Consider the following 62404-nt stretch of genomic DNA (forward strand, 5'->3'; position numbering starts at 1 on the left):
GTACACTTTTGTACATCAGAGCCGCTTTGAGATATTTCTTCACGTGCTATTCGTTTCATATTTTGCCATTGAGTTTTAACTTTTTTAATTGAACTTTCTGAAAACTTGTTACCAAATTTAGCTGCTAATTCGCTCAATATTTCGTTCCAGGCAGCGTCTTTTTCTTCAGATTGGTTAGGGCCATTGTTAGGTTTAGTAACGATTACCTCTTTACGTTCCTTAATTAACTCTAGAAGGTATTGTTTTTCCTCGAGCGACCAATTGGGTGTTCGCGACCGACGACTTGTAATTTTTCTCATTTTCACCGGCACAACAGGAGGTATGTGATTAATCTTTTGCAACGATTTGTTGCAAACGATGCACTCGACGTCCAAAATTATTGGCTTCCACATTTAAAAACAATTGAAGGGCGAAAAACGAGCGAAAATATTTGACTTGACAAGCCGACGCTAACTGCGTGTATGATTTTTAAAAACCATATGCAACATATGAAGTTTTCATTAAAATTATTTTTCAAAGCGCTTCATAATATTGAAATTAAGAATTTTCAATAAGGCCACGGACTGTACAAGGTAACTATTTAATTAATTATTGTTTTTTAGCCAATATTATTTTATAATTTGTAATAAAATAGGTTCAATTATCCGAAACGTCATGGTATCGTTTTAATAAGAACTTTTTTCTGTTTTTTATCAAAATAATATTTACCGTGAACATTTTATTTTAACAACAATTATATTCCAAAGTCTTAACTAGTTTTTAAATGAGGAACCTTCCTATGTATGAGATGAAGAGCTACTCAGAGACATTCATTTGCAACTTTTTACTTAACAAATATGCCGAAAATTCTAATTTCTAAACGTGACAAAGAATTATTATTGTAAGTAATAATATAGACAAAAACGTGACCCAGTAAAAGAAAGCACGGAAGCTAATTAGTACAAAGCAGTAGAATAGGATTTGTGTATTGAACTTTTGACCTGTTTCTACGTATAATTCTCACAAGGCCATAAAGTTCTTTAAGAAAGTATTTTCTTAGTTTCATACATTTCATTCATATAATCCGAATCATTGTAAAATTCATTGGTTATTCCTGTAACAAATGTTTTATGAAGTGGTTCTTAATAGCAACACAACAATCTATTTACGCCCCTCCTAGTGATTTGTGTGTTATGATTCGTGTGGCCTTGAACGCAGCATCCGTAGCTAGATAAATGTATAAAGCTGTATGACACCGGCTCAAATGGCTGTTATGTATATTAAGATGTAGCAATACATAACAGCTCATCATACGTGTGCACAAGCAACGTTTGTCGTTCATATAACATTTTGTGAAGAGATGAATTAACTTAAACGCAGACATCTTATTTCTCCTAATATTATAAATGCAATAGTTTAGATGGAGTGATGGATGTTAAGAGTAAATATTTATATTTTTTATTTTAAAAAAGGTATGCTTATCAACGTATAGCGCATTTTTTAAATGAAAAACTGATTGGTGTGTTCTGAGTTATCTATGTGGATTTATAGGGATTGTATCTCTAGAGGGGGCTAGCTGTCTCTCCGAACTCCCCACCCCCCTGGCGACGCCTATAATCGCTCGTTATTTCGTCATAATTAACTTTAGTGCTTTCTGCCCTCGGCCCTAAAATAACAGTTGGAATCGAGATCCTCTCTCTCAGAGGTCTTTGCGCAATGCCCTCGCAAGGTTAAAAATATTTAACTGAAAGACCAAACTCGACCGCCTCAATACGTCAAGTCTTCCGATGTGACGGCCCCCAATATGTTAAACAAGGTTTATTAGACCCAATTTCCACTCAGCGGTTAGCCGCGCGACTTTGGATACTAAAGGCTTTTGTACAGCAGTTACATACACACGACTCCATAGGCGGTGCTCGGTCAGAATATCGCGGCTAACCGCTTAGTTAAAATTTAATCTTATTGTACTCGAACCCTAAAGTTAAAAGATTCTATTAACTTATTTATCGGTATGGTCGAGAATTCCTAAATGCTGTGTATCTATGTCGGTTTCTTCAAAGTTACTAGAGCTATAAAAAAGAAAAAAGTTTTATTGGTCATAACTAAGATGGCGTGGTAACAAAAATTATGTAGAAAACCGTCGTCGTTTTTATCGTGAATTAATTCTTGCCATACAATGACGATTAACCGTAGTGATTTGTAATTTAGTGAGAAAATTATTTCCGTCTCATTATTTTATCACTTTAACATCATGTTTTTAGTTTTTAAATAATTTAATTCACTGTTCTTTAAAATGAAACCTCATTTATGTTTTATAATCTGTTAATTCATAGCTGAGGACGCAACTTTCGAAGCAATCGATAAAAAGCTATAAACCCTTTAGTTACACTGTGATATTTATTATACTGTGATAGTATTAATACAAAACTTAAATATCATAAAATTAATAAATGCATCAAATGACGTAATCAGAGTCAGAGTAAGTTTACCGAAAATGGGCTTAATGACTTTAATTTCATAATAAAGGTTATTACCTGATACGTAATTACTGTAAGATCATTGACTTAATTTTATCAATTTCAGTTGAAAATTTCATAAAGATAAGTTCATTTTAGTGGTCACTAATTCAGTCGACGAGAGAGGCTCGTGTGTGTCGCATGTGATGTGAGCGCTATCGGGCTTAAAACGTCTTTTTAGTCGTTTTTTACTAAACTATATGTTACAGTTGAATTTAAAATTAATATTTTTTTTGAAAATATCTGTTATAAAAACATTTTGTGTTAGAACCGGCTAGTGAAACCGGATTGGACGTTTGAAAATTCTGTGACATATTGATGCGTCCGAATTGCAACAACATAAATAGTATTTAGTTTAATCACTAGAAGTGTTTATTATTTTTTTAAAGAGGTAAGTTTTTATTTTTTTTTTCTTTTAATATTGTCTTTACTTATAACATCTTGATAACTTGCAGTCTAAATATACCGACGTTATTTACGATTTGACGAAAAATATTTTTTTTTGGATTTCTATAAAATTTAAAATTATAAAATCTTTAGCATTTAGCGTTGTTCATAATGATAATTAATATGAAAATAACACTTTTACTGCAATATTTTCTAATTAATAAAATTTAATTTTGAAAAAAAAAACCGCTTTACGAAACCTGTTTTCGGTTGCAATTTAATTCGTCCTTGAAACTTTCTGTAGTATTATAACATTCATTTCATCTAGTATGAGAGATCAACGCTATATTCAATGACATTAACATTGAAAAATCTAGAAATAGTATTAACAAATAAACTCATGTTACTAGAAAAAAGTTTTAAGAGGGCTTATCGTGAAACTTATCGTTATATCTTCTTTGTCTTAATTATTGTGAAATAAAAAAAAAAACTATAAATAAGAAATAATTTGAATTTACTATACAAAATCCCATATCTGAAACATTAATAGTTTCTTAGTTAAGTGTATCACAAAAAATATATATTCATTCTGGTATAGTGTAGGATTCAGTTCGCCTTGATTTTTTACGGAATAATTTTACTAACATTACAGTTGTGAAAGTGATAATGACAATGAATATTGGGAATTAACCACAATTAGGTTTAGTTTTCCATATAATCGTTACTTTAGCGACTGTAGACATTAAAATAATGGGTCGTTTTTTTTTAAATTGTAATTATAATAACGAGACTTCTCGGAAGATATTTAATTTAGCAATATTTTTAAAATTAAAATAGATATATTACTTCAAACTCTTTACTAAATTCTTATAACTAAATGTAACTTAATAAATAGTTATGAATAAAAACGTAGACTCATATTAATGCGTTTTATGTTTTATCACATTTTTACTTACGAATATAATGAATTACATAAATTCCAACGTAATGTTTCTTAATTGATTTTTAATTTGAAATTTATGTTGGCTTTTTGTTGCGTAACATATTTTAAAACAATTTGTAGTTAATTTAAACTAACATCAACATATTTAACATATTTTTGTAGTAACGCATAACTTTTATGTAACATAAGGGCCTCGAATAGCAATTCGTAGAACTATGGTCGGATTCTATAAAATATTATAACCACAAAATACTTAATCAAAGTTTCTAAAGTTCAAAGTAGTTTTTGTATTTACCGTTCTTGGTTTTGAGGTTAAGCACGTGTGTAACAGTGACTAGAATAAGGAAAAAGTATAAAAGCAGAGAGACGAAAAAAAGGTAATGGTTTGGGATAGGTCGTACAAGTACAATGGAAATAAAAAAGTAAAGTCATTGACATATTATTTTACGAGATCGTGATACTTTAAATTCAGACTAAAATTATAGGCACCATCTGATTGTCTATGGAAATAAATTTAGTTCAAACTTTAAAATGAATCTCTGAACAGTTTCGAATAATTATTACGGAAACGCATTTCCGAGTTCATAAAAAATTTAGATTTTATGGAACATAAGTGAGAAATCATTAAGAATATAAGTGGACACACAGAATAACGTCGTCAATTTTTTTTATTTTAATTGGATTTATTGGGTTTTCAATACTCAACAAAAGATAATTCAAAGACATAAATGAAACTGATTACTTTTTGCGTTCCTTTGCTAACACAACTATAAAAACAGATTAATATCACAGTTTTAAAACAGAATGAGGAATGAAAATATGTTTGCATGCGTATTTATGAAGTGGAAACAAACCTATTGAGAATTAGAGGCTGAAGTAAATGAATGAAACAATTTCATACCCAAAAGGATACAATTAATCTTGCCATCTACAATCTATGAATTTTTATTCCGTCTGTCTTTTATTGTTGTATGCACTTACAATAATAATTATTCAAAGTCTAAAATAGCCGGCAAATTTATCTACGATAAAAGTGATTTATATCTTACATCAAAAGGATGTGTGGCAACATTAAAAGCTATAAGAGATAAGTTTTTTCTACAACTGCCTTGTCTAAGCCAGTATTTTTTACCCAGAATTAGTGAGTTGAGTAAAATAGTAGACAAGAAATTGAGAAAATGTTATAAAATATTTTTTAATTAGTTATTTATCTGTTCTAAAATCTTATATATAAAATTCTCGTGTCACAATTTTCGTTCCAATACTCCCCCGAAACGGCTTGACTGATTCTCATGAAATTTTGTGAGCATATTGAGTAGGTCTGAGAATCGGCCAACATCTATTTTTAATCCCGCGCGGACGGAGTCGCGGGCGACAGCTAGTATTATAGAAAAAGAAAAGATTTGATTGCTTGTTTGTTTTTTTGCATGGAATATGCTTTGAAAATACTTAACTGTGTTAAAAAAAATTCACCATTGGGAAGCTACATTATACCCAGGTGACATAGGCCATATTTATTATTATTTTTTAAATACATTCGGACGATGTCGCTGACAACTGCTAGTTAAAATAAACTACGAAATAGTTTTACTTATAGCCACATCTCAATTTTATTACGTCTTTGATTGTATTTGGAACGCGTTTAATGCAGTAGGTGTTTGTTAACATTTTTTGTACAGATGATAACTCTTAGATAGAAGAAGCAGAAATTACAATATAAATGAAAAAGTAACAACTTATTTATTTATTTTTTGTGATCAACCTATTTGTCTGGGTTTTTTTGTTTAAATTTAAATTTTATACACGGAGCAAAATCCGTCTTAGTGCTATCAAATTACATATTTAATGAAGAGAAGAATGAATAGACATTTGCGGATTCACAAATAGACTTGTGGTCAATTACTTATACATAGTCTATGAATAGATCTTGAAATGAGTTTTAGAATTCTCCAGACTACATAAAAACTTACACGATTTAATTTTGTTTCTTAATGTATTTATTGATTGCTATGTCCACTGCATACACGTTACAAACTGATCAATCTTCATCAACTTCGATAAAAAGAGAATGCAGTATAAAATTTTATGTACCTATTGGGTAATCAACATTTGATCTTGTCGGTTTTTTTTTCTACCGATTAAGACATTACAATATAATATTTTCGGTACCTATTCATTTGTCCAAACTACGTGATTTTTTTGCCATGGGTGTGTTTAAGGAATGATTAGTACATTTCTTTTCTAATGGAGAACCACGGTTTGATTCTTCGGTCATGTCTGACAGCTATTGTAACGTATTCCAATAATTATAAATTAGACATAATCCCATAAAAAATCAGTGGGCCTAGCACGAATATTTTTGACAATAGCCATAGTATCGTAATCGACAAAATCTGTATTTAAATTTGTGTCACTATCGAGCGTAAAGTACACCAAAAATGTCATACTAATTTTGTCATGATTGACGATATAAAGGCAATTGTCACAAAAATTTGTAGCCCCACTGTTAATCAAGGCTTACGCATTATTGTCAATTGGTTATACAATAAGCGTGCTAATTATAAAAATACATTGTAGAATTTTTCTACAAACGTCTAGACGGCACGATGTTTGTTTTGTGATCAGTTGTAAGTTGACACCGGCCGCGGCTTGTTATTACACAGTCCGGGGAAATGGCCGCCGTACCCGTCTCACCACAAGTCTAATTTGAAATATGCACAGTTAAGGACGTTTATTTACTAACCATTTAATAAACTTATATAAAAATGGCTAAACACACACGTATATCCGTCCGATGGCGGCACCGACTAGTTTCGAGCCCATCGGGGTGTGTGGGACTGGTATTACCTCGCGGACACAGCCCGTCGCTATTTTAATGTCTCACGAAAGTTTGAATAATTTAATGCCTAACCATTTAGGTGAAATGTCAGTGGATACGCACAACGCAAATACCATAGAGTTCCATTGACACTTTTGTTATTACATATCGCACTCCCACTGTCCAAAGAAAATGTAAGGCATCAAATTCGACGGTTAGGTCTTTCGACCTTTTCACTTTTGTATGTAAACATACATAGGTGCTTTAGCTCTTATAGTAATAATGTCGTGTACGAAATTCGATTCTAAATGGGAAGGTAATTTAATTCTTTATCTGTTCAGTAACTTGTTTCAATCGAATATCAATTAAAAAACAGAATCATTGACTGCATGTCTAATGGAACATTTTTTTTCATGTCACTCGACTCCTCAGAGTCTATCGTGTGTGATCAATTTTTTGTTATATTATTCGATATAAGCCCGATTTAAATGACTTATTTTATAATAAGCGGTTTGGTAAATTTCATCTTAATGTACGACGAGAACTTTTATGCTTTGTCATAAAAACAATTATGATGAACGATCCTGTATAATTTTGTACCTATTTCATCTATTATCACTAGGTATTTTTTTAGCTATGAACTATTGTTATTATCAGACGTAATTTGCTAGCTTTTACTAAATATTTTGAATGAAATGTTAATTCAATGTTATTCTGTTTCAAACAACATTCAACTCAACCACAGAAGTAAGTATTTTGATAGCAGCAGACCATTACAAAAAATCTATTCTTTAACATTTAAATGTATTATAAAAACATATGTATATTTATTAGGTACGAATTTAAAAATAAACTTTCGTGCGTATTTTTTAACCTTTTCGACGGAAGTAATAGATTAATTTATATAGCTTTGGTGACATTAACATAGAAATAGATAATTATAGTAGCAACAATATAAAGGTGGGGCTTGTACAGATAAGCATCATTATAATAATGAAATATATATGTTCTGTTTCGAGAAGTACTCTGTACATTCATAGAAGTTGACAAAGTAACGCAAATATTTATACAGTGCCTCATTTATAAAGATGATAACGTCCATAACGTAAAAGTATAAATAAGCCCTTTATTTTAATTTAATTTTCTTTTAATATGAAAAAAAAAGAAAATTCGTCACCAACATCATTTAAAAAATGTAAGAAGTCTTAGACGTCGATAGCATAAGGTCAATTTATGAATACAGATTATAATAAAAAAATTGAGGAAAAAAGATATTACTTCTAGATGATAAGAAAAAAAGCGTGAAACTTGACATGCGCCGCGCACTGTTCACTAAATACTTTTTGTTGGCAGCCCCGGGGCCGGTGTTAAACTAATAGAATTGTTTTATATACAGAAAACCTTCTTTCTTATAAAAATGCCTAACCTAACCTAAACCCTAAGCCTAAAATAGCCTTCTAACACATTGCATATGCAGAGGATCGGTCACTTCATTATTTTATCGGAAAAAAGTGGTCATTACATTGATCCGTTTGAGGATTACAATATAGTTGCCTGTTTACTATGAAACTTAGCGAAAGTATCGGAAACATTAGACTATCAAAGCACGAACATATATTTAATATAGTTAACAAGGATTGAGGGCGGAGCATTGCCACATCTAACTGTATCCGTTATCTTGTTATAACAGACAGTGCATGCGACAAGATTTATACAGTGTAATCAATTATCAGACTGTACATAATTTAGATTAAAGTATAAATTATTTAACGCCTATAGCAAATTACTACTAAAAAGGCAACGAAAAGTATGTAACCATATCCAAAATGTTTGTGTGTTTCGCATAGTTTCCTTAGACGTTGTAGGGTTTGGTACCAAGTTGGTTTGAGTAAACCAAATCCATACCAGGTTCATATCATAATTGGATTTCCGTCGGTTCCTTTACGCTTTAGCTCCAGTGTGATAGAACATAAAAGAGAGTAGACATAAATCGCTTACTTTATTATGCCACATTTAAAAATTTAAAATATTTTAATGATCCTAAACTGTTTTGTTTGACAACACGAGATTATTAATTGTTGCGTTCTATTCTACTGATTTGTTTGTATCTTAGTTATTTAGTAGAAAATGTTAAAATTAGTTTAATCTTGGAGTATCAATAGTTCTATCCTTTTAATTTAAGTATATAAACTATGTTCACTATACTGAAAAAATTAAACGCCACGTTTATTTAACTACAGTTTTTTCAACTGTCGCTTTTTTCATTTTGTCTGCCTCCTAAGCATCGCAGCGTAATAAATAACCCTTTGTCATAATTTAAATTTTGTTAACGTTAATAATAACAGCAAAATAGAATAATTAATAATACCAGAATTATATTTATATAATAAAAGATTGTGTGCTTCTGAGATAATTTATTAATATTTAAATGTATAAATAATTTAAATAAACATTATATACCACAAAAAAAACTGGTCCGGACTAATCAAGTATTATATATTCTCGTTAAATTATTAATTCATCACATAAACGATTTTAAGTAGCCTAAGCTTAAGATTATTATTTAGAGAATGAATTAGCGATTATAAAAGATTTTAGTTTAATCAATAATACAAATGAGTAAATTCTAAATGTCAAAGCCAATCTATATTGTCTCTGTCATTTGTTTCTTTTGTTGAATCTATACCAGATGTCGCCCGCGACTCCGTCCGCGCGGAATTAAAAAAGTGTTCTTCCAGACTATGTTCTACATCTATGCCAAATTTCAGCGAGATCCATGCAGCCCTTTTGGAAATACCTTCAAACATCCATCCATCCATCTAAACATTCGCATTTATAATATTAGTAAGATTATGATACAATTTTTTTTAATTTCGTTTGAAACGTTTGAAATGACAAATCAGATTTAACCTAAAAATATGGTTTAAATCCGTGGTAAAGTATAATTTTCTCTTATCTGTTTGTGAATGTTTCATTAATAAAGCGAATATATTGGAAACCAGTTATTTTAATATGAGATCGCTATCAAACTCATCCGGATCAAAGTGATTCCTGAATCGCATTTAAAGTTGGAGGCCAATACTTGCTTCTCAATATTTTTCTTACTAAGATGATATTTTTTTATCTCCTTATTGCACCTCTTCAATGCTGCGGGTTGGTTGCTAATTTTGAAAGTATATCAACATTAGCGCGAGACGAAACTTTTCTTTTATTTCAAGAAATAAAAACGTACTTAATATTCCTTTTAAGTATTCCTAATATGAAATATTAGCATGTGAGAGAGGTCCTTGCATCAATACTCAAAAAATCTAATGTCAAACGTTGCTATAAATTCGTCATATGTTAGGTAAATTGCACGTGTTATTAGCATGCACAGATACATAATTGTTAATAATATTTGTTTGATCTGTGCAACGATGGTAGCATTTATAACTGTCTGTTAAGTTTCAAATGGAAATTGTTCTCGTTATATTTTTATTACACTCTCTGATAGAATATTAAAAAATCTTTTACAGTACATATACGACAACAAACGACATTTAACTATGAAAATATTGTCATGTTTATTAAATTAAATAACAATATTTTCATAATTAAAAAAAGTTTACCAAGTCTACGCATAAAATTGTCTGCGTCGGTTTTTTTGAACTTGGCATTAATTTTACAATAACAAGCCGGTTCTCAAAATTTCCATATTTTTTAATGCCTAGATATGTTATAGACTTTTATTTTTAAATTCCAATGCCGACCTTGTGATTCACGCGTCGCGCAGTCCACCCGTTCATGCGAAAATAATATATTGCAATTTTATATCTTAATCCTACTCAAACGGCGGGAGGGATGTCTGGTTTACTTAATGCCAGGACAGTATTATGTTAAACATACAACTGACAATGTAAACGCTACTGTCTTACTATACTGGGATATTATTAAGCATGTACGCGGCGGCGATCGTGGGGCGGTTCCAGTTTAGCGATGAGTGAAGCAATGCGCGTTAACCTTTGTTGTTTTGTTTACCCATTAAATGTATTCAATCTTGTTTACAGTGCCAATGACTTAAGACAAAAATGAAGGAACTAAAATTACCGACAAGAAATGTCCTAACCGGTGCCATAGTGAACTGGGAAGACGACGAAATGGCCGGCCTCACTGACAACCCGGAGAACCTTACTCTGTCATGGAAAGATTTATCAGTATACAGAAAGAAGAAAATACAAACAAGCATATGGCGGTCAGCGGTGTACGAAGAGGTCAAAGTTCTACATGGAGGTCAGTGTGCTTTTAAAAAAAATAATTTACATTCATGCTAATTTTGATTTCGAGTTTGATCCAAAACTAATTTTCGACATAGATAGCTGTTTTTTTAATAGTTTATGTATTGAAATAAAGCGCATAAACCTGACTAAACTAGATACTACTTTATTAGAATCTATTTGTCTTTGTAAAAGCATACATACACCCTAAAACTAAATTAAATTCTCTCTCTTGTTTTAGTCAAAATCCACTTTGAATTAAAATGATTGAAAGCCTTGCGAGTAAATACTGCAGGGTGGGGGATGATAGGACTTTAACACTGTTAACATGGCTTCCTGATACCCTCAAAGGCTTCGCTGCAACCCCTAACAATGTCGGATCAACTCGATGTCTGTGTAAATTCGGAATTATCACAAAACTATGTGCTTTATCTATGCTTTTATATAAAAAAAGAAAACCCAATACAATTCTACATATACCGAAAAAGGTTCGCGTCCATTGGCCTGCGCCGGACGCACCGCACCTAAGCCCGCAACGGAATTATTTTGCTTCGTATGATTTTACATAGCGCATCGCATCAAGACAAAGCAAATCCGTTTAATCCGTGCGATGCGTCCGGTGCGGGTCGTAATTAATAAGGAACTTTTAACAGTTAACTATAATCATATTTAATGTATTCGCCGTTAACGAGATATTGAAACAGGTAAATAACGGACGTGGTTATTATCAAGATTAATATAATAGTCGGGTTAACAAATGTCAACTGCGCGGAGTTTATCCATAACCAATGATTACAAAAAACTGTAAACCGTTGTTGGTTGTCATAAATGTTGGTTAAGTTACAAGTTAATTTTAGTAATTTTATTAATCGTTTATACTTAAATAAGAGTTAACGACAACTGCTATTGCCGCTTACTACAATTATATGCTATTTACTGCAAACTTTGTTGCATTTTAATATACGCAATATACCTATATGTTATTTAAAATATCATAAATGTCTAAGTACCAAATAAATAGTGTGAAAATTTTAATTCCTAACCTAACCTAACATTTATGTCTAATGTTCCAACCCATACCAGACTCATCGTAAAACATAATAGGAATAAAAACTAACTACTAGTGTAATAGTATCTAATATTTTAAGTTACATTAAGTACCGTTTTAACCACTTATGTTAATAACTGTCATTTGAAAATTTCCTAAACCTGGCGCCATATAACCTACCACAATAAACATTGTAATAAACGCCATGTAGAAAAACATAACTATCATATTTCCACACCTAAATCATTTATATTTAACATCGAAGAACTGTGGAATTATTTTATAAAGGTCGTCTTAACTCACGTTTTCATAACATGTTGGTAAATAACTAAATGGTTAACGGTTTTAAGGTTGTGAGTTACATACATATAAAATTATAATGAAACCTACTACACCTTACATCTGTCGGATTCAATAGAAATGAGGTACATTTACCCACATTTCATTGGTTAACTGTCTGACAATGTCATTTATTGTCTATGGATTTATTTTCTAATGTTTTACCCTGGGTTTCTAAGACCATAAAAACTGTTAAAACATATTGTTATCTCTATTTTGTCAAAGATAAAACAGGGATGACGATATGTTCTACGGAGATTTTGGTCTTAGAAACCAACCGTAAGTGTTTAAATTGATGAAACAAAACATGTCTGTACCTAAGAAGTCTGTGATTACAGTGTTATTAACCCTTATTGTGGCAAGATTTCTTTTTTGAAGAAAAGAAAAAATAAGTTTAATAGAACTAAGTTAAAATTTATTTTATAGTGATCGTATTTTTTTTAAAAGTTGTATGTATGGTATAATATACAAAATGAACATAAGGGTTAAGGTTCAGATAAGTTTTATTAAGACTTTACAAAGTCCGATATATCTAATATTATATCAGGAAGTACTGAACAAAACAATGAGTAAGGTAGCATTTAAACAAGAAATAATTACTTGAAAAATATTTTCGTGATATTTATCATGTTATTTTGTTCCCAGTGAGCGGTGTTGTTTCGTCCGGCAATCTGGTGGCATTAATGGGCTCAAGGTAAGATATGGAAAATTATGTATTACGTGATTATCTCGAAATGAATAATTATAAAACAAAGTTTAAATAAATTAATGGATAAAACTAATTTTAGTATATCCATGTTTTTTATTAATTAATTTGCATATTATATGATTATAATTTTAAAAAAATATCTTTAATGTTAATACTAACTTTTAAACGCGACACCGTCCGCATGGAATTTAGAAAAAAAAACTTATTTATCAGCCTATCTGTTCTTTTAGATAGTATCTATCTCTGTGCCAAATTACATCTAGATCCGTTTAGCCATTGTAGTTACCCACAAACAAACATCCATACATCTTCTCATCATCCATACATCTTATCATCATCATAATCTTTTGTACTAATATGATTAAATATAACGCCTTGAGTTAAGTAACTCACTACTTATTATAAACTAAGTTCGGATTTGCCACCAAATAGTCTATTTGAAACGGTGGGTATAAGTCAAACTAAATTATGACAGCCCACTAGCGCCCCTTTGCAAACGTCAAAAAATATCACAAGATTATCTTTGCACTGTGACTGTCATGTCACATTTTTCTTTTGTCATTTTCAATGTCTAAATAGGTTTTATACGTATATTCTCATAAAATCAACCGCGATAGCGTTCCTAAAACCGAGAGCGATTAGGACATAGGTGAAATAGAAAACTTAAATAGTTCTCATCCCAGAAGTCGCAGTTCCTTTCTAGAATAAGTTCAATAATGCAATTTGCTTAATAATAAGGAAACAACATGTCTCGCTGACATTTACTCGTATGACCGTGGGAATCGGATCAGACCGGAACGTAATTATCGTTTAGTTTAGGAGAAACATCAATGTTTAAATTAAATAAAGGTCATTTGTAAATATTTCTAATAATTAAGAATTTGTAATGGTCCATTGGAACTCGTTAATTGTATTTTTGTGGCATTAAGTGCCCATAGAAGTGATTCACTTGACATCATTGGTATATTTTTCGTTATTAAAATCATACTATTAATATATAATTAAACACAATTCTGACACATTTTTTGGTTCATAACAATGGTTGTGTGAATACTTAGAACTTTTTATCCACTTCAAGTAGAGTCGATGACTTTTTTGCAACATTTAAGTAGTTAAAACTGATCGTTCAAAAAGGAAAGAAGAGAATTAACATTACACACTAACCGAAAGACAGAAAAAATACTCTCATTATGTCTTTTTAGAGTAGAGAATGACTGAACTCGCATTAAAATTGTAGAGTATCTGTGAGTTTCCCCTACGGAATCACTGGTACAAAAGTATGCTGTTTTCCTCTCACATAATAATATGTTTTAGTACAAATATAACGGCAATGATAATCCAAGTCCTGCTAATATTTATATAAACTAAAATAATCTCACAATAATTACAAGCTGAATATTCTGTGATTTATAAAAATGCCGTGTGAACAACAAATAATAATTAATCTTGTATTATCAAGTTTTTATGTTACAAATTATTTACATATATGTAGACGATGATCATAAATCATCCTATAAACAAAAAAAATAATGTAATGGAAAGTTTATCCGTGATGAGCCAAGTCAAGTTTGACCTGACAGAGGCCATACCCTATTGATTTAACCCATCTCTAGAAGCTGGCAGGTAATACTTAGAGATGTGTGCATTAGTTTGAAATACCGTAGTTCATCTGTCTCTACTTTGTCATAAAAATGAAAGGGATGGCATTAAGTAAAAGTGTTACATAGTTGAAAATGTAATCATTTAAAACTACGCTGTGCCATACGTACTTATTAAACATAATTAAGTTGTCAGTCTTTAAAAATACTGTAATCTTTTTTATATTATTGGGCTATATGAATGATGGTTTGTTCTAAATGAATGGTTTATTTATAGTGGAGCGGGTAAGACAACGTTACTGGCGGCGATCAGTCGGAGAGATAAAAGTGCGATCACCGGCTATCTCATGCTGAACGGCCGTTTAGCCGGCGCTGACCTCATATCCCGTATATCAGGGTTTGTACCCCAAGAAGATCTGTCCATTGGCGACCTCAGTGTCAGCGAACACATGGAATTTATGGTAAGTGTAGGAATTATTCACTTTAATTAAACAATCTGGAACGTATACATGGTTAATACGCTTGGTCTGTGGACGTACCCTAAGATTAAAAATGCGTTATTTTTAGCCTCTACCATTTCCCCATGTAATTTGTATAAAAAGGAAATGATACGGATACATAAATGTGTGTGTTATTTCTGTTATTTTTTCTCTATCAGATGTTTGGCGATTATTTCGAATACAATATATATATATAAATAATATTAAATTTTATTATTTTACTATCTTGTTATTTATCTTTGATATATAATATTGTTGAATTAATCCAGTTTGTCTAAACAGATTAACCTATGCATTAAATATTTAAAACCAGATTTTGGAGATCGTTAGCTAAGCTGATTTGCATCCATGATGCTATGGAATAGATTAAACATAAATAAGTCATAATTTTTTTAATTTATTATTTTGATTTTTGAGATTTATCATCGTTAATCTATAGTTTTTCTATATTTGCGCATTTGTAATGATTCATTATTTTTTTAAAATTCAGTATTAATTTATTTACTTGCTCTTTTTATTACTAAGTAATCTAATCATAAAAATTAGCATATGGATAAAGTTATTTATCTAACTTCACAATATTTTTTTTTTAGTAAAATATTAGCAGATTTTTTTAGTAAATTTACTAATATTTCTTTTACCATTCCAACTAAGCTCTAGGCTTGTGCTAGGATATGGTTTACGACAATAGTCCAATGGAGGGATTCGAACTCCCGACCTCGTGATCGGAAATCCGTACCCTTAACCATTAGGCTATTGACGCTTTTAAAATTGTCAGTTTAATCATTTCTTTTTTTTTTAATCTACATAACTATGGTGATTAATTTATAATTTCATTAAGCTTGTAATTGGTAGATCGCACAGATTTACTTCGGTAAACAGTAGATCTCTGGTGTTATCAAGTTGACGACCCCTGTTCTAAGGTGTAAAATTGTGTTCTTATGTGTAAAATTATGTCTTATGACTAGTCGTGTGGGTGAAAATGAACGATTGAAATATCAGATATGCTTAATTACGTTACTAATTTATCAAAGTGTATCTTGTTCTCCTAATAAATATTCATTAATGTATCTACAATTTCCCATACAAATGATGGCTATTAATAGCACAAAACTCAAATGACGTAAACCTTAAGTAAAGTCAAGTTTTTTTATAAGTTGTCGACACTGTATAAGGTTACAAAATTAAATTTTACTAATATACGTAATAGGATATAAAGAAAAAGTTACTAAAGTTTGAGACAAACGCTTGTGAAATATGAGAGAAACATTGAACAAACCTAACGGAAATCTCCTAGTTAGATATTCAACGCCGGTTAATATTTAACACAAGCTCAATATGCCTCACCTATCCCTATGCTTTGTAAATACAAAAGAACATATTTTAAAGGCACGCATGATGATGGACAAGCGATCTAGTGCAGCAGTCAGGGCGCGTCGAGTTCAACAGCTGCTGGGCGAACTCGGTGTCACGAATTGCACCCGCACCAAACTGAAAGCATTATCCGGAGGCGAAAGGAAGAGAGTCGCTTTAGCAGTTCAGGTGAGTTAAGTTATTTTTAACATTCAATCTACTGACACGTAATAAGACGAATCGAGTGGCAGTGAACGTGTTGACGGAAGAAAGAAGTGCGCAAATGTGTGACTATTACGTGACTACTTTAATAACCAGACTACATTCAGATGTTTTGATAAATGTTAACCTTTATGAAAGAAAGTTAAGAGTATAAATAATTGACATAGAGAATGGAGAACTCTATCCTCGTAGATCGTTTGAAGTATTTGGTTATAGTCCCCCTATACACCTATTAATAGTTTTTTGAGTTATAAAAGTATAATATTAGTAAGATTGAAATATTAAAAACGTTTGATGTGCTTGATATTTTGTCATCGTTAATTCTTATGCATCGCGAACATAACCTGTTATGTAATACATCATCTTACATCAGATATTTAAATAAGATTTATACAGAATGAGAAGTCGTTAAATATTATTATAAATGTCAGCTCCTTAACAAAGCAATTCTATACAGTAGACAAACAACCCGATAAATTAATAACAACGATATTAAAAGTGACTGAGAGGCGTTTTAGAAGATTAGATTTAGAAACTGGTATGATTTACATAATTATATTCCGTAGAAAGATTCCATGTCGATGTGACTTGGCTTTTTTATCTACCGCCTGACTGACAGATATAAGATTGAATTTATTCAAATACACGTGAAAGTTTCATACATCTATTAAATACTGATGATGGTACCTTACATTAATAAGACACTACGAAGTGCGTAAGACGCACGATCTTTTTAAAAAAATTATAGAAAATCTAAGACATTTGAATCTCCTTACTATTAATATGAACATCAAATGTCGAATGTATATTATTAATACAGATCACGTTACTCTGGCGGTAGGTATCTTGTCATCAATTATATAATTAAATATAGACACTTATATTACAAAGTGTCTCCAATTTCTTTTAGTTGTCTCGAATGCAGACTTTATATTTTGTGTATTACTCAAATCTTATTCAGCTTGTTGCATTACGTTTAAAATTATTATTAGTTAGCATGACTCTTACGATCTTTAGATGTTTAAATCATTGGTGGCTTATCTAGAAACTGATTTTTATATCTAGATGTCTAACGTTGAACTATACACAAGTAGAAGCTTATTATGTACTATACTAACTAACAAGACATGCATACGGATATTGGCGAAACGTATTATGAAAATTCGTATCGTGTGAACAGTCAAAGAATTTAATTTCCAAACCCCCGAAGAATGAATACTGTACAAGCGAACCAATCGCATAACATTAATGTTTGTTTTAGTTACTTAACGATCCACCAATTCTGTTCTGCGACGAACCAACAACTGGCCTGGACAGTTCTGCAGCAAGTGCAGTCGTTAGTAGACTAAGAAGGCTGGCTATTGGAGGGAAACTTGTGATATGCTCTGTACACCAACCCGCGTCTGGTGTGTTCGAGTTGTTCCATCAAGTTGTACTCCTGGCTAACGGAAGAATAGCATTCCACGGAAGTATCGAACAAGCGGACCAATTCTTCGCTTCGTAAGTATATTTTAAGAATTTATCACGTTATTGAGCAGCAGTTCTCTATAGAATAAACATATCGAAAGAAACTGACGATTAAGATCTTTATGGTGACAACGTTAATGTCAAACATAAAGGTAGTTAGATTCCCAACACAATTTCTGTACCCAATTTTTTTTTTTATCAACAACTTTTCTTTTATACTGCACTTAGTTTTTGTGACATACAATTTCGTGGGCGGGGGCAATCGCCTACGATCGGGTTAGTGGCCTGCCTTTTGTCTCATAAAAAAGGTTAAAATTATCTCCCATAAGACAGTTACACGTTAAAACATTCCAAATCCCTAATGCGCAGATAAAAAAACTAAAAAAGGGAATCGAAAAGTTCTGTGACCGAAACACTTAGATGCCGTTAAAGAAAAAGAACATAAAACCTCTTATGAAATCACATATATTGATTAAGCAGAATCTTGTTTACAAAAAGATCTTGTTTTAGGTAGTGGGAGCAAAAACGTGTACCTAATTGACCTGTTTAGTGCACTGACAACCCAAATTTTTTTTTGTCCGTTAAATTCTTTAGCGTGTAATCTAAACCACAAAACATCCACCATCATCTCATCATACGTATTTTCTCCTAATTTTTAAATGTAAATATTTTTTTAAAATAATAATTATTCCACATTCCAATTTACCTACTCCCTTTCTTTTATTCTTTACAGCGATATATGTACTATACGTATGATGTTTATTGGGACAGCAAATCTTTTTTGAAAATCTTTGTTTCCTTCTTTATGGACCCTTTGTTTCTTATAATGAACTCGGCAACTTAAAAAATACGGATTCCTCAACGACCATACTCTCTTTTATACTTTTAACTCTAACATAACCCTATTAACCTTTTCGTTTTTTGTTTTACGGCCTTTCATTGTAGCGTGATATAAAAAAAACTCTAATCCCATGTTATATTTTGACAAGATAATCAAACGTCAGTCATGAAACTAGCCGACAAAGATTGAGTAATCATAAGGAGATTATAAGTCAAAACCATGTTGGAAAATTTAATTTCTCGCATTGTAAAACGTAGGTAATTAATGCTTTTCCTTTCTAGCTATCTTTAAACAATGTTTTTTGCTTTTATTTTGTTTTCAGCCATCACTAATATTTTTTTAGAATTTGAATATTAAATTCGTAATTTAAAAAAAATTAAACCTTTCTTACTTGCCAGTATGATGATGCATTATAAATGGAACAGAAACTAATGATTTATCTAGATTTTAGATCAACTTTTTAATATATTTATTTATTTAAGTGCATTGTAAATTTTCCACTCCGCCTGAATGAAAATCAATGTTACATTTAATTAACTAAATATAATGTTACAATGTATTCAAACATTTGAATAATTTGAAATTCGAAACCAAATAAAATATCTATTTTTTTTAGAACTTATTATATGCTGGTATTAAGTGCCAAGTAAACATACAGCTTTCGTTATGAAGATACAATATTAAAAAGCAATGGTGTATGTTTTCCCGAGTCATATAATAAGGTTAATATTAAATGCACAAGTAGAAGCAACCAGGCAAAAAAAAAGACAACACGATTAAGAAACATTCAAATTTCATCTCTCAAATGACTCCGTATTATTTTTTTAAGATTATGAAAAATTAATTAACATAGTTGAGTAGCAAAGATGCGATCCGCGTATCCACTTTCCACGATAATTAACACAAGCTCAGAGTATATTTCCAGTTGCAAAACCTGTTTTATTTATAACGGGTTCACCTGCAGTAATCGTTTTAGTTACTCTTTTTCGAATTACTTATAGCAGTGATAATGAACTTTTTGCCGATACATCTTTTGCCTGACATTTTTTAGGTTGAACTGAGGAGTTTACCGTTAAAATTTGTATTACATTTTTGTGTGTACATTGCACATTTCATCAAATTATCTTATTCTTTAACTTTACAATTCCGCTAAATAAAATTCTTTGTGTTGATGTGTGATGGAGATCACTGTCAAATGTCAAGAAACCCTTATGTGATTCGGGGTTAATTGGATAACGCCGTTGACTCTACTCCAAGTTGCCTTTATAATAGTTTCTGCCATCTGTCCTTGGTTGATCTAATAAGTATTTGCCCTAAAACATCGAAGGACCAACTTTGGCTATTTTACCAAACCTTGTTATGACGTTCAGTGCTTGTAATATTTTAAGGCGTCTTAGGATTAAATCTCTATTATATTATACAGCTTGAACTTCAAATGTCCTGTTGGGTTTAATGCTGCGGAGTACTATGTGACTTTACTTGGCGTGGACGTGGAAAAGGAAATGGAAAGCCGGGAAAGAATACGTCGCATTTGCAATGAATACCAAAGGTCGGACTTCGCGACCGCCATTGAAAATAAAATCGGTGATGTTAAAGACGAGATTGAATACTTCAACGGTACTTTAGATCCGAAGGTGAGCGTTAGAATGTATAATTCATCTTTTTTATTTTTTAAAAGTCATGCTGTGATCGCCTTTTATTTTTATTAGTTTACTATTTTAATGCTTTTTTTATTGAATGATATTATGTTTCGTAAATTTTGATAAGCGCTTCAAATATGTAATAAAGTTTATTGCTTTATCAGTATTCCTTAATGTTAATTATTAACAATTATTCTAACAATGTTCTATAATGAAGAGATAAGGGCTTTTTATTTAAAAATACGATTTCTTATTAAACTAACTGGCCATCTGTAAATAAATACAGCTTTGTTTTTATTCTTCAAATAGTCACATGAGTCAATCGCCTTTGTTTCACGATATCTTTGGATGTCCAATTAAACAATTCTGGACGCCGATAAAATAAAACAAGCAGAAGATTCGAACAAAAAGTTAACTTACGAGTATGCTTGCTCGTAATGTGCTATTTCCTCTTTTTAGGAGTTCGTTAATGAATTTTGTAGTAAGAAGAAATTAAATTTAATTATTGAAAAAGAAATAAATAAATTTCTTTCCTTTTGATATTATTTTACAGCACCATAATAACTGTAAATATTATGATTGATGAAACAACTGTAATTAAGTGAATATTTTTTGCGTTGTGTGTTTATAGCATAAAATTAAATATATTTTATTTATTTTAGAATGTCTACTTCGAGCGATATTTAACACTGTAAGTACATTTTTACAATATTTTTCTATTTTTTCAATAAACTGATAAATGTTTTTTCTTAAATATTAATATCAACCGTATTTTACAGAGTCAAAGTAAACTATTTCGTCCAGTTCTATTGGCTGTTGTGGAGGAATTTTCTCGCTTTAAAACATAATAATTCCGTGTGGCTGGCTGAATTCTTACTTCTAATGGTAAGTTAAGGTTTATAAAAATAAAAAATTTAAAAAATTAAGAATAAATTTCTATCTTATTTTACTTTTAAAAAAAGGCACTTAAGTTAACAAAGATATAAAATTTACGAGCCAAAAATGTAATATTTAATAGCTACAATGTTTATCAAAAAAACAAAAATTAATTATGCATGCTGCATTGGATATCGTAAATTGTAACGACATTGACCGACGATACATTGCATCGGCACATAACAAAATAGTCTATGACCTTTAAGAAGCAACATTTATTCATACATATTCAAAAATTAAAAGAACTACTATAAGAGAAGTTATAGGGTTGAAACGAGTTCACTCAAGGCAGGTCCAGAATAGTGGTAAAGTCGACCGTTGCACGCTGAACCGGACTAAACGGGAAGTACAATGACCTTACAGAATATCCGTATTAAGTATTTCGTAATTCTGCGTTTGATGACTTCTGACAGATATGAACATGCTGTACTGAGAAGTTGAGACATGTTCCAGGAATAATATAAATGTCATTCTCTACTATAATACATAGAAGAAAGATAATTCTTCCGTACCATTCAGAGGCAGATATACGATTCTGATATTATACGTCTATGAGTTGACGAACAAATTAAAGACAATATCTAGATTTGACGAATCTTTGTGACTGATTAGCAATAATCCGTGTAAACTGACGTCCTATTAGTAAATGTACCCAATCAAAGTGAGATGTATGCAGATCTTCAATGCAACGAAGAAGAAAGTCCAAAATGTACTCAACTACGTCAGTATTTGAGGAATTATTCTTTTCCAGAAGCTTTTGAGATTGTAACATATTTCTTTTCTTACAGTTCGTAGGTCTTATAATATCGGTGCCTTATGCTGGTCTATTCAAAGACTTGGACCAGCGAGATATCCAGAACGCGGAAGGTCTTTTGTACCTCACCATCACTGAGACCATCTTCCTCTCCATCTATGCTGTCTTCGTGACATTCCCTAGCGAAGTGCCGGTGTTACTGAGAGAGACAGCCAGTGGACTCTATTCTCCTTTACCTTACTATCTGTCGAAAGTTATATTTTGGGTAAGTAGAACTTAAGTGAAGAATGCGATCAAAGAATGAACAATATCTATATCTATTCTATGATGAATGAAAATATTAAATCATTCCATGCATAAGCTTGATTTAAATTTCGTGTTTGCTTTTTTCGTAACTATAATTAACACGTAATTGCTAAAAACTTATCGAAATCATTAATTGTTATGGTAATAACTTCATTAACGTCAGTTTCTTTGGTTGTTTATGCAATTTATTCACTGATATCAGAGCTTATTTTAATAAAATATGCAATGACCATGAGTGATCGTTGTCTCCAAATCAAGAGACTACAAAACAAATCCCAGACTGTTTTTAATTTGACTTTTTTGGTAGTGAATGCCTACTGTATGGTTGATTCACGCGTTGATGCGTACCTCTGATGAGCATACCAATGTTTTTGTCTGAATACAAGTGTTTAAAATGTGTTTATTCAGTTAATTAAAACTCGCAAGTTGACGTGCACGGTTAACTACAGGGAAATGCGAGGGATTGATTTAAGAACATTAATCTTTATTGTATATTGAAAACAACCCTTTGATAATTAATACCTTAAATATTTCTCTTATTACTTTTTGTTTTTTCCCGTAGAAATGCCGTTCTTCAGATTGTAAAATCTACATTTTATTACCTATCTCCTCTGCTTTACTTACCTTTATCTTTAGACTGAATGGTATAATTATTTGCACTTTACTGCTGATAAAAGATAGTGCCGTAGTAAATAAAATTTCGAAAATTTATTGAATATATTTTATTCAAACAAAAAGAATGTGATAAAATGATATATTTTTCATAAAAAAAAATCAGACATCTGCATCGACACCTTTTGATTGGTAGCTGCAAACTAGTTTATTATATGTTTTATTATTTTATGACCAATCGATTAATTACACACGAATTATCAATTATGCAAATTCGTTTACATTGAGAATAACACGAGCTTTTTTTTTCAGATGCCACGAGCTGTAATCGCGCCAGTGCTTTTTGCTTCATTGGTGTTCACTGTGGCTGGTCTTCAAGGTGGCTTTATGAACTGGCTCGGCTTCTGCTTCGTCTGCATCTTGTGCGCAAACTACGCAAATGCTTACGGTATGTATTAAGAAAAAAAACACCTTCGTACATTTACGTACTTGCAGGGTATACTCATGTTTGTCTTCTGAATGTAGGCTTTCTATATGAATTAATGTAGTTATTGTTTTATTATCGCATTTAACAATTGAAATAAGACGTCTAAAATACTAGCTATGTGTCTTGGTATCTATTTCTTAAGTCTTACTTAATATCTTTGTCAAATTCTGTGTGAAATCATTGCGATGTTATTAATAATTATTTAATTGTTCTTAGGTTCATTCCTCTCCTCCGTCTTCGACAAAATGGAGACTGCAGCTTTAGTGTCCGTTCCCTTCGAACTGGTAGGCACTATGTTTTCTGGGATCTACCTCAACCTGGCCAGCGCGTCTCCTTATGTTTCCTGGCTGCGTTACATCTCAGGTTTCTACTACGGAGTCGAAAGCATTTCCATACTTCAATGGGATTCAATTCAAACGATAGAGTGTAAGTCTCCAGGATCACCGTGTATAAAGACTGGACCCGAAGTTTTGAGGAAATTTGGTTTCTCCGAAGAGAACTTCTGGAGGAATTGTGTCTGTTTGGTAATTATGTACTGCGTAGCTCATGTCACGGCTTTTATTATGGTAGTAAAGAGAAGCAGAGGAACACCTGTTTATTAAACGACATGTTATGGAAAGTTATGGAAATGTAGATCTGAGATATTGTAAAGCGTGACATTCTTATTTTGTTCTAGTGATGTCCGTTTTACTAACAGGGTATTTTAAATGTAAATGCAAAATGACTTGTCCATTATAATTTAAAATAAGATCAACGTTAATGTAAAATTAAGCTTTGTATAATGTTTTTACTTGATTTAAATTTTGCAACTTTTTGACTATACATTTTAACATTGCATGTTTGCTCTTGATCAAAAATGAGAATTTACTCGATAATTTAGATATAATAGGAAATATTGTAAACCCTTAAATTGTTCAGTTCATTTTTAATTTTTTAAATAAAATACAATTTTCGCTAAGTGTTTTATTTATTATTAAATGTTAGTGGAACTAAAAGCTTAGATATAAACTAAATATTTGCTCATCTATTCATTAATTTCGTTATTGATAGTCGTAAAGTAAACTTAGATTAACAAAAACAGTCATTAAATAAATTTTATTTCTGTGTTATATTTCTAAAATATAAAATGTTTATTGTAATAATACACAGATTGAATACAATATACAAAATGAAATACAACATATAAGTATAATTCGTAACCTATATTTGAAGCCTCTAATAAGCGTAACCTTTTCTCTCTTCTCTCTTCAGTCCCCAGTATCCCAGTATACTCCACAAAGTAGCCACAAACAGAAGACCTATTGTATCTTCTAGCACGAAGTTATCTGAATATCCATTCTCCAACAAAACTGCAGCACCGTCCTTCACACAAACTGTAGTTGTGTTTGTTGGACATTCTGAAAATACAATTCATTATAATTGACAAGATTAAAAGAATAAAAGTACATATAGCAATACAAATATAATTCACTTAACACCGTTTTTTAATATTAAATAACTTTTCTTAATGTCAAGTTTTATATAATTTTAGACGACTATATCGGAAACTAGCTGACGTCAGGGACGCTGACCGCGCGGCATTAAAAAAAATTAAAACGAAGACCCATCCATACAAACATTCGCATTTATAATATTAGTAAGATTAATGATCATCTGAATGGGTAACTATTTACCTAATTGTTAGTTTGTAATATTGGTTTAAATTCTCACTTCGTACCTAACAAACCTAAACTACCTAGTTATAACCATAAGGAAAGATATAAATGTCTTAATTAACAGACAGTCTCATCAACCAAAGTTGCGTTTAAAGTTATTTTATAATTTATTTCAATGCAATTACTCGTACGTAATTACACGTTAAGTTATTCACGATGTTATAAAATAAAATAACATTCTACGGTGGTCGGGCTATCAACATGTTTTGTGTTATAGGACCGAACATAAGTGTCAGAAGGTATAAAATTTTACTTGCTAATTTCTAATTAACATAAATATTCTCTACGAAGTTTGATACCATTAGAATATATGTATAAGAAATATAATAAACATTAATTATTCAAATATATGCTATTATAATAAATCTAACGAATTCACTTTAAAATGTAGAGCAGTGGTTTTCAACCTGTGGGTCGCCGTGCAATCACGTAGCCTTTGTAGGGGTAACGAATCTTTGAAGAATATCGGGGACTTTTTATACGCCTGGTTTACATTATGACAATATACTAGGATAGTAGCGCTAAAAATCACTACCTAGCACCAGTGAGCACGTACAATGCACGCCAAGATAGCCCTACTGTTTTACTGTACTGGCATAACGTAAACCGGGCATTATAAGAATCAACAATTGCGATAAGTAATTGGCCCCTGTGACGTTCACATACTATGTGGGTTTATAATAAAAAATGTTGAAAAAAAACACTGATGTTGATAGAAACTCTTTTTTCATAAATTCATAACACTTAAAAAACAAAAAAGTAATAGTAGTGTCTATGAGATTTCTATCACAAACATATTCGAGTACGATTCACACTTTAACAATATTCTTTATTTTTAATTTTTTTGTATTAATTATTTTATTAGCCACTTCCATCTTATATCAACATCATAATTCTTAAAGACTTAACGACGTCAATGATGTTGTTTTTAATAATCCCTAATCTTCCATCTCTAACTGTGTCTTTTATCTTCCCTCTCACTCTTATTCTGCTTGAAAAACTAAGAAAACAATATAAAGCGATGTTTAATGGTTTAGTGGAATTAAATTTCTATCCAAATTTATTCATCCATAAACAAAAAAAAAGCCACTTAGCAACGCAAATTCGATCCGCGATCGTCGTGATTCCGTCAGATAAGCCATTTATTTTGTATGCTAATCTTGAAGTGTGGGAAAACGCCTACAATATTAACTTGTGTTTGTTTTATTTTACTCCAATGTTGTTAGGAAAATACCCAAAATCTCTTCAAATGGGAGATACACATCGCTTTCACATCATTGTAAAGAAAATTAATCTTTTCAACTTCGAATTCAATTCCGTGCAATCATAAGAAAGCTTGTATTTTTTTAAATAGTTTAATCATTATCATCATCAATTTGTCCTTGTCCAGACAGAAGATCTGCTCAGTATGTACTACTCTTCTATACACCTCTATCAGCAGTCATATATGAATTCACTCTCTTCTTTCATACGTTCCAAGAAAGTCAGCTTTCTACTGTCTTCCTGTACCTTTGGCTATACAAATTCAATCTCATTACTTTCTTGCTTATGAAACAGTTATAATTATATTATAAAATAGAATTCTTAAATATATCTAGACTTAATTACATGGTTACTAAGATTGTTATGAATTTACAATTAGAAATCCACACTAAGGGACTGCTTAAGTGTAACCATAAAAGTCATCATAGCAGTACTACTACTCGATTAAAATTATCTTCTATTCCAATTAATGTAGGTATGTATTTTTCACATATTCATAAGAGTACAATCTTGTTATGGCCGGGCCTTCGTGGGTAGTGATAGCGCGGCATATATTTTTTTATTAGTAAATTGAGTGAGCTATTCAACCGGTTACAGTCTGCGTTAAATAATAATTTATAGACTTTATAGACGACAGACGGAAACGCCTCCTTCGTTGACGCACTAGTTATTGATTTCACAATATTTCACATTACTGAATAACTCATGTTAGGAAGAAATTCTGACACTGTGCCGGTGTAAGCACAACACTAGCCTTACTAAAATGTCGATCTTTATGTCACCTCACTAATTATTTTGACATTTGACTTTGTAAGGAAAGCGCGCCATTCGGGCCTTAGGATTCTAACTAAGATGTCTAAAACTCAGTATGAACGTTATTAGAGCAAACTTTTAAGCATTTTTTTAATGTGGCTGATCGAAAATACAAAAATTACTATTAAAGTATTGGATAAATACCGTAAACAATGCGTTAACTATCAATTATGTAACAAAAGAGGTTTGTTATATCTCAGTATTAGATCTTATTTAGTCTTAAATCAAGTAACTGTAGTTTTAAGCCGTTAGATTTATTTCTTGTGCATATATTAATATAATCTTACCAATATCTCCGATTTGTCTCCAATAGATATTACTAATAGCGTCCATAGCGTAGTAGAAATGCGAAATAAATTTGAATGGATATAACCAAAATGGCAATGATGATATTCGTAGAAAGGCACCAGACATCAGGAATAAAGGTAAATCTGCACACGGCATGACGTCAGCCATCATGCCAGTTGATATAAACAATGCTCCCATACCAAGACCTGAAAAAAAAAACTATTTTCTGCATCTTTCTTCAGTCTCATCTAACCTAATATCACAAAACCTTGGATTTCTATGCAGTGTTTTGACAGTTCAGTTTTTTTTACATATGTTTTTACATGTGATTCAGCAGAGGAAATCTTAAAGCTTAGGAAATAAACGTCCTTGAAATTATCGTATCGCTAAAACACGACAAATTCCACATTCAAAACTACATTCTATGATAGCATATTACGAGTTTACACGATTTTTTTTATTTCACATACGCGTGGGCGTACTGGCTGAATATAAAGAGGTATATATAGGTGCACCTATTTGCACCTAAAACTTTTTGCGAGTAAAAACAACTACATATGTTGTAAGCAAATCCTACTTACCATATGCAGTAGACGCAAGTCCAGATATAATAAGAGCGAGATAAAGTTCTAGAATTGTCAGAGAATGGTTTGGTAACTCAACAGCTGATGCTGTTATGGTAAGAAATGGAATTGGCCAAATGATGCAACGAGGCACCTGAAAGGAAATGTGCATTTATGAAATTTGAATTAAGGTTACATATTTTTACGACTGAAAAAAAGAATTAATAATTTTAAGTTCCAAAAAAGAGAGGTACAATATACCTGAAGGTTACAAAAGTTAATTTTAAAAATTAAATTATTAAGTTTCAATTTTCGTATTCATTTATTTATCAGTGAGTTTGAGTTTCAATATTATTATTTTACTAAGATGTTACTAATATTATAAATGCGTAATGTTTGGATGTATGAATGTTTGTGTGTATCTTCAGAACGGCTGCATGGATCTCGCTGAAATTTGGCATACATGTAAAATATAGCTTGAAACAAGACATAGGCTTACTTAGTGTTTCTAATTCCACGCGGATGGAGTCGCAGGCAAAGGCTAGTAATTCAACAAATTTTCGAAATTAAATGATTATTTTATAATAATTTACACTACAGATATACAATTTATTAACAACCTCGCCTATAAATTACGTTCTTGTAAAGGTGTAAATAGCAATATTGTACACCGTTTCAAATAGAAGCAAATGGCAACCTATAACCCTTAACCTTTGTAATAGTAAATCTTTATTTACATTCCACGAAGATGTTGCATTACAACTATAGCGTAGTTAATAATGATAACTATCAAGTAATTTATTAACTATATATAATGCGTTGAATATTGATGGTTATTGATTTTGTATAATATATTAAAATGCAAATTATATTTATGACATTATCTGTAATCCTTATTTATCTACACTAAACAAACGATGCAATATGGTCAGGTTTAAAAATAGTATTTTACGTTGCTGAGACTACAAAATTAATAATTTATTAATGTCGATTTAATTCTAATCCAACGTTCTTACGGTGAGTGAACGTCGCGATACAACCTGGACATATCTGCGAAGAAATTCAAAGATATGTGTGTAGTCAACCCGCACTGAGCCAGTTTTGTTGACTATGACCTAATCCCTAACTTAGGGTAGGCTCCGAGCCCCTCAGTTGGGACGTGTAGTGAGCTGATGAATGCCTCGCAAATGAATAATTCCGAACAATGTTTATTTGTTGCGGTGATGAAATTATTAAAACATATTGAATATTACAGTTACGTTTGACTGCTTAACATAATTTCTAATTAATTGAATACTCAGGTTTATATGTTTGAAAAGTTTTTATTATTAATTACTAACTGTGTAACATTATAATAAGTAATTTGGAAACATTCCTTACACCAGTTTTTTCTAATTATCTAGCTGTCATTTGGAACCAATTAAAATGCTTTGTGAAGCCAAATATGTATACTCGTTCCTATCAATAATTAATATGAATTCATTTTAATCTTACTAATATTATAAATACAAATGTTTAGATGGATGGATGTTTGTTTGAAGGTATCTCCAGAACGGCTGAACGGATCTCGATGGAACGAATTTGGTAAACATATAGAACCTAGTCTTAAAGAACACATAGACTACTTATTATGTTTTTTTAATTCCGCCCGGACAGAGTAGCGGGCGACAACTAGTCTACACATAAATTACTAATGTAACAATATTTATATTATTGTATATAACTAAACATATAATGAATAATAACAAATATTTAAATAAGATTTTATAGATAACACTAACAAAGCAACAAAAATAAAAATTATATTTCTATTTTGATCATAACATTTACATAAACAATCTGTACATATAAATTATGTTTTATCGCAACTTATTATGACTTTTATTTACTTAATTTATATGATTTTTAGTAGAAAAATAACGTAACCACGGCTAGCTTAATAGCTGCGTTCTGCCTTATAATTTCATGTCCTTGGTTTGTTCAAAAGGCGTGATTAAGAACTCTTTTGTTTTACATTATTGTGTGCAGTAAATTATATTCATGATAATATTTTGTTTGGAACATTGAAAAAATATTAAAAAAATTACATGATAGAAAATATCGATGCCGATTTAAAACATGTACCAATAAATTGTCTCGCAATCTATTACACAGATAATAATTTGTGTGACAATCTATTAATATAGATTAAAACAAATTATTACCGTCGCTAAGGCTATATATTTCTGCTAATAGACTTAAACGATTAAGATACTTTAATTATAGCAATTGCCTAACAAGAATTTCTTAGTATCTTCTTTCCCTTCCCACCCTATTTCTTATAAGGAAAGGATGGAAAGTGGAAGTGGACTTTCCGAATGAGAGGATACATGTAAAGGGAATATATTTTCTTTATGTGCATCTTCTCCTCCGTCGATTAAAGGTAGGCAACGCATATGCAATTGCGTATGTCTATGGGCAACGGTCACTTCGCTATATCGGCGATTTCAGGTGGCCGCTCGCTCGTTTGCCACCTTATGATATAAAAAAAAAACTATCACTAAAATATTCTAATCTAAATAATTTAATTCAAATATTTTATCAAGATGTTTTACATTATACTATCGCATAGACATCTCTTGTTTCTCTCCAAATTGGTTACGATCGACCTTCTTGTTATTTGTAGATCAATAAAATAACGTTTCCAATAAAGATATGTAAATAAACTGGTCTACAGTAAAAGTAGTATAGTGTCCTTTTACCATATTACTGATGCCGGTAATTATGTCATTACCACATTTATTTATTTCGTTTAAAGCAATTAAAATATGAAATAAGTACAATTTATGTCGGAGTAAGTCAAGGGCGCAGTTTCAAGCTTAAAAGAGCTTGTTTCCGTTGTTTAAGGAAAAAACGAAAGTTAATGCGTCATGGAAACGTTTTTGAGTTTGTGCTTGTATCAAATTTCTGTACAGACCCACCTCCAATTTTATGACGATGATTAAGAAACAAAAGACTGTATACTTAACATATTCAGCGAAGGAATACGATCAGTTATATCGTTCTGGCTACTAATGGTCACAATAGAAGTAATTTACATACAAAACCACAGACATAAAAAAATCATCAACAGCTTAATACGTCCTCACTGAGAGGCTCGGAGCCTTCCCTAATTTAGGGGTGATTATGCCATAGTATACCGCGCAAGCCACGTCCGGGTTGGTTGATTTAATTACATATTTGAATTTCTTCGCACATATGTGCATCACATTGTTTTCCTTCACCGTAATAACTTCGGAAAAATCTACATACGTAAATCGAATAACGCATAGGTATATGGCGGGATTCGAACCCAAAGCCTGCAGATTACAAGTCAAGTGCTTAACCCCTGATCTACGCTCTTCCGTTATAATTACATAGAAAAAACATCCTTTTGTCACTAAGGTAATCAATAACTTACTTCATTTAGAAATCTTGCGATGAAGTAAGCAGAAACTCGGTACATGCCAACTTCTCTCTTGAACAAGGAAAGATCTGTTTCAAACGCGTAGAGCGCGGCGTAGGACAAACTGAAGGACACTTCGCTGCAGATCAGCCACAGGAGACCTCGTAAATTCTGTACCCCTCTCTGTGTAGTCCCTTTGCTGCCAGCGAAGCATATACCGATCACAACTGCACCTATCACCTAGAACATACCAAAAAAACCTTTTTCATTGCTACTTAAAATTTCGTGAGATATTAAAAAAATTAACAACGGGTAAAGTCACGTGTAGTCGCGGAGTATGTATCTACTAGGTTCGACGTCGGGGATTTTCTAAATAATAAGCCGTTATTTAATTCGTTTTTTTTTATCTTGTAGATCCTAAGAGGAACTAAGATCGGGCTACTTATCTCCTCAATTATAATAAAAGTTAAATGTATATTTGTACAACTTTTGTTGTCTAAATCAATAAAAGGTTTTTATAAAGCATTGAATTATTTTTATGAAATTCAAAATGCATGACGCCAGTATTTAGATATATCCTAAGAGGTTGGTTAACAATATTATTATAAATTAAATTCCTTTTTTATATATTCTGTATTCAATACAAAGAAAAGCTAAAAATAAAATTGTGTAAATTCCTAATTTTAAACTCAACTTACTCGTCAATGCAAAATTTAAAATGAACGTAAGATAAGTAATGCACGGCAACGACCTAATCTTAGATTAAACACATTGTATAAGCATTCAAACAACACAACCTGTTTACACATTAGCAAGGGACATATAAAACCGAAGAGAAACGTAAAGAAATAAATTTATGGATACCTTCGGTCATTATTTTTACACCAGCAAAAAACCCAATGATATGTGTCGATGGTACAACAGTAATATACATTTTGACAATATTATTTTAATTAACACTTTAACTATGGTAGAGTCAGCAGTAGATGGTCTAGTGCAGACGAAAGTAAGTCTCTTTATGTGGTGAACGGACGACGGTATTCTGTGAAAGACATTGGAGAATGCTTTGTCTACTTTGGACTGACACACGCAGACGATGATGATGAGTCTGCTACATTTGTCGCAAAGGGGCTGACTCCACCAATATTACTACCTCATAGAAGATATGCTTAGAAGTATTTCAATGTCAAGGTCAAAGTTTTGAGTGACGTCCATCAAAGTAAAAACAACTCGAGATTCATCTTTTGAATATTTTATTACTGAGTGTGTTTTTAAATCAAAATACACGTATAAAAATATTATATTATCTTACCGTTTTTAGTCAGAATAATGTGATGTTATAGGAATGTGATATTTGTATGCTTTAGCGTGTATTTCGGGTGTGGAAACCCACGGTTATGTTTTACTGCTGCTGTTAAATAATTTAAACGAAATATTTTTTAAGATTTCATAAATAACGTGCACCATCGAATTCTTAATTCAGTTCAAAATCCTTTTGATGCTTCATTTATCAGTCGTCGTAAATTGCATTCATAAACATAAAAGTTATTGCAAAACTGCGATAACTAAGCGAAATTATTGTAAATACGGCTCGAAACTTTTACGCTTTTGATCAAAAAGATTCGTTTAATGCTTAGCTATATCTGCTTATAAGAATTAATAAGCAACACTTAATTTATAATTCTAAAAATAAAAATAAAAAATCCATTTTTATTGTACTAGGCATTAATGCCATCTATAACCCTATGTCGTAAATAGCTTGCGCAAGAGATGGCACGTTTGGCAGATGTGTCTTCTTGTTACCGATGAGCCAAGTCAATTGGTACTGTACGTGTGTTGACTAATATAAGTCAATTGAATATCGTACCGTAGATAATAGTAGTGATACTGCGAGTCCTTTATAACTTCTTTTGATCCGTATTGAAAACCTCCACATAAGTAATTGTACTTGTTTTAACCAACTTCTATTGCATCTGTAATACAATCAAATATGTCATTAGTTCTATTTAAAAAAAACGTAATATGTGATTGGAAAAGAAGTATTTAAATTTAAAATACATATTTCTGATTAACTTACGCCTAATGGTAATTTATAGCAATAAATAATCCGTAGTAATACATAATCCGGTAGTAATTTAACAAATGTAGTTGTTTTACGAATACTTTTTGTACTAGGGTAACATCAAGCTATTTGTAATGGTCAGTTTGCGTATTTCAAAATCTTAGTAACAAAAACTAAGAACATTGTTACGTCTATTTTAGTTCAGTTAATAACGTGAGAGCTTTTATCTTTACTTAAGACCTTGCGTGCCAGACGTGTAATTTGTAGGCTATGTAATTTTGGTTGGAGGCACACGTTTTTTATGCCTTCCGGAGATGTTAGTCATATAATTTTATACCAAAAATATTTGTCAGATATTCTTATGAATATTTTCTAGTGTCATTCACTAAGTTCATTCATGTTAATCTTATATATAAAATTCTCGTGTCACAATTTTCGTTCCCATACTTATCTGAAACGGCTTGACCGATTCTCATGAAATTTTGTGAGCATATTGAGTAGGTCTGAGAATCGGCCAACATCTATTTTTCGTCCCCCTAAATGTTAAGGGTACCCCGAAATTTTTATTTTTTTGACAAACATGCGGACGGAGTCGCGGGCGATAGCTAGTTCAACTATAATATGCTAAAAATGTGTACCTAAAACCAAACATTATCTCAAGGTGTTTTTTTCGAAGAATTATCTTTGACGATTTGTATGACAGTACATCTTGGTACAAGTGTTTCGAGCGAGATTTGCGGTGTACTAAAAAAGACTATAAAATAGAATAAAAAAATATTACACATACAGTAAGAATGTTGAGCTATTGTAAACATGCATAAATTAACGAAGCATAAACTTAACTTTTATTTCACAATGTTGCGCAACTTTAATGGGCCTCAACATGGTGGACGTGACACGTTGATTGTAAACCGTGGGACTACTACGAAACGTCCGAACAAAAATAATTATGCATGTTTTAAACTATTTTCCAAACATGACAATGTAAACCCACGTTTAAAATTAACTTTGAAATATTCGTTGTCAGCGGCTCTATGTTTGATGATAGTAAAATATTTGATACATTTATCAATGTTAAGAATGTCGATAAAGTTTTTGTTAATATGTATCACTTCAGATAACCTTTTATATTTAATTACACAGAAGTTTTTTTTGTTTGTTACCGTTATTTTAATCAATACAACAAATTAATTGTGACAAGAAATGTCTAGGAAGTCAATACAAAGTCAATAGTAAGGTCAAATAAGTTCTACAAAGTCCAGTCTAAATATGCACTCTAAACATTGTGGAATAGACAGACAGTCTGTATTATAAATTCGTTAACATCATCACCTTGACGATATAATTATAAATACATTTATTATAAAGACACTGGAAAGGCCTTCTCAGAGCTAAAATGTATAAATTACCAATTCTATTAAAATACTCATTAGAATAAAATTTTAAATAAAAAAAAACACCTACTAAAAATCCTACAGCAATGTTAATCCACACCAAGTGATACTGACGTCAATCGGTTAAAATTTAAATTTATCAAAGTCCGTTGAAGGCAGTTAAGATTTTCTAACAGATTAAAAACAATAAATAAATGGGTCGAAAGCTATGTGGGCGTTTCATGTAAGTTTTGTCGTATCACTCACACTGGCGGACGCGGCGTCGTGTGTGTCTCGCAACATGTTTCGTCGCACTGGTGGAACCGGTTCCGGTTATTTTCCAAGATCCTATCCACATAGTTAACGTCAGTAGCCGGTGAGGGAGACACGGCCTTGATGTAGAACTCAGCCGGGTTGTAGTTCTTCGGGCAACGTAGGTTAAGGCTGAAAATTAAAAAACCTTAAATTACAATTATTGTCATTTACTTACTTTATTTTATAACAAATTGCAGATAATAACTAAATATAACAAAATCATATGATTAAAATACGAAAATCCAATTACTTCATAAGCAGATTTTAAGTTAAATATTTTAAAAATAAAGTGAGGAAGAGGATTTTAATGTTAAGATAAGAATCATATAAAGTTTTTTCTTGCGTAGACCCGTCACCCGTTGAGATTGTACGATAAAATTTATTTGACCACCCAACATTGTTTTAGAAGGAAGTAATGAAGGTACGAAGTATCGTACATAAGGAATACCGTAATAAATATAAACGATATCATTAAAAATTTGGATACACTAAGAGATGAAGGATGATAAATTTTACATACTTACACTTAAAAAAAGAATGTGAATGGTGGGAAACAAGTTTTATGAATCAGGAGCTAGATAATCTTACTAATATTATAAATGCGAATGTTTGGATGGATGGATGATGTATGGATTTGTTAGTAGTGTTTTCTTCTGAACTGAACGGATTTTGATGAGATTTGGAATACATATAGAATATAGTCTGAAAGAACACATAGGCTAGTAATTCTTATTTTTTAATTCCGCGCGGACCGAGTCGCAGGCGACAGCTAATTATTTATAAATGATAAAAGACTTATTTTATAGTTTACTTATTACTATAATATATTTTAATTTACATAGTTATGTGTACATATACGATACATTATAAGCCAGTGACAAAAAAAAAATCTTTGATATATTCTTCCCCGTACTCAAAGTGTGGTCACACTAAAAGACTATGTAGACTTAGGACTTGCTTAAGTGACCAATTAAACACTCTGAGTTCGGTATTATGTAAACACATACGACCGAACTAAAATCGCCTATGTAAATACGCGGAACATGTGACAGATTAAAACGAGATCCACTCTTAATTAAAAAGTAACTTAACTAGTTTCCAATGCTTTTAACCGCTTCGAATTACAATGTTATATTAAATAGACAAGTTACAGTGGTAATCACCTTTTTAACTAAGCTATTAGACAAGTATGACAAGGGGCGGATAACCGAACTAAATTATCCAGTTTGAGGTTTCACCGAACTCGATTACTTATAGAGTTTCCTTTTCCGTAGTTAAAGATACATAGCTAACGGCGCTGCAGTTAAATAAAATTACGGAGCTAATGCGACTACCAGGTAAGCAGTTTTGAGAAATATTTATTTAAAATACTGGGTACAGAAATCCTTGTAACCTGTAAATGATCGTAGATGCTGTTGAGATCAAGCTTATGTCAACGTTTATTTATAAAATTACTAACTCTCGCCCGCGTCTCCGTCTGCGCGGAATTAAAAAATATATAATTAGTAGCCTATGTATTCTTCCAGACTATGTTCTATGTTTAAGTAAAATTTCATCGTAATCCGTTCAGCCGTTCTGAAGATACATTGAAACATCCATCCTTCTAAACATTCGCATTTATAATATTAGTTAGAAGTAACATAATACTTTAATATTGTAATTTCCCCTTTTAGTAAAAGTTCTCAATTAAATCAGCCAATATTTAATTGTTTGTAGGCACAATAAAATAATTAATTTAAATTATTTATGTAAAATAAGATTATTAAAATAAACAGATTATCTACAGCGTATTTACATATTTCCTTGGCCCAAATTTCCTTATTGGGTTGGATGATATCTATTACTCTAGTAAAATTAAAATAAAATATATAATAAAAATCACACAACACTCTTGCAAATTACTTTTACCTGTGTTTATAGTATTATGAACAATATCCATAAAAGGAGTTGTGTAAAAAAATATTATTTTCAATTCAAAACACATATTACTCTTATTTTATCCAATTACGACCAATTCGACGTAAACATTGTCGTAAGATTGCGCTTTAATGACAATACATGTCCAAAATAAGAGGCTTGAAAGTTCAGTTATAAGGCCGTTCACCTTAACCATGGGTAGGAGTTACAGTATCTTATTTAAATTTTTAGTTCGACTTCATTGCTTAAGAGATAGTACACCTTGCCAGTAAGATTAAAGAAACATATTTTAACACTATAAATGCCACCGACCCTCCCTGCATGGTACGAGATAATTTTATTTGAAATAAATTTTGTTATACTTAAAGGTTAAGGGCAGTGAAAGTGTTAAAATTAAACTTAGACATAACACAGGAACAAACTTGTACAACTTCACATTTTAAATCTATGTTTTTCTTAGTTACAAATTATTGTACTTTTAAACTTGCCTTTCAAATAGATTCCGACAGTCTTCATGTGTGCCGTGAAACAGTAACTTGCCGTCTGACATTAAAGAGATGGAGTTAAACTCTTTGAATAGATCTGACGATGGCTGGTGTACGGAGCATATAACAATCTTGCCAGTGAGCGAGAGACCTTTCAGCAGACCCACCACTAGAGATGCATTGTAACTGTCCAGGCCGGTTGTTGGCTCGTCGCATATTAGGATTTGTGGATTCGATAACAGCTGGAAATATTAATGCAATTTATTATTGCATTTTTTAATTTTTAAACAAAGGTCCAAAGGTACATAATATTAAATATGGCCGTTAAGCTTATACGTGACGTCATTATCCTTCTAGAATAGGTCACAATTTTCGGTAAATGTGCAACTGATACTCTCCGATCGAAATTTGATCTGAGATTGACCGAGTGTAATGTAATGTGGTTTGCCAACCACTCGGCTTTTGAGATAAAAAAAACTAAGTTAAAAATATATTTAATACTAAAAGAAGACTGTCGATCAGTCTTACCACAATAATAATCGTTAAAATCTTTAACTTAAAAACATGAATATTATATTATATATTTTTCATGTTTTTCTTTTTTAATAAAACTATAAAAACAATTTATAACTTCACATCATAATGTAATAAATAACAAAATTAATTTGTCGTAATGGTGATAAACAACATTTTAAAATAATATATAACTTGTTAAACATTATAATTTAAAAGATATTCGTAGATTTATCCACATTCAAGTCAATTGTGAGCCGGTTATTTGAGGTAACAAATCATGGTATTAACCTATGAAGCTATTCAACAGCTTAACGATGGAATAAATAGCCCTGAACCATACAAACGATATAATAATAGTGTCGATCCGTCTCTAATGGCCGTGGGACGGAGTGTTACAATGAACGATACAATTTTATAACAAAGTAAAATTGTGGAAGCTTATTTCCATATTATTAGAGACTAATTTCTTTTGGAGTTTTAAATTATTTCAAACAAAGCGTTAATATTTCAACATTGATGATAATTTGATTACTAAATTTAAATTTATCTTCGGAAACCTATTGGACCTTTGTCTGCTTTTTATGTATTTAATATCAATTTATTTATAGGCAATATGATATACATATGTGTAAGTATAAATAAATTATATATTATTACTAGCTGTCGCCCGCGACTCCGTCCGCGCGGGATTAAAAATAGATGTTGGCCGATTCTCAGACCTACTCAATATGCTCATAAAATTTCATGGGAATAGGTCAGGCCGTTTCGGAGAAGTATGAGAACGAAAATTGTGACACGCGATTTTTTTGTATAAGAAGATTTTATTACAACAATACTCGTACATTTAATGTAAATTTCTATGTTGCTTTATGTAGTTAGGACAATTTGCATAGAAGAAGAACTAAATATTCTATGCCAAGTCTTCTCAGACTGCTCGTGGTCTTCTTATATCAGTGTATGGGAGTAATTTTTTTTAATTAATTATTTTCTAATACTTACAGATGAAGCTAACGACAACAACCTTCGCTCTCCACCCGATAGTGACTTGATCAAAGTATTTTCGTGAGCTTTTAATTTTAACATATCCATAATTGCATTTAAAACTGTGTCATTCCTTGAGTTTTGGGCGCTGCCAATTTTCATTTCTGTCTGAAATATATTAAAGACAAAAATTATGCTAAAGTAAACAAATATTGTCCCTATCATTTAAGGATCTACGGATAACATTTTAAAGTTCTAAAAATAGCCCAAAAACTTAAAAATTCGTTTACCATAAATACCAGATGCTCCTTAACACTAAGGCAATCCATGAAGACATCGAACTGGGGCAGTATCTCCACTTCGCCTGGTGGTAACTCCCTGACATTTCGGCCGTTCACGGTCACCACGCCCTCTGACGGCAGGGTACATTTCCCACACAATGACACTAAGTACGTCGTCTTTCCTGCACCACTAAAAACAGAAAAAGGTACTCACTAACCTATATACATTATAAACCGTAATATTTTGTGCCTATTTGATTTTCACCATTTTGGTGCTGAGGGATACCATTGGTAGCGTCGAAGAGAATTTGAACTAATAAGAACTAAGAAATAGAATTGTCAAGAACTAAAATAGGTTGTTTAAACGTCAGAACGAAGCAAAAGCTGGAATATTCAAGCAATGACCTATCCAATTATAAAGATTAGTGGAATAAGGTATAGATTACACTGTAGAAGAAAGGTGTGTGGGGAAACATTAAAGCCTGAGGTCGCTGCTGTTTTGGGTTACGGGCATGAGTTGTGTTGTTGTTTACTATTATAATATTGATATATTACCTTGGGCCTAGGATTGCTAAAAATTCTCCAGATTTAATGCAGTCGGTGACTGAAATTAAAAAAATGAACATGTAAAAAAATAAGCTATTTGGAATAAACAAAATATGTATGTAAAGTCACACTTACATAATTAAAAGTTAATAATCGTATCCTCATACAAACTATGACATAATTTAACATAAGGAACTGGTCGTAATTTGACCCCTATTGTGTTTTTATTTGAAAATCTTTACCTGGGATGAAATAAAAAAGGATGCCGCAGGTAGAGAATTTACTAATTGAATTGAAAGGAAACAGAACAGGTGGTCGTGATGATAATGACAAAATGTGACCCTTTGGTATTATCGCGCGGGTTCAACGAATCATAAAAAAGGGTTTATTAATTTATATTTTTCGATTATATATTTTAAAACTAAGAGACATTTCTTATTACCGTTATTTAGTATAAGCGTTTTTGGTTTGCTTGATTTCTTCCTCCACAATGACTTCTCTTCTGGAGTCCACACTTTGAGCTCTCTTACCTTCAGAACTACGTCAACTATGCCCAAAGTATCGTCATTTCTCTAAAAAAGACAAGTTCAAATATGAATTATACCGTGTTTTATACTATGTATGTCTGCTCTCTCAATATTTATGTAGCATAACTAAGTACATTGTGACCACTAAATGTTTCACCTATATGGGTAGGAAATAAATGTCCTCAACCTATACGCATAAGGTTCGCAGTCAGCTAATTACAAGTTTTGTGGAAAGTTTTTTTAATCGTGCAGGTCGATCCGTTTATTACATTTTATATTACATTAATAAAACACGAGATGTCGCCCTGTTTACCTTCCGTTTGGATCAAATCAGAAGATGCAACGTAATTTCACTGTTGGTAATTACGTTTACGAGGCGAACGTATTCGAAAGGAATATTTTTGTTTTAATTTTTTTTCTGGTTATAACGTACATCCGGACCCAAGGAGGTTTGATATGAGAACACTTTATAATTGCCAATGAACCCGGTGTTTACGACTATTGACTTCGATGGACATTGCCGAGTTATATTAAACGGTTTTTTTGGTTTGCTGTTACCTAATCTTACTAATATTATAAATACGAATGTTTAAATGGATAGTTGTTGTTAGAAGGTATCTCAAGAACAGCTCAACGGATCTTCCTAAAATTTGGCATAGAAATAGAACATCATGTACAAGAACAGGCTCTTAATTTTTTTTTTTAATTTTGCTAGTAATTGATATTTGTTATGTTGCTTTTCTTAAGATAACTTTTAATTCGAAAGAAATTAACAAGTTCAATTAAAATTGGTTAGTTTCGATTTAAGATTTTGCAACATGTAAGTTACCAAAGTTCATAAGGCGCCTACCCGAAACTTATATACAACAACTAGAGCAAGGCTTCTTAGAAAAAACTTAATTAAATGTACCAATATTATAAAATTATTACGGAGAAGACTGAAATTTCTTTGTCTTAACGTTAGATTTACGAGAAAAGCAAACTTATGCAGTGTACCTTACAATTTTTAAATGACCTTCAGTTGGGAACAAAAACTTAGATGTAATTATCTACATACCGCATTATTCACGAAACCATAGTCAAATATTGCAACATTAAAAATTACAGAGTGTTTCACACTTTAGGAACAGTCAAACGATACTATAAATAAATAAAATTGTTCAAGGTAATTACCTACCTTTGATACCTTTGGTAACTCCATTTATAATTGACAACACCTCACAAACTGCACTACATTTGACAACAGCAAACGGTAAGAAGACGTTACGGGAGCCAATCCGAAAATCCAGCACAGCAATAAACAAGATGAGGTTGAGAAAGAACTGCCGGCGACATATCTCACAATGAGATTGTTGTTCAAACAGATAACAGATTGCTTTATTTATATTAACTTGACGTTAATGTAGTTTGTCCCGTCGCTCGGATACTGAGTAAATATGATTTATTTCATTCGCTTGATTCGCTTTCGCATTTCATTTTATTTAATTTATTTTTATGAACAATAGTTTAACATTTAGTAAACCAGTCAGATTGTAGTGCTTTTGACAATACAAAGGAATTGATGAAGAGATATCCCGTAATAAAAATATGAGGTAACGCGAACATTAAACAAATTACTACTATTAGATAAAGCAACAACAAACACAAACGATTACATCGATAATTATGTCTAGTTTTCTTGTTGCCTTCTTTTAATAAAAAAAAAAATATTTATTCACTAGATGTCGCGCGTGACACCGTCGGCACGGAATTAAAAAATACTAACGAGTAACCTATGTGTTCTTCCAGACTATGTTCTACAACTATGCCAAATTTCAGCGAGATCTAATGAGCCGTTCCGAAGATACCTTTAACAAACATGCATCTAAACATACTCATTTATAATATAAGTAAAATTGGTGATCTTTACAATAAAAGCACATAAATTTTTTAATTCGAACAGTTTCCAAATTGTATTATACAACAGTCCGGTATATCTTTTGCAAAATTAACAAAACTATGTTTCCGCCCGGGATCGAACCGGGGGCCTTCTGCGTGTTAGGCAGATGTGATAACCGCTACACCACGGAAACTTCTTTGTTTACAAGTTAATTAACTGACATTTTTTCAAAATTATGCACGAATAAAAATATTTATATCTTTTGCTTTTATATCGTTAGTAAAGGCACATTTACTAATAAACCGCTACTAAATTTGTAATAGGTTGATTTTTAATCTAATTAAATCTGAATTATTTTTCATCTAAATAATACTTTAGTGCTAAAAATAAATACTGCTCCAAGTTCGCACAATAGATCATCTGCCTCAAACATTGTTATCTCCATTCTAAATTACGTTAAAACATTTTGCAACTACCTCTACTCCTCTTCCTTAAAGCCGGTAAGGCATCTGCGTTTTTGCTCGCGTGAATATCCAGTAGCGTCGGATCAATTAATATTTGGCTATCCGCTGCGCGTGTACCGTGCCTTTTCCTATAAAAACTCCTAAAGTTACTCATTCCTTTCTAACAACGAAGAGTTATCATTCGATGTAACATTCCTGAGGTCCTAGAAAAGTTTAACAGTTATTACGCAACTATTGCTTATCATCCTTTTAAAAGATATACCTTCTTATTTTAAAATTTAAAGTGAAGCATAAGAAACTCGCTAATTACCCAAATTCAGTTTATGTTACGCTGACCTTATAAAATAACAAACAATGCAGAAAACATTTGTAAATGCCAAAATACTTAAACGTGTTATTCAAGTAGGTTAGTAGCAAAAGTGTGGACGTTGTTTTTAGCATTTATATTTTTATTACCCAGTATTTCTAGATCAGTTACAATGGAACATATGTCTCCAGTTTTTTTTTTATAAAAAAGATTTTATTTTAAGTTACCATATTTCCAAGCAATCGAAATTTCTCCATTATTCTCAAATTATTTTGTTAATTTTACTATGTAAGAAAGTATAATTTTGATGAAGTGTCTTCTCAAATAATTAAAAAAAAATGAAAACAAGCCTTTGTGTTCGATTTAGAAATGTATGAAAAGTGAATAAAATTTTATTTGCGAGATTAGATAAAAATAGGGACAGGCACAAATAAAATCTTGTAAAATTAATAAAATAGATATTCCTGTAAAAAATCAAACACACATTTCTGTTAAACGCTTTTATTAATATTACAATAAATTACAATAAATTTCTCTCTCGCTTGTAAAATAAGTAATACTTATAACACAACGTTACAGATGTACTTTTTATACACTCTTACAATAATGTACTTTATAATTGCTTATGACTTTAGCCGCACATGGCACACAATAAATCCATGAATAAATGCACATTAGTGCTTCGACAATTGATGGAAATTACGCGGTCGTTACAAATTTAAAAACAAAAAAAAACGGACAGATTATAAAAATATACACAGCAATTGCTAGATTAAACTTAACGTTTTTATTTATAAGAAAAATGAAAATAACATAAATATAGCCACTTAACATTACAACAGATAACTGTACCGCATAAAATCCATCTTATAGATAACCACACTTATCATTAACAACTATTTACGTATCAATAATAGACAAAAACAATAATTAGGAGTCAAAATTACAATAATTAACATGTCATAAATTCGATCAGAGTAGGCACTTTAAATAATATTTATCTCTCTAAATATCCTCTTAAGAATCAAACCAAAAAACACACGATAACTCATTATTACTTAAGGTCTCTCAGTTTTTAAGGAACAATCTAGATATTATATTTATGAAGACATATATTTTGTAAGGTCGTAGTCGAAATTGTAAAATTAGAATTTTAGAGAAAATCAAATAGAACAATACAGTTGTACTTATTATTTCTTGTTACAAATGTACAAATTTACATCGATTCTACATTTTGATTTGTTCCAAGTTTGACATTTGTCCCTGAAAACATATTTTGATGGCTTTTCCATTGGTCCAGCATCGTTTTGCAGAGTTTTGATTGGTCGGTTGCAGACTGCAGCATGGAGGCGGCTAACGATTGGGTCAGCAGGCACATGACTTGCCGCCGCCGCCGCTTCTGCTGTTCTCGCCGTTAGCGATCTTGTGATCGAGAGCGAATCTTTCGCCGTCCTTGTCATTATTGTGTAGCAGCTTGTCGTTTAGAAGGATCTAATGAAAACAAACATAAATTAAATACTGTTGTTTAATAAATCAACAGCTACAGAAGTTTCATTTAAAAATGACCTTATTTTCGCGCCTAAAATTACACACATTATTTAAATGTAAAAACCATTTGACCGCAATTTGAATCGATTCAAAATAATCATTACGCAAGTTTAAAACAATTCAAAAACCCTAAAGACCCTCTTAACGTTTCTTTTATGTTAATTTCAAAGTTAAATTTTTTTACGATTATGTTAATTTGGAAATAAAAATTCAAAATAAAAATTGAGACATTATCCTTTTCGAAATTTTACTCACACAAATATAAACATAACTTTATCAAAGTTTTGTAAACTACCTAGTAACAAATTTAATTGTATTTTTTAATTAAAATCAATATATCGGACAATTGTGACGGACGGACGGACATTTTGATAACTGATCTCTATTTATTACAATTAATCTTACTAATATTATAAATGTAAATGTTTAGATGGATGGATGTTTGTCTGAAGGTACCTTCTAAACGGCTGAACGGATCTCAATGAAATTTGGCACACATAAAGAACATAGTCCGGAAGAACGCATAGTATAGTAATTTTGTTTGTTTTTTTAATTTTGTGCGAACGGACTCGCGGGCGATAGCTAGTTATTAATAAAATTAAAATAATTATTATATTTGAATGCCAATGGTACAAATAACATATGCATGGGTACAAGCGTCATTCGAGGTCGTTGCAATAAAACATGATATTATGTTGAGATATAATCTATCGGAAATATTAAATATCGCTTGCACAATATTTATCATATTAACATAAGCAAAAAAACATTTATTACAATCAGTAAAGAATTTCCGTTCTCTTTGATTATTTTCCAGTTTAATAGGGTTTAATTTTTATCACTTAATAAAACCAAAAAATCCCACTGACCCCAATGACTCTCAAACACATACAAATCGATTCATCATCAACCTGCCCTTATCCCAACGGAAAGTTGGCAATGTGTACTACTTCTCCATACATGTCTATTAGCATTCATATCTGAATTCAATATACTTTCATTGGTCTTCCTCTACCTTTATAGCCATCTACATTCAATTTCAACACTTTTGCTTTTTGTGATTATCAACTCTCCGCATAAGATGTCCAAGAATACAAATCGAATAACATCTCAAAATTGGTTTGTCGTTTTGTCGTCCTTATGCTACGTTATTGAGGAAATAATTATTACCTTATTGACTAAAGAGCGGGCAGCCTCTTCGATGTTAATGTTCTCTTTAGCGGATGTCTCAAACCAGCCAGCGAAGCCTTTCTCGCGGCAATACTCCTCCATCTTGGCTGAAGAATTCACGATACCTTCTTTTTGTTGATCACACTGCAAACAAAAACATTAATTCAGTATCGGTGACCGTTTTTAAAGTCAGAGGCCTAAGAGGGCTTAAGTATCATGGATTAAACCGTTAAGAGATGGAAGTCCTTTCAACGTTCTTTTTGTCACATTTTGTCCAACAAATCTTTTGGTTACTGTTACGAATCTATAAGAGGGGCGAAAAGACCTCATAAAATTTCCCTTTAAAAAGAAAACATATTTTATAAAAGATAAGATGACCAGTTAGTGCTGTTTGAAAGTTTCTTTATTTTATATATAATAATAGGAAATAAAAGACAACTAAACAACAACTTGCCTACGAAGAAGAAGCGTTTAACATCCCAATAAATAGATACCTTATTAGCCAGTAGTATACAGGGTATGGGCGTTCCATCGGGCAGCTGCACCTTGGTGTCGAGGTCGTTCTTCCATTTGACCACAGCATCGAATGTGGCCACCCGCGACACGTCGAACACGATGAACGCGCCCACAGCCTCCTTGTAGTACACACGCGTCATGTTGCCGAAACGTTCTTGACCTTGAATACAATAAACATTATTTATCATTGTATTAAGATTTTCAAATATCTTGACTTCTAAATCTTTTGTCTCGGAAGAAAGTATTAACTTTTTAAAATAAACTAATATGAGCTTGTGCCCTATTTTTGCAATATAGTAAGTAATATACTTACATAACTTCAAAAAACGTTCATACATAAATTAAATTAATTTGGAACCATGATTAACAACGCAAGAAATAACATAGAATAAATACACATTAACACAAAAAACATCCAAGCAAAATTGAGACTAAGTTCATCCATATTTCATTGACTTCAATTATTAGATTGTCAAAAGTGACTGTCCCAAAAAAAATAAGTATAAAAACTTCTTGCACCGGCACAAAAACAAAAAAAAAACAGGTTCTCTTGAATTACGCATAAAAACTTTTTTCTAACAATCATAATAAACTTCTGAGGAGTTAAGAGTAGGTATAGAGAGAAGATAACTTTATTATAAAATTCAAGAAATGTAGCAATGTTTGACTATTATATCACTTGATCTAAAGAAATGGGAAAGAGAAAGCAGAGACTTAAGTTCCGCATTAGTTATTAAACGATGCTTCAATGTACTTACCTGCGATATCCCATAGCTGCAAGCGAATAATTGTATTCGAGTCCCAATTAAGAACTTTCAGGGCGAAGTCAACGCCGATTGTAGCGCGGTAGTGTTGGCTGAAGAACTGGTGCACATAGCGCTTGATTATGGACGTCTTTCCAGTACCCAATTCGCCTATCACCAGGATCTTGTACAGATGCTCCCGCCGTTCGGCGCTAGGGGTCGCGTGCGACTGTAACAATATTATTATTATAGAATGTTGTTTTTTTTTAAATTGATTTTGCTCGAAGCAAAGACGACTAATTGGATGAAATATATTCGATTTATTTTTCAAACTCAATTAATCGGATTTTTTAAATTAATTGAAGTCTATTGTTATTTTTTCTTACAATTGTATAGAAATGTAATATATTTATCGCTCTTATACAATATGAACCTTCTTAATTTACAGGAATAACTGTACTAAAATGCCGCATTCTAGAACAAAGCCGCAACCGAGACGGTCAAAGTACTAGACGATAAATACATAATCCCTTCACAACACATGGACATATTGTCGGTACGCATGGACGTGGGGACACGCAAACGTTTTGTTTACCGCGGCCTCCGGCTGACAAGACTATCTTCTAATTAGTGTCAATTAAAGACATGGACTTAAGGACGTATTTAATGACATAAATACCTTGATCGCACACAAATATAGCTTTATTAATCTATCGTACTAATTTTACTATGGATCGGATCTGGATTTTGCACAGATAAAAAATAATTTGGAATAGAGTCCGAAAAATTGTTATTTTTTTACATAATTATTTGCTAAATACGAAACTAAATAAACGCTAAGTGTTTTTTATTTTCATTGGTACGAAATCGTAGACAACAGCTATTATCTGAACGAGAATTAAATAAACTAGAATTCGTGTCAAATACATATAAATTTATTTTTAACGAAAAGTCCATTGATCTTTTGATCCGTTATATTGTGCGTATATCTTTACAGATAATTAGAACAAAATCTTTATTTAAAACATAAAAAAGTAACATACAGATAAAATTATAATATATATATATGTTATTTATGTATGAGGAATAACATATTAATAAAATAATAATTTCCCACGATACATCATGAATAATAAAAAAGGCAAAATTAATTTCGTACTAAAATAAAGCAAGAATAATGTTAACATAATTTGTAGAACTATGAAATAATATTAGATATCATTTTACTAAAGTACCTAATAAAAATTATATATTTATCATAATTATTAATTTCGCATAATTATATTAATTTTTATTTGATTTTCTTTGCCGACCATTAAACTCCAGATAATTATTAAAAAAACCCGTAGCATTTTCATGAGAATGACATATTTTATGCCTAATCAAGTCGTTTTACTTTCAAAAGGTATAGATTCAATTCAAATTTAGAACAATAAATGTGTCAGTAGAAACTTTTTTGATTACCAATTAGTTGTTATTAAAAAAATGTATATATAGGTTAGGCGACAAAAATTACTTGTAATGATAAAATCTGAAGTAGAAGAGAAGACTCACAATAATGTACATTAGCAACAACAAAGTAAATAAATTAATAACGAAGTATCAGTTTACATTGTTAGTGATGTTTACAATATTTCACTATCAGAAAATAAATGGTCCATCTCAGATAATACATTACATAAGTATTGAGTTTGTTATCAACGGATTAAAAAATATGAAATAAATTTTAGTCATATCTTAAAAAAATAAACATGATTTTTAATAACAATAACCACAGTTCAAAATTTTTACTTTCGGATAAATTTTAATAAAGAATATTAGTTGAGTGGAATTCTAACTTGCATTAAAACAGGTATTTACAAAAACAAGATTAAAAAAAACTTAGTAAAACGTCTATGGCATATTTTATATTAAAAAAAAACTATTGACACGTACTAGTCATGTTTTACAACCGAACAACCTTCAAATTCCGTAACGTAAAAAACGGAGAAGAAAGATATTTAATCAAATAAGTAATAAATTAGGTACATCACGAAAAATACTTTATAAGATAAAAGTTTAAATTTTGTCAACATTCCTATTGTATAAAAACGTGGCTCAACAGAATTATTACCAACGTACTTGGACGGTATTGAAAAAAAACTTACGCGTGTATTCGGCTTCGGTTTGGGCGACATCTTTGTTCACGACCGGCGTGATCGAGATATCGGTTCGTCAAGAAACTCTAGTATAATTCCAATGGAGCAAGATACGTGAATGATATAGAATATTCTCGATTATAAACTCGCACATTTCTGCGGACGCTTACGGCTTTGTGCACATTTTCCTTTTAATTTTTCAAATTATTTTTAAAAAAGGAATACAAGTTTATCGTCTTTAATAACGTCACACTTTTATTAACGTAAACAAAATAAACAACTTTAAAAATTGAACACAAAAAGGTGCTTATTTTTTGTTTAAATAAAAATTACACATTTAAAAACAACAGTTAGATTCACAATGGCGGCTGCAGTCATACTATAGTGATGTACCGAAGACAGGCCATTTTATTAAGTGAGTTGAAGTGGGTGCACGATTTCTTATCGGACGTTTGATAACAGACGAGTGTTTATTACAACTTTTCCTTACCACTCGATTATTCTACGACATTTGAGGATTCAATTTTATATCTACGAATTTAGGCCTAAGTAGAATATAATCACGACGGTTTCAAACAGGTTAGTCAGTGTTAATAAGAAAAAAAATTAACTCAATATTTAATAAAATGTTTTTTTTGGTAACTTTACAAGCTGGACAATACGAGATGTAAGAGAACTCTTTTAGAGTTAAGCTCATCTGTACATCACTGTATTTCTATATAATGTTACACTATGTACTTTAAATTGTGTACAAAGCTTAAATAAATAAATAAAATAAATACTTCAATTCTATAACATCTATATATTAACTTATTCTATTACTACAATGTAATATTATTACTATAATCCAATTTAATTAATATCCAATGTACTTTATTACCACAATCTGACAGTTATAAAACCTCGACCATACGCTCACCAACTAATGAGTTGTGGCATCATCTTAATAATTTTCTTATGATTTATTTCCCTCGATGGATCTATTCCAATAGTTAGTAATTATATAATAAACAGACATTACAGATATATTTGCAAGGATTAAGAAAGTCGAATCTAAAACTTTGGTAATCTATTTTCATATAAGTAAAATATTAAATATAGTTGTAGGTTATGTCCTGTCTAACCCTTCCTAGCCCCCTAACATATGATACGATATTAAGGATTTGTAGCGTAGGTGGAATAATAGAGATTATTGGTGCTACTTTCATAATCGAATTTCCTCGCTGAAGCCTTATTAAGTACATATCGTGTACTGCTAATTAATAAATTAGTTCATATTACATGAGTCGTTCAATGCTGGCGGAACAACACAATTTCCTAAAAAGCCTAAATAAACACTTACGTTTTTATTATCTGTTTGGTGTAATGAAAATAATAGTAGTTTACTCTATTTTAACTGTGTTTTAGGTAAAATGACCTATATTTATTTATCGTTAAAGCTAAAATTCTCACGGAAAAATGCTTCATTTAAATGACGTATTTTCTATTATTAATTTATTAAATGACGCAATTCTTTATCGCGATTCCATATTATAAAGTCATCTAGAATTGTTATCTGCGAATAATTTTTATATTATATATCCCACGATAATAATTCAAGTTATTAACGAATTCAATCGCTCATAATGAGTTTTGCCTAAAGAGAAACGGACTAGGCAAGCCGTGCCCATTGTACGAAATTAATTCTATCACTTTTCGAAGCGTAAGATTGGTGATAATCACAAAAGTTCACCAAATTATGCTCACACGTAAAATTAGCAAGACTTTATCAACGCATACTGAATCAAAAATTTACACACAAGTAAGCCAATTAGAACTTATTGTTCATTTGCAGATCCTGTCTCTTAAAATTCATAGACGATGAACAACGGTTATGAATATGAACATTATATATCATTAACCGCGAGTAACACGACACTTAGGTTAGGGTTACCGTACACGGATCAACGACGGCCTCAAACCAATCACCACGAATGTTAGTCAGATTAAGCAACGATATCATATTAGTTATTTGTCTAACTTTCACAAACCAGTAAGGTCAATTTACAATAAATATTTGAACACTCCTATCTATAGTAGTACCTAATGATACGATCATTGATAGCACATGAAAATACAGTACAAATAGCCTACGAGTTAGTATAAACTTGGATCTAATATTTTCTGTTTGAGCCTAACTTAAAAACCTTAATATAAAAAGATTGCGTTGTTTTTAATTGATGTCAGAGTGATTAAATATATCCGTTGCAATTTTTTTTACAAGAAATAACATCGTCATTCATTAATAAATTAAGTAATTAAATTAATATTTAGGAACTCATAAAGTGTCATTTAAACATTCTTTAACAATGAATCAAAAAATGCAATCACTAATTACATTCAAATTAATTTAGTTAGTCAATTATAATTTATTTGTGTTTCCATCGCTATTTACAATATAATATTAATGTATTATACTAAAAACTATTTATCTTATATCTTTAAATGAGCAATATATATTAATTGGAATCTCGGAATCGGCTCCAACGATTTTTCATAAAATTTAGTATCATAATAGGAATCATTTTTAGAAAATGTCATTTTATTCGTGTGTTATCGATAATCAACTTAAACATAAACTTAACTTTCTCTATCGGTAAGATCGAAAAATATTATTCATATTTCATCATTTTATTAGTAATTCGTACTTAAATATGATTTATAAATAACACAATTTAAAAAAAAAATACCGAGCAAAGCTCGGTCATCGAGGTACTGTATTTTATTTGTGATATAACTTTCTAATAAAAAATCTTGCTTAACACAATCAATTTATGAAACTGATATAAAAAAATCTACCACAATTGAAATCGATACATTGCATAAAGAAACTGCAATAAATAGATATCTTATTGCAAATACTTTTTACTTTATCGCAACATTCAAAATCAATTTGCAAGGTGTTCGAAACTCTGGCAATTTGACACAATATTAAATTAATGGCGAATAAATGTTAAACTTACGTGTTGTCAATAATAAAGGACATTACAAAGACAGAAAAATATGAACATTATGAAGTCACTATTATTTAACTTTACTAACATCTGTACATAATCGTAAAATTATTAGATTTTATTTCATTTTTTGACGTCACATTTAATCAAATTAATATTATTAATAAGTAATTTTCTTTGATAATAATTATTTACATTATATAAGCAAAATAACACCAAGCGATTGTAACTTTCTTTTTCACCGTAAGGGTGGCAGGTTTTAAGAGCAGTCCTTACATAGTAAGGTTCCACTGATTTTCGACGGACTTATCGTAAAGTCGAGCACTTTCTATTTTTATATGTGTGAGGCTAACCCAGATTTAATGTGAAATTTCAACCAAGCCAGGCAAGTATTATAAAACTAGCCTACCAGGACATACTACAAAAAAATAAAATCGTTTAAAATGACGGATTAGTAAAAGTTGTAAGACAAAAATGTAACTGTGGAATGCACACGCTGTAAATCTTAAAACTTAACATTTTATCCCCTCAAAACATATAATTTACTTTCAATAATTTTACTAATATTATAAATGCGAATATTTGAAGGTATCCGCAGAAAGGCTGAACGGATCTCGATGAAATTTGGCATACATATGAGTATAATTCATAGTCGGGAAGAACACATAGGAACACACATTATTTTTTTAAATTCCGTGCGGACGGAATCGCCTGCGGCCGATAATTAAAAGATATAAGCGAAGTTTGTCCCCTACGGATGAATTAAAACAATGGCATTTGATTTAAATGAATGGAAGCTATTTGGATGAAAGAGTCTCTGAAAGACAAGATAATAGAGCTTGTATGTACCAACATTAATATATTTTCTGTAACCGTTTTCAAACATGATAACTTATCACAAATTTACAAAGAGGTTACTGTACAATATTACTATTTAACTTTCCGAATGTTTTTTTTATAACGTTTTAGCTTTTGTGCCAGCTTTACGTGAAAAATTAATAATTTAGACGATTTATTGAAATACAAGACATGACTGCGAGATCCCCTTTCAAATTATATAGTTATATAAAACCTAAATATAAATAACCGTGAGTTTCTGAGACCAAAATAACCGTTTGAAACATATTGTTATCTCTTTGTTTTGTCAACGATAATGAGAGAGATGACGATATTTTTTACACAAGAGAATTTGGTCTCAGAAACCAACGGTAAATGATATCAATGACGTAGAATTGTTGTAGAAAATTGAATAAAGTAAAATCTAAAAGTCAAGGTTCTCCTAGAACTTGTTTGGATTGAATAATCTAGATAACATAATTTTTTTAAGTAATAAACCTCTTTCGTATTTTATTATTCACGTAAAACGAAACACGATAATATAGATTTGCATTTGAATGTGAGATGAATGAAAAGATAAAAAAAACTCTGCATTAATGTTTGAAACATATTACTTAAAAATTGTTACATGAGGTGATAAGCTATAGCCGAAAAAACTTGAAAGGACATATGGTACTATTAATTACTAGAAATCACATAAAATGGCCTCTAGTATGTACTATTAGTAATATTCTACAAAAAAAATAGTGGCCAATGTGTTCTTCCAAATTATGTTCTACATCCATGCCAAATTTCATCAAGATCCATTGTGTCGTTCTGGACGTATCTTCTGACAAACATCCATCCATTCATAAATCCAAACTTTGGTATTTATAATTTTTGTATAATAAGAAGTATTTTAATAATACATAACTCTTCTAAAAAACTATTAAATATATATAATATTGAATTATCGTCGAATACTGGAAATAAACTAATTATTGTTAACCATACTTTAGAAAAGTTAAACTTTTTTCGCAATGAATTTGAATGTTGCAATTTATTTACAACAAGTTGCCTAGTTTCCAAAATGCTTTTAGCTCTAGAAATTAAACAAAAAAAACTCTTTTAAAATTGAAATGGAGAGGAGCGGACGAATATTTCCGAAATAGTCATTAAAATAACTTCACCGGTTTGACAAGTATAATGCGACCGGTTAACCCAATATCCGTTGATACACGATTTATACACAAAAAAAAGCTTTTAGGCGCCTACAGCATATAAGAAATACTATCGAGTGAATGTTCTGCCTCGGATTCAATTTATTTGATTAATAAAATGCTTTTAACTGTATATTTTTTTGTCGTTTATAATGTCGTCTATACTCCAAATTGTGTCCGCAATTTTAGACTTTATTGCATATTAAGACAAGAAGGCCATATGTTTGGATATTATAATTGCTATTAGCGATGATAAGATTGTCCACTGTAATTGATAATAAGCTTGATATACAGCTTTACGTAAGCTTTTGCCAATTATGTACATATATAATAAATACGAATATATTTAAATAAAAAGTTTATAAAACTTCGCTTTTGGATTTTGATTATGTAAAAGTTTACTTAAATATATTTGAAATACTTTAATTATAAAACATTTAAATGTCTAAATTTAAAACGTTAGTTTTGTGCTGTTGTAAGCAGCAAAAGCATTATATTGTCAAATATAAAACTGAATTTAATTCGCACTCAAGCGCCAAAGTTAATAACTATTTATTCTAATGTTGTTTATTGATAACAGCAACAACAATTGCACGTGACCTCAGGCATATATTGAATTCAAATGGACTGAGCAATGCAATAATTTCTAAATTGACTTTAAGCACACGAGAGCAGGCAAACTATCAGCGTGTACTCACGAAGGGCATCGCGTCGCGGCGTCCGATAAACTACCGTAAAGGAAACGTACAGGGAACAAGAGCGACGTCTCGGCGCTGAAGCCGCAGCACTCGCACACCGTGAGGTAGCACTCGTCGGCGCTCTCCTCGAAGGTCATGGCGCGCGCGTCGCACGGCCAGCGCGCGCCCACTGACCGCCACTCGCTACTCACTACCACTCACCGGTCCCGCGCCATTGCCCGCCTTGCTGTCCGGCTCGATGAGGTCTCCGTATGCCGGCATCGTGTCCGCGGACCCCTCCTCTTCGGTATCGTCGTTGTCACGCGACTGCGGCGGCGAGCGCGGCGAGCGTGGCGTGCGCGGCGGCGAGGGTGAGGGCGCGGCGGCGGCGGCGGCCAGGCGCGCGCGCGCCAGCGCCACCGCCTCTTCCAACGTCCCCACCTCCTCCCCGCCCCCCACCTTGCCCTTCGTGTCCTCTTCGTCGTCATCGTCGTCGTCGTCGTCGTCATCGTCGTGATCTTCGGAGACGCCTACGGAGCCCTGCGTAACGAACGCTATACGCCGCTTTAATGCGTTACCCGGGCTCGGCTCCTCCACTGGCTTTGGAATTTCAAGAGGTTTTGTTTTACGTTTCCAAGCTTCCTTCGTGAATGGCCGCGTGGCGACCGCATGTTCCACGGCGATGGGACTGAGTAAAGGCTCTGGCGACGGCGTTAGAGGAACGGGTTCTGTTGTAGTTTCATTATCCAGAGAATTGTTTTCGTTTTGTTCACCGGAATGTGTTGTAGTTTGTTCCTCGATAGAGGTTTTCGGTTCTTCTAATTGCGGCGGTGGGGGTAGCGACGGCGGCGGGGGTGTTGATTCTTTCGATTGCGGGGGCGTCATTATTTTATCTTCTATTTCGGTTGGAGAAAAGTTATCCGCCTGGGACGACGAGGAAGAAACGTCTATAAATTGCGGCGGGAGAGACGATGGAGATTCATCTATCTGGGATGTAGAAGGCGAGGAGTCGTCTCGAGGTGGCGTCGGGGAAGATTCCTCCGCTCGTTTCTTACCGATAGTGCCCATCCGCCGCATGAAACCGCCCTCCTTTTTCTTTTTATCGATACTCGGCGAGCTGTCGGTGCTGCGCGAGGCGTCGCTGGACGTGTCGGCGCGTTGTTTTTTTATTTTCTTACGCATCGTGCGTTCGTCGCGCGCGATATCGCCGTCTGAGGCGGAGGATTTGGTAGAGCCCGAGCGTTTGATCGAACCGATGTGGAAGGGCGAGCCTGAGCGGAACGGCGAGCGCAGCGAGTGCAGCGTGCGGCGGAGGTGCGACGGTGAGGCGGGGAAGGGCGCGGGCGCAGGCGCGCACGCGGGAGCGGCGGCGGTGGCGGGCGCGCACGGGGGAGCGGACTCGCGTAGTACGGGGGAGCGGGCCGTGTCCATAGCTGCGGCGGAGGCGATCGCTTTGTGGCGAGCGCGGGGCGCAGACTGCCGCGCGTTGCGCCGGCGGCCCGCTCCCGCTGCCGCTCGCGCCGGCCTCGCTCCTGATCGCCCGAGCATGAATCTTGGATAACATTTCGACAAGCCCTGCGTCTCTGATATTAAGAAGCCCGTGCAAACGATTCAATAAGTCATCTCGAATCCAATTCACTCTCGCAATAATAGGTGAACCAATAACAGCGAAAAATGTTATAATTTACAACCGATGTATTACATATGTAATTTTAAAAAATAAGTAATCACAATATACTTTAATAAACCAGACTTTTATATGGTCATAAATTTAGGAACAAAACCTTTTCTAAGAAATGTGCACCAAGTTATAGCTACGGAATGTTTTATTTTTGGTCTTTTCTCCATAATGAGAATATTCTATTTATTTGTTTATGAAAAAATTGAACGAATCAAGGTCTACCATAATTACATTTACCGTTACTTATTTTTGGAGTATTTTTAGAAGTAATTTTGAAATAGGTATAATTATTTAGTTTATAATTACTTTTTCAATTATAATTTATTCTTCCCATGTATATAAATGTATAGGCAGGCACCGGTCATAAAAATTAAGCCAAAACATTAAGGTTTGACAACAGGTAAGTAGGGTAAGGTCAGGGAGAAGATGATGATGATTAAAAGTCTAGTCATTGTACAATTCTTAGCTATGTTGCTGAATATCTTTCAAAACTTCTTTAGGCCAAGGCGGTTCCCATACAACGATAACGACTTCCTTTATAATATATATTTAAAATGTTATTTTAAGCATATACAGTGTTATGACCGTATATATAAAATGCTGACTTACTACAAGAAAATGTAAAGAGGTAATTTAAGGTATTAAAAAAAACGATTTTCTTTTTATATTCTTTACAAGCATTCTTTGTTTATTTTTCCGTTCATTTTTGTTCCAATTATAAAATAATATAAATTATTTTATTTTTTTTACCATTTGTATTAATTCGGTTTAACCCTAAAATTAATATGTTATCAATTATAGTTACGTGTCTGTTATATTACTTGTCACATAGGAATTCATTGATAAAAATACATATAGATAATTATAATTGGATTTACTAACAATTCGACCTAGAAACAATACTAAGCCGTGTTTAGTAACTCGATCTTAGAATCGTCGGTCCAAAAATCTGTAAGCGTACATCAACATTGGTCTTCGTCATTGCCAAGTGACCCAATGGCGAGCTGTTGAACCATAATTAGTAAATACAAGCATTTGTAGGGACTCCTTTAAAACGAAAGGGAAGCCCCGCAAGCGAGGCTGTTAGTTTTGATATCGACCGTCATTTTAAATACTGGCTGGAAGAATCACGCGCGTTGATTAGAACTAATGCCATGAAATAAAAAAAAAACAATTTCAAATATAGAACGTTCTACATTTGGATGTTTTCAATGGGATATTTTTATATTATCAGATGACAAAAAGACTCCGTACATACGTAATTAAAAAATACGTATAAAAAAATATAATATGTAGACTACGTTCTTCTAGACTATGTTCTACGTCTATGCCGAGTTTCAGCGACATTCGTTTAATTGTTCTGGAGATACCTAATAACAAACATCCACCAATCCATCCCAACATTCGCATTTATATTAATAAGATGTAAGATTGGCTTACGTACTTAGTTGATTTCTCAACGACTTGGGACAATGTATGCAATAAAAGATAACTGCAAAAGGTAGCAAAGATAATTTCAGTTATTAAGTGTTCCAATATTTGCTATAATATCATAAAATCCTTGATCTGGCTCAATTTCTTGTATTAACGGGTTTAAAATCCGTTAAATAAAATGTATCTTAGCAGCACAACCAATATGGAATAATTACACTAAATAATGGGATATGAATATTATATTGTAATATTATACCGTTAATATTAAGAACAGTTTGTTAATACGCGTATTATATATAATGTGTCACATTAAAATTGTGAATAACGTTAGTTACTGACTTTACTTACAAATGTTACCTGGTTATTAATATTACATGCAACGCATTAAACAAAATATTTTAACGCCTTTTTAAAATATTATTAACAAAACTATTATGTCTCAAGAGCGTCGCCTGCAGGACCTGGGTTAGAATCCAGCTATGTACCTATGTGTTTTTCAATTTTCGATTTACATATGTGCATTTACCGACGTTCTTACGTAAAGAAAACAACGTAATGCAACCTGGACATATCTGAGAAGAAATTCAAAGATATGTATGTGTGAAGTCAATAAACCTGTACCTGTCCAGCGTGGTTGACTATAGCCTAGTGACCTCTAAGTTAGGGTAAGCTTCGAGCCCCTCAGTGTGGACGTACAGTGAACTGATCATGATGTTATGGCTAGGCAAACGAGCCTTATCTGATATACTTACATTCTAAATTTGTCACAGATTGCATTGGGTTATATTATAAAATATAAATTCACATTTTGACAATCTGTGTCCGATAGATTACAAACTATTGAGAAAAATAACTCAATTGCGAATGTTTTGTTCAATCAGAATTGTAAGAATAAAATTGCCAGTTAAATTATGAATTACCTATGTTTATAATTTTGTCGTAACATATACATAATATACACTCCAAACTTTTGTATAAATGTTTGTTGCGATAATGTTTACTATTGGATGTGGTATGCAATAGTGGCACAGTTCCAACCAATAGCGGATGCAAGCGACCATAAAATTGACCGCCCTCTGTAATAATAAGCCATTATTGAAGAATTTCAACCTTTAGTAAACGATTATTATGAATATTATAGACTCGAGATTATTAAAAACTTGCACGAATATTCAACGTCTTTGGTTTAACATTTACTTAATGTGGAAATACAATCATTTTCATACTTAAATATAAAAAAAAAGTCTCGAATGTTAAGAGTTAACTGGGAATAATTTTATGGCCATTTAAAAGACACGATCTTTAACAAATATATATTAGACATGTTTTTTTATTATAAGTAACAAAAAGTTTGCGTTAAAACAACGCTGAAAAAACCTTACCAAAATACCCATTACATAAATAACTTTAATTCAGAAGTATTGCTTAATAATAATTAAGTTGAAGTTAGTTTTGGTTGCTCGTTAAAATGTAAATTAATGTTCGAAATATAGATAAGATATAAAACTGTTTTTTAATAGCACAAGCCTGTTAGACCTTCGAATGTTCAAATATTTCCAGCTAACTAATTTGGTAAGTAGTTTTAATGCGTCATAATTATTTTTTAGACTAATTTAAAAGTTATTTCACAATAGACTGAATATAATAGAAGTCCAAAACCGGATAGATAGGATGAAATAAAAACTTAAGATATATTTTATTTTGCTTACAATATGCTTTCGACGATTTAGAATGTAAGTACTAAACTTGATGCTTTGACTTCGGTTGTTTAAAAACCATTTCAATTTTTTTTTGTTTGTATTATGCTGACAATTTAAATTATAATAATCTGGACAGTTTACAAATTGGCCACAATCAAAATATTTCAGTATCATATCCGTACCAACTTACTTAACTGTTTGATAATATTTATCAAAGATATTTTTTCCATTGGTTTTCATTAATATTCTAGCAGTTATTTAAATGATAAAGACTATTTTCCACACTAAAATTTAACATCTCTTTTACTATTTAAATCTACTTCTATTTTGCCAGCTTCCTAGAAATGTTTATTGATTATAAAACATAAAAAAGAAACTAAATTGGACGTAAAAATAAAAACTAAAAGCTTTAGTTCTCACTTTCTAGGCCACTATAAGATATGTTCTAGAAAGTTGCGATAACTCTTTTAATATAATATATTCGTAAAAAAAACAATAATTTCTGCATTTTATCTTAAAAAATTCGTATGCGGAAATATAAGATACAAAAATAAAACCAAACAATATAAACAACAAAATGTTTGACGCTGAGTTTGTTCATATCGATTACGTAGTGTGGCAATAAACAAGTCAGTAATGACGATCATTCGAGAGTTTATTGCACAAGACAGGTTAATGTCAAACAATTATTAACAAATAATAAAAACAGCAGGAATTTATAAAAATAAATAAATTATCTTACTAATGCTATAAGGCGGAATTTTGGATGGATGGATGGATGTTTGTTTGAAGGTATATCTCCGAAACCGCTGAACGGATCATAATGAAATTTGGCACAGATGTTGAACATAGGCTTATTAAGTTTTTTTTTTAATTCTGCACAACCGGAGTTACGGGCGACCGCTAGTGTATATTAAAAATACCAGCTTTCTTAATTGTTGAGTAAAGTATGAGAAAGTAGCAAATATAAATAGAATTGGGTGCGAAAGGGATAAAATATTATTTATTGTGAATCATCTTAATTGATACCTAAAATGTATGTACATCTTACTCCCTCGAAAAATGGAATATTCGAGATATAAAATAAAACATATATCAACACGTCTTATACGTTTATACTACATGAGTATGTGTTCTCAATCTTTAAAACACATAATTTAAATTATTTCGGCGCCTACACATAATATAATAGCAATTTGATACAAACACTAGAAAAATTGTTATACCACCATTCGATTAGGCTACTTGTTACGTTATTTAACTACTTTAATGAAATACTAAATTTGGCCCTGTATAAGTAGAGGCCTTAAGACAAAGTAAACGTTCAAATAAATATAGTGCATATAGATAAATAACACAGTAGCAGAAATTGATTTAAAAAATACATAAAAATAATAGTGAATACATAAATTTAAATTCCAAACATAGAGTTTATTAAGACGCGGATGCAGATTGCAAAAACTGAACTAAGTCCAAAATCGTAAGAAATTTTATATGAATGCGTCACCATATGTTTAACAAATCGAAAATATTACGTCATATTTGATGAGTAAACATGTATCAGATTAGATTAGGGCGAAGCGTCGGAAATGGCCACCGAAAACAAACAATTTAGAGATATAAAAAAAATGTTTAGAACGCCTTTATATATTTAAGCCAAAAATAAAACTATATAAAATATACTTATTTATATGTATCTTAACGTCGGTTTTCACTACCATTACACATGTACAAAAATATTATCCAGCCTGTTATCATCTTCGGAAAAAACAGACATAATATTTTTGGACATCAGTGGAAACTTACCGTTACTAGATATTTTGGTACAATGATATTCAATATCTTTTAGATTAAATGATAAACATTTTAAAATCATCATCACAATCATGACAGTCATGACAATTGACGCGCTAATTTTTGATTTTGTACCAACATTTCAACTCACAAGCAAATATTCCAATGACCAAATGAAATATTTCTTTTTGACTAATCCATCACAAATGTTTCTGTATAAAAAAAGAAGAATCAACAGATCAGATCAGATAATGATATTACTTACATTAAACAATCCGTTTCTTTGTACTTCCATTGTTTACACAACACAACATAAAACGTATGTATTTTGCCGCACATTCACTGCATTATCAATAAAGAAATCAATATGAAGGACGTCTACATATAAAATATAATCAAACTTATTATAATGATTATTACTTTGTCACCAAAACATTCAAACAATCAACTTATTTACGTTCTTCCGCAAACATGTTTTTTAAGACGTAAAGTGTGCATAGGTGTACACTTGGTCGAGTATTTTGATACACTATCTACATATAAATTT

The 62404-nt window shown here is 31.8% G+C and overlaps 4 protein-coding genes and 1 non-coding gene across 5 annotated transcripts in view; 1 reads left to right on the forward strand and 4 right to left on the reverse strand.

Annotated features, from left to right (window-relative positions):
- Window positions 1-379, reverse strand: part of LOC106124048 (uncharacterized) — a 3771-nt gene extending 3392 nt beyond the window's left edge. The window contains exon 1 of the mRNA XM_013320497.1: window positions 1-379. This exon is cut by the window's left edge and continues 129 nt beyond it. Within this exon, the coding sequence (XP_013175951.1) occupies window positions 1-299 (299 nt within the window). The 5' untranslated portion in view covers window positions 300-379.
- Window positions 380-2606: 2227 nt separating this feature from the next.
- LOC106124805 (protein scarlet) lies at window positions 2607-24617 on the forward strand. Its single transcript, XM_013321776.1, has 12 exons — window positions 2607-2886; window positions 10690-10912; window positions 12929-12977; window positions 14868-15051; window positions 16480-16632; window positions 17927-18165; window positions 20397-20607; window positions 21276-21304; window positions 21393-21498; window positions 22338-22568; window positions 23534-23669; window positions 23925-24617. The coding sequence occupies exons 2-12, from the start codon at window positions 10711-10713 to the stop codon at window positions 24308-24310; spliced, it is 1926 nt and encodes a 641-aa protein (XP_013177230.1). The 5' UTR covers window positions 2607-2886; window positions 10690-10710; the 3' UTR covers window positions 24311-24617.
- A 149-nt stretch (window positions 24618-24766) lies between these two features.
- LOC106124060 (protein white) lies at window positions 24767-42310 on the reverse strand. The gene is made up of 12 exons (XM_013320514.1): window positions 41955-42310; window positions 40693-40822; window positions 40260-40308; window positions 39714-39894; window positions 39442-39591; window positions 37930-38168; window positions 35477-35653; window positions 33642-33747; window positions 31790-32014; window positions 28369-28504; window positions 27787-27993; window positions 24767-25105 (listed from the first exon to the last, which is right to left on the reverse strand). Exons 1-12 carry the CDS (start codon window positions 41976-41978, stop codon window positions 24924-24926), a joined length of 1806 nt encoding a protein of 601 aa, XP_013175968.1. The 5' UTR covers window positions 41979-42310; the 3' UTR covers window positions 24767-24923.
- A 466-nt stretch (window positions 42311-42776) lies between these two features.
- Window positions 42777-42849, reverse strand: TRNAV-AAC (transfer RNA valine (anticodon AAC)). Its single transcript has one exon. It is a non-coding gene; the product is annotated as a tRNA-Val (tRNA).
- A 1104-nt stretch (window positions 42850-43953) lies between these two features.
- Window positions 43954-56796, reverse strand: Rab32 (RAS oncogene family member Rab32). Its single transcript, XM_013320284.1, has 5 exons — window positions 55471-56796; window positions 47420-47633; window positions 46640-46821; window positions 46146-46289; window positions 43954-44918 (listed from the first exon to the last, which is right to left on the reverse strand). The coding sequence occupies exons 1-5, from the start codon at window positions 56794-56796 to the stop codon at window positions 44793-44795; spliced, it is 1992 nt and encodes a 663-aa protein (XP_013175738.1). The 3' UTR covers window positions 43954-44792.
- Between the last annotated feature and the right edge of the window lie 5608 nt (window positions 56797-62404).

The sequence above is a fragment of the Papilio xuthus genome, unplaced genomic scaffold (genome assembly GCF_000836235.2).
Source record: "Papilio xuthus unplaced genomic scaffold, Pxut_1.1 DF825946.1, whole genome shotgun sequence".
Lineage (NCBI taxonomy): Eukaryota > Metazoa > Arthropoda > Insecta > Lepidoptera > Papilionidae > Papilio > Papilio xuthus.

Coding starts and splice junctions, on each gene's coding strand:
- LOC106124060 (XM_013320514.1), bottom strand. CDS start 41,978: ATGGAGTTACCAAAGGTATCAAAG. Junction 40,309..40,692: donor AACGCTTATACTAAATAACG/GTAATAAGAAAT, acceptor TTTTAATTTCAG/TCACCGACTGCATTAAATCT. Junction 38,169..39,441: donor TGTTGTCGTTAGCTTCATCT/GTAAGTATTAGA, acceptor TAATATTTCCAG/CTGTTATCGAATCCACAAAT.
- Rab32 (XM_013320284.1), bottom strand. CDS start 56,796: ATGCTCGGGCGATCAGGAGCGAGGCCGGCGCGAGCGGCAGCGGGAGCG. Junction 47,634..55,470: donor CGGGCAATGGCGCGGGACCG/GTGAGTGGTAGT, acceptor ATATTGTTACAG/TCGCACGCGACCCCTAGCGC. Junction 46,290..46,639: donor GTATACTACTGGCTAATAAG/GTATCTATTTAT, acceptor TTTTGTTTGCAG/TGTGATCAACAAAAAGAAGG.
- LOC106124805 (XM_013321776.1), top strand. CDS start 10,711: ATGAAGGAACTAAAATTACCGACAAGAAATGTCCTAACCGGTGCCATA. Junction 15,052..16,479: donor GCGAACACATGGAATTTATG/GTAAGTGTAGGA, acceptor CATATTTTAAAG/GCACGCATGATGATGGACAA. Junction 18,166..20,396: donor GCGGACCAATTCTTCGCTTC/GTAAGTATATTT, acceptor TATATTATACAG/CTTGAACTTCAAATGTCCTG.